General features: G+C 39.2%; 1 protein-coding gene across 1 annotated transcript; it reads left to right on the forward strand.

Annotated features, from left to right (window-relative positions):
- Positions 1 to 1,083: 1,083 nt before the first annotated feature.
- On the forward strand, positions 1,084 to 25,341 carry LOC139729141 (uncharacterized). The gene is made up of 15 exons (XM_071640414.1): positions 1,084 to 1,213; positions 9,573 to 11,000; positions 11,777 to 11,921; positions 12,454 to 12,569; positions 13,202 to 13,291; positions 14,153 to 14,298; positions 17,128 to 17,257; positions 18,070 to 18,497; positions 18,994 to 19,236; positions 19,943 to 20,252; positions 21,083 to 21,452; positions 21,857 to 22,184; positions 22,683 to 22,782; positions 23,865 to 23,940; positions 24,613 to 25,341. The coding sequence occupies exons 2-15, from the start codon at positions 9,579 to 9,581 to the stop codon at positions 24,891 to 24,893; spliced, it is 4,185 nt and encodes a 1,394-aa protein (XP_071496515.1). The 5' UTR covers positions 1,084 to 1,213; positions 9,573 to 9,578; the 3' UTR covers positions 24,894 to 25,341.
- Positions 25,342 to 72,089: the final 46,748 nt, after the last annotated feature.

Here is a 72,089-nt window from a genome sequence, read left to right on the forward strand (position 1 = left end):
AGCTGGAATTCCGTAAAGGGGGGGGGGGGGGTTGGGGGTGCACAATGCTTACATTATCAGAGCTACCAAGTCTCACGCATTCTGCGTGAGACTCAAGCATTTAGGGGTCGTCTCACGATCTCACGCATGGCACACATTTTTCTCACGCATCGGGCAAAGTCTATAACTTGGGCCTATAATAATGAGCAAAGCTCAAAAGATTAAAGTGATAGTTGCAATTGACGGTATATTTTCCTTTTGTCTTTCAAAATAAGTAAAAAATAGTCGCTTTTTGGTGCCACTTCCTGGTTTAATAAGCTGACAAAAAAAGAAGATGATAATAATAACAATAAAAATAAGAATTAATTGCAAATTTACAAATATTTTGGCGCCACTATAATGGTCATCGTGGGATTTCATGCATACTTTTATTTTTTTTTTAAATTAAAGAAATCAAATAAAGGAGGCTGCACCTAGTATGAGCACACTCTTTCTTTTTATTTCTTTTCTCAAAAAATAAAAATAAAGAGTCATGGGCCCAATGCGTCCCCCCAATCAGCCACTGTTACAAAATCATTCTTAGAAAATGGGCAACTACTAGTATACGACAGTAGGCTGTACATTAAGACGCTAAAGTGTGCAAATTTGTAAATTGGCAAGCGGCGTAATGACCTCTGCCTCTTCTAATTTAGAATCTAAGCCTCTGTTCTCAGACATTGCCGTTTTACACGTACATGCCATGCAATAAATCACGGCACAAATTTTTACCATGATTAGTTTATAAACTTTTCATCAAAATTAGCTTATTATATTTCATACCATTTTAAAGGACCCGTCTTCTCAAAACTTTGATTTACATGATTTGGGGCACTGAAATCATAGCATCGGAATTGAATAACCTATGCTCTGATCAGAGAATGAGTGCTCCGCGTGGATGTGCTACCGTTCGTATCCGATGGTGCGGTGATGTCAATGCATAGCTAGCGCATCTACGTTCTTTTTTCCTCGATACCACTCCAGTGTACCACTCACACTCCTGTGCTCACACTTCGGCTAGCGCCTGACCAGCGATTACCGATAGATGGCGCTATAGCTCTTATCCCGTACCGTCCGTGTGTGTGTCATGGCTGTAAGATCTGCGCTTCGTTCATGATTACTTGAAGTGTGACGCGTGATTCTTCGACAATAGATAATTTCCAACAATTTTCCTCGGCTACATCTCATCCTGTGAAGTGTGAGTTTATTTTTTGATAGCTTTAGGATATGTTCAATCGTGAAACTTCAATGAACATGTTAAGTCAACTACATTTCTTTGAGTAGCACGACCACCAACAGTCCAAACAACATGTCTTGACGGGTACGAAGTTGTATTAGGCCTGGGCCTTTATAGTAAGGCAAGTGTACTGTAAATCACTACTGTGCTGATTATACGTAGACACTATATTGTGTTCATTCCTTTAGTTAGGCTTTGATTTCGTCCTAAGGTGTAAAGGCACCACTGGCACCGGCCGTACACAGTATTAGAAAGATAAGATAGCACAGCTAACGTTAGTAGAAGCGTTGCAAAATGAATTCCAGCTTTAAAACTGACCGAAGCCTTATTTTTGTGTAGAGAACTAGAAAAGAAAGGTCCTATCTAACTGCAACCAGCCCCAACACGCAGTGTTGGGGCTGCGCATTGTAGCAGACATGATCATGACAGGCGAAGTATAGCGCCTAAAAATCAATATGAAATCGCAAAAATTCCGCAATATGAAGACTTACAGGTGAAGATGTAATGTTGAAGACTGACTGCGTTCAACTTTTGGTTCTGGTAATAGTCCCTTTCTGCTCGGTTTGATGGGTTAAATGCGACTCGGTCGAGAGGAACTCGGGAGAACTACATCTTATACAGTAAATGGATTTGAGATTTGTGCGCATGCGCTGGCCATCAAGTCGTGTAGCTTTGTGGCAAGGCCTTATCATACTGTTGGCAAACCCTCTCGCTGTATATTGCGTTGACCGAAAGATCGGTCTGTATCTGTCCGTCGGGGAATGTTCCGCGGAGACTGCGTCTGGCTTCACGGATCCCCTCCGTATACAGACCGAAGTCAATGATTGCGGCTCCTGTGTGGAGCAGTCGCGCACAGATCAAACGTTACAATAAACCAAATTTCAGACAGTTTCTTTACATTCATACAAGTTTGACATGACATGACACATTATGCAGCAATATTTGGGATAAATATCTCAATTGTGCGATCGAAATACTCACATAAACTCGGTATAACGCAGAAATTTTATCGATATCGCAACATCGCAGTTCGCAAGCTGTAAGTCGCCATTTTGAATCTGTAAGCCAATCACATGCGAGGTACGTGTTTTCTTGAAACAAACACGTAGAAACTACCTCGCATGTGATTGGCTAATAGATTCATAGTGTGTGTTTCTGCAGTTTGAACGTGACGACGCGACAGGCTGTGTTTTACGTTGAAAATTCTACTAAATTGTTGGATTATTCATTAATCTGGTGAGTGGAATGTATTCTTAAAAAGCTAATTTCACCATACAAGCTTAAATTTGCCGACCTAGGGCCGTGAATTAGACGCAATCGAGAAGGGTGAGGTACCTCACCCAATTTTCCATAGAGACAGTGGTTAAGAACATCCACACAGCAATGGGTACTGCAACCTTCCGTCTGTCTACGGAGGACAGCGTTAATGGCAAAATATAAAAAGAGTCCTCCGGACAGACGGATCTTTCTGTCTATATATTGCGTTGCTTTCTGGGTGGGTGCGCGCGCGCACGCCTTGTCAGAAGGCTAAACGCATTGCGACTCCGCCAGCACATGAATATTTACGTGCGCAGTGTACTGCATACTGATTTCGAAAATGGTGAATGGGATGGGGAGCTAGGTATACGGACCCGTATATGGCCGTGAAAAAAACGTTTTTTCAAGATCATTGGACCAATGTGAACAAGAACAAGGTGAACGAAGGGTATTAATTAGATAAGAATCTTATGTATACTATAAAAGTACGTTTTTTCCTCGTGATATTCGAAACCTACGGAGGTGCGAAAATCTGTGACAGACTGTGTATGTTTTTCAAGCTTACCGATATAGCACTCTATTGACTCAGGACGCTCCCACAGTGTGTAACTGTGTATACGGAGCGTCCCGGGGTTAGGTCCTATCCTTCTGCACTGGTGAGTGGTATCTTTTTGTGCATTGTGGGATTGTGCATTGTGTGACTGATACTGACAGTTATTACTGATAGCACTTTAACAGAATGATTGAGGATAAGTTGCACGAAGGCCCTAGCTAGTTGGACCTACCACTCATCCACCACTTTTTGAATGAATACCTCGTATCTTCAGAAATATCCCTCATTTTCAGAGCTACCAAGTCTCACACATTCTGCGTGACACTCAAGCATTTAGGGGCCGTCTCACGATCTCACGCATGGCACCCATTTTTCTCACGCATCGGGCGAAGTCTGCAACTTTGGCCCATAATAATGAGCATAGCTCAAAAGATTAAAGTGATAGTTGCAATTCAGTTCGGGAAACCCACTCACAAGGGGGGCCCCTCCTTATAAGTAACCCGTCCCCCTTATAAGTAACCCCGTCCCCCTTTAAGTAACCCCCGGGGCACCCCTTATAAGGAGTCTCCACGCTTTTTTGCAATGCAACGCGAAAATGAAAGGACTGCGGCAATTCGCTTGATTATGTCCATAAAGCTTCACAAGTTTCCTAGTTACTCACGAAATTTGAGCAAAATCGGTTCGAGGCATCATATCTAAAATCATGGATTTAAATGCGATGTCAAACGACCCATGCGAATGCTGAAATGCGAGCGATTACTGGCGTGAGTGTCGCCAGGCGCGGCGGCGCGGCAATGCTTGAGTGCAGACGTGGCGACCGAGTACGGAGTCTGATATTTTGTCTATCATCTGCCGAAATTTCGAAGCTAAATGGTCAAAGGAAAGGCAAGAAATCAGCGTTTTCCTTGGCTATGATTTTCCAACTTTCAACATTTTAACAGAAACGTATCCAAAGATTTGGATTTAGTGCCGTAGCTAGACTCCGCCCCTAGCAACGAGGGAATGATCTTATTGGTCAGTGCGTGGCATCCTGATTACTGATTGGTCGTGTGTAGACCGTTGGCGCTAAGCTTGAATGAACATCGCGGAGGTCGCTAGGAGCATACGTCTATTGTCGAGCGGTGAAAACCTCTAGCCTCCCTTTGATCATGATAGCGGAAGGATAACTTTGAAGGCGTTTTTCTTGAACCTCTGATTTCCTCGACCACTTGACATGCGCTAAAAAAGTCATCGATACCTCCGCCACCAAGTACTTTCATGAGTTGTGCTATCAATATGAAATTAAAGTAGAAGAGTAAGGAAATAATGTCATGCCATTTTCAGAAAATTGTCCTCCCCGACTTTCGGATCCTTTTGATGTAGCGGGTCACATTTTAACCGAATCGCAATGTAATGTCATTACATTTTCGAAAAAGCTTTGTACAACACGATGTTCAATACAACTCGTTTTGTGGCTTTGTCAATACAAAAAAAAAAAAACAGCCGATCTAAAAAAGGAGCGGCACTGCGGGGAGCCGAAAAGAGGGCACTCGAGTTCGACGGCGATATTTTTGCACTGAAACTTCGAATTGTAAAGGGCACAACAGCATTTGATAGTGCTGGATTTTCTCAATCTCGTAGGTCAAGTTTTTACGTGGCTTTCAGTCTTTTCTTATCAGGCTGATGAAAATTAGGCGGCTGATGAGTAGTAGGACCAACCATACACCGGCGCAAGCTCATCATTTTAATCGATCGCCTGTTTTCCCATTGAAAGCTCATAAATCCAGTGAATGGGCAAATATGTGTTAACAATAATTACGCGTATTACTAATGAGGATTTTCTTCAATTCTTTTTCCTCCTGTTTCCTCGGGTTATTTACCTTTATCCCTCTAATTTTTCTTGATTTGCATTCACGCTCGAATGTTCCACATGTTGCGCCCTGTCCCTCGCGTATTTTTTATTAGCTCACCTGAGCCAAAGGCTCAAGTGAGCTATTGCGATCGCCCTTCGTCCGGCGTCCGTCGTGCGTCGTGCGTCGTGCGTCGTGCGTCGTCCGTCGTCCGTCGTGCGTCGTGCGTAAACTTTTTACATTTTCATCTTCTTCTTGAAAACCCCAGGACCGATTTTCATCAAACGTGGCAGGTAGCATCCCTAGGGGGTTAGGAACTCAATTTGTTAAAATGGGCACCATGCCCCACCCAGGGGGCCCCCAGGGGGGCCCAAACCCCCCAAAATTAAGGAATCTGTAAAAATCTTCTTCTCTAGAACCAGAAGTGATAGAGCTAAGTTAATACTATGAGTTAGTACATTGATGACTGTAGTTTCAAGTTTGTTCATGGCAGAATCAGGGGTGCCCCCCTTTGGGACCCAGGGGAGGGGGGTGGGGAAGGGTTCTAATGGGGCCTAAATTGTACATTTTCATCTTCTTCTTGAGAACCCCATGACCCATTTTCACCAAACTTGGCAGGTAGCATCCCTAGGGGGTTAAGAACTCAATTTGTTAAAATGGGCACCATGCCCCACCCAGGGGGCCCCAGGGGGGCCCAAACCCCCCAAAATGAAGGAATCCGCAAAAATCTTCTTCTCTAGAACCAGAAGTGATAGAGCTAAGTTAATACTATGAGTTAGTACATTGATGACTGTAGTTTCAAGTTTGTTCATGGCAGAATCAGGGGTGCCCCCTTGGGACCCAGGGGAGGGGGTGAGGAGGGGTCCTAATGGGGCCTAAATTGTACATTTTTATCTTCTTCTTGAGAACCCCATGACCCATTTTCACCAAACTTGGCAGGTAGCATCCCTAGGGGGTTAGGATCTCAATTTGTTAAAATGGGCACCATGCCACACCCAGGGGGCCCCCAGGGGTCCCAAACCCCCCAAATGAAGGAATCTTTATAAATCTTCTCTAGAATCAAAAGTTATAGAGCTGAGATAATACTACAAGTTTGTTCATAGGAGATCCAGGGGTGCCCCTCTTGGGTAGGGGGGGGGGGGGGAGGGGGGGGGGGGGGTTGGTTGGAAGGGTCCAAATGGGGGCCTGAATTGTACATTTTCATCTTCTTCCTGAAAACCTCATGATGGATTTTTGTCAAACTTGGCAGGTAGCATCCCTAGGGGTCAATATCTCAATTTATCAAAATGGGCACCATGCCCCACCCAGAGGGCCCCAGGGGGCCCCAATCCCCCCAAATTAAGGAATCTTTAAAAAATGGGCCCTTGATATTGTACATTTTCATCTTCTACTTGAGAATGCCTGGTCAAATTTTGGTAGAGCTGTGAATGATTTAGATTAGTGACTGCGTGAAAGGTGAACTTGCGATACTCAGGTGAGCGCTAGACCCGCGGGTCTCTTGTTTTATATGCAAGAGAGCCATTGCGAGATGGTGGTCGATCTAAAAATAGGTGGTTCGATGAGTAGTAGACTTGCTATACCACCTATCGCCACCCTAAAATGATCTATACTGTAGCTAGTTTATTCCAAAAGAATAAAACAAATTTGCCTAAAATTTGCCTCAAGTATGCTATATGTATAAACACTGCAGTTTCAAGTCTTGTGACCATCTTGCTGATTCTGAATCTCTGTAGTCTGAACTAGTGAAATAATGCAATTTTAATGTGTGCGATGCATTTTCTGTGCGCGGCGTGAAATGGTTCTTCAAGATCGGCACTCCTTCCCTCTATACTATACAAGTACATTTGTAGGTAATACAATGCTCCATGTGAATTTCACAGTCTTGTGTTTGCAATTTACTACGTGTAGACTGTGTTATTGAACCATGTTTAGTTAAGTTGGTTAGTCTGTTTACTAGTTTGTTTTTCGTCTCTTGACTTTATTACTTATTTTCATAGCTTATCAGTTGCTTACAAGTATGGCGCTTAATCCCATGCATACATTTTCGTTCAAAACGCAAACAGCCATGAATGATACACAGGGTGACAATGTCAAAGTACCCTGCCGACACATGGTACCCTTACCATATACTGTAAAATGAGGAATGTTCGCATGCATTTTAATTTCACGAATTTCGCGAGCGCCAAGATTTGCGAAATTAAAATGCATGTGAAATTTCTTGTCTACACTATATGCATTGAACACCAGTGGCAATTCACGAAAATTTCGTGCCACGAAAAAGGCCGTTGGCTCCAATTCGCGAAAATTTCGTGCCGCGAATATATCATGTTTTACAGTAGTAGACAACCTAATATGTTCAGTAAATAATGGAGACACCATATTAAACCCTGCCCTTTCTGATTTATTTTTTATTTTTTTGTATGGTGTAACGTTATTTTGTTAGCATGTCATGTGCGATAAACCATTAATATCAGAACCTATTTTCTTTTTCTTTCTTTTTTTTTACTCGGTTATGAAGGCAGGAAACTGTCAGACTTGTTAAACGTTACAAGTATCGGCACACACCCCAAGGGTGACCGACCGTGCACAAAAATACATACGTGGAGGTTTCTAGTTTATGTAAAAGTGTAGCAGGCGGACAAATTTTTGACACCTTTGTGGTCAAATCAGTGGCGGCTTGCGCAACCTTGTTTTGGGTGCATCATATGCAGCATTGCATATTTTTGTATCGTTATAGTGACTACCAATTGTACTTCACATGATATTATAAGAAGATATAGTGGATCATCATTTAATATGATTGGATGAGATCGATTGATATACATTGTATACAGGGGTGAAGGTTCGAAAAGAGAATGGGAGTTGAAGCTGAAGATTCTTTAACTAAACTAATGTAAGAGTGTAGGCCTGCTGCAAGTAATGTACACATGTACATTGTAACAACGACAAAGTTGAGCCAAAATGAAGTAAGACTTAAGAACTCATTGCATATATCCCTGATGTTGATAGCAATTCTTCCTGTCACTGCTGGCAGTGCCCTACAATTGTACATGTATGTTGGCGTACAGCTTAGGGCAAGTAGGATGAGACAGGAGGGATGGCTAGTGTGCCAGGGATAATGAGTCCGTTGGTCTTACTTTACTTTGGCCAACCCAGCACTCAACTCTGTCGTGACATTTCAGTTTCAACTGAGATCCCGTTTACAGTGCGAGGCTCGGCCGTGGCTCGGCTGCGGCTCGGCCCAGTCCCGCTTCAGTGTAGACGCGCAAAAGGCCAAATGCGAGGCCAAAATTGGCCTTGCATTTGGCCATGCTCTGGAGGTGGTCTCGGCCGCGGCCGAGCCCGGCCTTTTCTCAGTGTAAATGTAAACTGGGCCAAATGCGTGGCCAATTTTAGTCTGGCTTCCAAACCCTCTGCCTGTACAATTTCGCCATTAAGGATATTAACCCCCTCAACGTCGAAAACTAGAATAGTTTAAGGTGGCTTTGTCCTGGCTGCAAAGGATTTTTTCCTTCGGCAAAGGCCTTTGCCAGAACGGCGACTTCGTCGCCATGGAATTCAGTTGGCAAAGGGTCTGAAAACCAGACAATACCAAATTGCATTTGTTTACAAGCAGACCGCCACTACGACAAAATATTGAAAGGTTTGAATCAAAAGCGCGGCCGAGCCCAGCAGTGTAAACGGACAAAATTGCGAAGCTTGGCCGCGCAATTGAGGCCGGGAGCCCGGCCCCGCACTGTAAACGTTGTCTTAGCTCCCTTCTCAAACTTTCGGTCCTCATTGTTGATTGATCTCATCAAATAATAATCGATGTGCAATGTACATGTACCATATCCCCTTACTAGCTCTCTGCAAAAAGACTGCTGCAATGTTGCCAAACTTTTGTAACCACAGTTGGCAGAAATAATCCATGTCAAGAACTGATGATAATGCCTCTGACTGAAATAACCTAAACTTCTGTAGTACAGTTTGAAATTAGAGGAACATGCAGAATTGTGGATTTGACCTGTACCTGATAGAAATTGTAATTAACCCATTGAGGATGGTTTGATTTTGCTGTAATAACATGCATTTCCCATAGACACCTGTCAGGGTATACTTGGGACTCATCCTCAATAGGTTAAGATGTTGCACTTTACATCTAAGTAATGCAAATGTAATTCTCAGCTAACCTGTCTGCTGCGTAGATTGGATGTAAATTCAGACAAAGACCAAGACAGTTTTGTAAATTGTATTTTTTACTGGCAATGAGGGCATGATCTGTCCAGCCCTGAGCACTACTTTTCAGCAGAAATAAAGAGCTTTATGCTGAATTCTCTTTTCACTACTTGACCTTCATGATATGTGACCTACAGTACAAGTGTAAGCTCCGTCTCCAGAGCGAATACCAGGTTTGGCAGGAGAGAATATTTTTCTCTGTCATCTGTCTGGTGGTTCAAGAGATTGAAGTGCATTTTTTTACATGTGCTACGTGTACATTGCACACCTTTTTGCTCAATTATAGACAGCGTTGAATTGTATTACCTGATGGACTGGCTTGATGTGAATGTGTCACTGCTTTCAAGAACATTGTGTATTCATTACAGTTGTCACTGTGATGCAAGTCCAAAATCTCAGAATATATGAATTCCAGATTTTAATTCCTTTTACCATTTCTCTCTCTCTGTTTGGAATTTACCAGGGGATCATGGATGATGGTGGGTTCACCAGGGATTTGGACTCTGACAGTGATAGGGAAGAGTTCCAGTCCAGCTTGGTGGACTCCCAAGACTCTCAGTCCCAAGATGAAGCAGACACATCCAGGGTGACCCTCCAGGAGATGGATGAGAGAATAGATTCAGAGGGGAGTGAGGATGGTAGAAGTGTGGAAGACATGGAGGATGAAGCGATGGAGGGGCCGTCCAGGGTAAGTGCATCCGGGATGAATGAGGAAGAAGAGATGGAATACATGTCAGGGAATGATGACTCGGAGTATGTTGCAAACGCATCTGTTGCTGCAGAAGAGAGTTTGTACTACTCTTGTCACGAGGAGTTTAATGGAGAGAGTGGACTCATGGAAAGTGACACGTCGAGGAGAGCGGGGCCTCGCAGTCCAGAGGGCCCTCCTCCGGAGAGTCCAGGAACAGCTGATAGTACTAGCGAGACTGCCGAGTTTGATTTCGAGTCGCAGACAGAAGAAGAAGTGGTGCAGAGGTTACCAAGCAAGATGGTGGAGGAGGAAGGAGAGGAGGATGCTGATGAGCATCTTGCAACGCCCGTTAGTCCGGAGTCTAGCGAGTACGATGAGGAAACAGGTGACACAGAGGAAAAAGGTGCCAGCAGCCTCCCTGAGAGTACAACCAGAGAATCGCCGAGTTACGCTGAGCAGACAGACCAAAGGGAGTCACTATTTGTCGGAGCCGCATCAGAACTCGTTGATGATGGCGAAAACCTTTCGAATTTACATGTGCCTGACTACAGGCAGGATGACTCCTTAGTAGGAGAAATCAGGACAGACCAGCCAACAAATTTAGGTCATGACCCTGCCAGTGAGGAGGTTGATGACACAGACCAAGGTGCTTACCTCGCAGAGCAGGAAAACGAGGACAGACTGTCTAGAGACTCTGCCGAAAATGTTGGGACAATAAGTGAAGACAATGAAGATGCTAGAAGTACTGATGCCCCTGTTGTTTGTACTGATGCTGACAGGACTATTGGTAGGCAAGATAAAAATGATGGCACAGAGGCAGTAGTAGTGCAGAGCGGCCTCAATAAAGACAATGAGGATGAAGACTTCTTAGATTTGAGTGTGCCTCCAGCCAAGCATCTTTCCGATAAGAAACCCGTGGCGGGGCGCGCTCGTGCGGAGGCAGCTGTCGTGGAAGTGCACCACATAGAGGATCACGGCGACGAGCTCGACTTTGAGGAGGACGTCGAGGACCATGGCCACGCAGAGCAGGAGGCTGCAGAGAGGCATTCGGAGGAAGCGCGGAAGGCATTGGAGACCGAGGAGAAGGAGAAGGAAGATGTGGTGAAGGAGGAAGCCGATGAAGCCGATGAGGAAGGAGATGGAGATGGGGAGGTCAAGGATGATGAAGATGATGAAGAAGGGGAAGATGGAGAACTTGACGTAAGTTGCCATTCTTAGCTCTCTTTTTTTTTGCATAGTTGCATGCACTTTGCTTCAAAAACTTACCAAGTGCTCATTTTCAAAATGGAGCATTTAATGGAATATCCACTGATTTGAATGTATTTCAGTGGTAGCAAAAATGGGAATTGGCATCGCTCTCAGTTTTTGAAAAGATGCATTTGATAAATTACAAGCTTTGGACACAGTGCACCTTCACTATTGTTTTAGGAATAATTTGATTATTTATTATGCCTCAGCCCCAAAGGGTATTGGAGACATTGTGTTAATGATTTTAAAAAAATCATAATGTTGTCACTGTATGTGTATGTGCAGTACGCCGACCTGAGGCTGAAATTTATAAAGGAAAGTCAACATTTTCATGAAATGCAGTCACTAATATAAAAAAAAAATACCACCAAATGTTACTCAGTATAGAGTGTTGTGTAGAATTTCCTTGTGTGTTTTTAAACTAAGGCAGTTGTGAGCTCTCTCTGTAATACAGCTTACTTCATGTGCACTCTGTCTGAATGTATACTTCCCCTACATTGTACCTTGACAAAACTGCAAAATCTTGTTTACGTACTGTTGAAGTTATACATTGAATTGGTTGTGGTAAATCTTCTAATGCTGGACAACCATCCAAACAGTCACAGTTCTGGCAATGAGTGCATCACTTTCATCGATTGACTTAGTTTGTTTAAAGTGATTTTCAGACATTGCTGCTGATGTGAATGTGATCTCAGTCTTACTTTGGACCCTAATGTCTCCTCACTCAGGATGATGACATGGAGGAAGGGGAAGTCAAGGACCCCAATGAGAAGAAGAGGCCAGAAACGAGACCAATCTGCCGCTTCTACACCAGAGGCCACTGCACCTGGGGAGGGTCCTGCCGCTTCATCCATCCTGGTGTCAACGACAAAGGTAGTGTCTGTACGGTGCTACTGTGAATGCACATCCCAGTGAGAAATTTTCTGAGTACTGTTCGTGGTTCCTACCTCTCTCCCATACAAATTTAAGATGAAGGGGAACCTATAGGCAGATATCATGGTTCTTGGATTGAACTGAGCTTCATTTGCTGCCCACTGCACTACATGCAAAAACCATGACTAGTGAAGTCCTGCTGGAATAGAATTCAGTGCATAAATATGTACACTGAAGCACACTAGGGTAAAAATCAAATATGTGAACAAAGAGGTTAGGCAAAAGAAGTCTGTAACCACTCAATAATCTTCTCCAAATTGGGCCGCCTAGGGGAGCCTGTAGTGTGAGTGTTTTTTAAAGTGCTCATTACTGGCATTGCTAAATATACAGTCAGTGTCCAACCTTTATATAGTCTCCCCATGATACATTCCCTTTGATAGTAAAAAGAATGAATATTGTCACTGTGCTAAAATGGCTGTTTCTTGCCCTCTTCCGTATTGAGTTATTTTGTGCTTATGTGGTCCTCCCACAGGGAACTACTCTCTGATTGACAGGAGAGAGCTGCACAATGCCCAGGCCAAGCTCCTTGGACAGCCTCTTGAACCCCCCTCACCACCACCCCAAGAGAGGCAGCTCCCTCTTCCGGAGGTAAGCTGGTGACAACATCAATCGATGGTTCCTCACTTTGCTTATAGGGTGCCATGTTTCCAACTTTTTCTTTAAACATAAACAAAGACCCATTTTCCTGTAACTACACCCCACAACCCCCCCCCCCCCCCCCCCCATAAGTTCATCTTTAAAACTGATTTTCTTTTTTTTTTTTCCAAGCTATCTCTTTCTGTTCCCTTCATCCTTTCTCTCACCCCCCACCCCCATACCTTAAGATACAACAAAATGTATGTTTGTGTATGGATACATAATCCAATTTCTTTTAAGTAGTTTTTATGTATTCTTTAAGTACTCTTACTTGTATTTTGATGAGAACCGTCTTGACTTCTTTTTTTTTTTAAGTGGAAAAATAATACAAAGTGTATGACATTTATCAGATTTAACTGTATCAGAGGTGCCAATGTTCTTAGCATTTTATGCTGCCTGTGTTTGGCTGCTTGTAACTTTTGAATCTGTCCCTACATGTAGCTTGCATCCTGGTTGATCAAGGACAAGTGGTGATCCTACTTTGTTTTGAGTACTTCCCACCATGGAAAAAGAAATGTGGCATATTCACAAGATTTTCTGTTAAGATGGTATTAATGCTCTGTGCTATTGCAAAATCCATACAGGAAGAAGAGTTGGAGTTTCTACCCCCGCCTCCTGAGGAAGCCCCAAGAGCAGAAAGTGCTTGGGAGAGAGGTCTGCGCCATGCACGGGAGGTGAGGAATAATCAATGGTTAAAAGTATTGTTTACCATTGGGAGCAGTGATTTAAAAATGTTTGAGTTATCACATTTGATGCATATGTGTAGGTCAGTTATATCACAAACATCCTAACATCTAAAAATTGTGCAATAAAGCCTAAAATATACGGAGATATCACTATTTTTCTGCACACAGTTTATTCAAGAACAATTATAACTGTTGTTGACATTTTGGGCGTTCTATCCCTAATTCAAATTTTATAACTATTTTGAAGCACTAAAGCTGCATTTTTTTCATCTGCAAATGGTAAATAATGCCTTTAACATTCAGTGGATGGATTCACAGGTCAGCATGGTGTTATTGTAAAGGAGAAATCTTCACCTTATGTTATACATTAAAAAAAAAGAAGAAGTCATTTCCACAAACCTGAAATATTGCGATAAAAACATTGTTTGATCATGCATCACATAAAAGTTTCAAAATGTGATTAACATTTTGAAAGAGCTATGAGGGAGTACATGTGGATTCATTTCGTCATAGTAGACCACACATATCACATGTGAATTCAAATTTCAAGCATTCTCTCGCTACACAGTTCATGAAGGGTACTCGTTGGAATTTGTCCAAGACATGACCATGTTAATGGTGATTCTTGATTAAGCAAACTCCCTGTCAGGGGAAGTGGAGATAGCAAGTGCACTGATACAGTGTATGCTCATTTAAACACATAAGGATCAGAAATATCCATGATTTTGATTCTGTGAAAACTGGTCTATTTGGTTGTTGATGGAACCGGCGGTCAAGATGGCTGGATTCGCAGTTATGCCATTTGAGTGATGTTGATTATTTATGTCGTGAAACATTTCTTGCCCTCAGCTGAGGAAGAAAGCCATGCAGCTAAAGGAGAAAGGAGTTCTTCCTGAAGAGCAGAAGACGATTGGGGACATGATTGATGAGGAGAACGACTTTGACAAGGAGAATGAATTTTTTCCACGCAAAGGCGAACCGGATGATATTTATTTGTAAGTTTCAAGCATGTACCGTAAAGTTCCGTGTATAAGACGCACCCGTGTATAAGACGCACCCCTAATTTCGGACCTAAAATTAAAAAAAAAAAAAAACACACGAAAATGTCCACGCAAATATTGCGTGTGTCATACATATTATTTCAGCTCAAAATTTCCCTAGAATGCAGCATGTATTTGCTCTATTTTTCGTTTCCTTTTATATTTTCTTTTAACGGTATTCATCGGACATCAACAAAATATGGAAGACGCAAAATGCGAGACTTGTCTCGGTACTCACTTGCTATTGTTTCGCCTTTCAATCGTGGTACATGTGTCATGCATATCGTGCTCATGAGTGTACAGTACGATCTTTGCTGTCATACATAGCAGAGGGTGTCTCGCATATTGACGCATGTCAGACTGGAAGGTTCATCACGAAAAATAAGAAAAACATCAACAAGTGTAGCAGAGGGATCATACGGCAAGATGTACGGTGCGTACGGTAATTACACTCATGCACTAGTAACATGTGTGTCTCTTGTACCATGCTTGTTTGCACAGTGCTAGCCTTTTGCAAAAGGCAGCTCGCTATAATTTCAGCACACGCACACAGAGAGCAATGGACTTGCACACACAGCGCGCAACGGGCAAGCGCGCTTCGATCCGATCGCTGTGTGCACGCGAGTCCATTGCAAAAGCCTCTCTGCAGCTGCTGCCTTTGCCAAAGGCTTGCTAGCTAGCTAGCTAGGTACAGTGTAGCTGTGCTATCCTAGCTAGCTGGCCTTGCACTCGTGAAATGAATGAAGAGCAAACGAACGACATGGATATGCATGCATGCTTCACACATCGTTCATATTTACGGTGACATAGTGTCGATCCTACTCCGTATTTTACAGCTTTTGTCTATGGCCATATTGATACTAGTACATTGATAAGTTTTACGGTATCGGTAATTTAGTAATGATACCTGTACATCGCGTATTCCAGCTACTAGGTTGGCTGTTGGTAGCTTGGTAGACTGACATCGGTGACATACAGCAGTGCTGTTACAGCTGTTGTCTATGGCCAGATTGATACATCGTTACTGCACAAGGCCGATGTAAGTTTTATCTCGTATTTGCAGCTTTTGTGTGAGTCCAGATTGAAAGATCGCTCTTTTATCTGTAAGTTTTAGTGTTTGCTTACCTTCCAAACGTCGATGGGCATACATGGCCCCAAGTTGGCCTTATAAAATTGGGTGTACATGACGGATTTTTTCCCGTGATTCGACTGTACCCGTGTATACGACGCACCCCCGATTTTCAACGTTTTCCGACGAAAAAATAGTGCGTCTTATACACGGAACTTTACGGTACACTGTAACACTCCACATATAACAGCACTTTATAGAAAACTTGAAGCATACCCCTTAATTGAGGCCAATTTTGTTAATATCCAGTAAGCATAAATTTTGTGTGTGTATGTTATGGCTTTTTTTGTTATGCCTCCGCCAACGAAGTGGCCGGAGGCATTATGTTTTCGGGTCGTCCGTCCGTCCGTCCGTACGTCCGTCCCGTTTTGTTTTTGTCAATATCTCAAGAACCGCGAGGTGGTTTTGCATCAAACTTGGTATGAGGGTATATCCTGGGGAGATGATACTTTGTGTGGATCTTAGGGTCACGGGGTCAAAGGTCAAAGGTCACAGGTTATTTTGTGAAAAAAGGTTGAAATTTCATGTTTTTCTCCATATCTCGCAAATGGTTCAAGGTATCTTCATGGAACTTAGTATATATGCATATACCGATGGGCAGTGATTATCTAGGGAAGTTGGGGGTCATGGGTCAAAGGTCATGGGTCAAAGGTCAAGGTCAACTCCTCAAAATATCACTACTTTCCTTATATTTATGCAATGCCTGAAGGATTTTTTTTTTACTTGATGTATGCATGTATAACCCAATATATATTCTGTTGGAAGTTTCTTGCCAAAAGGTCAAAGGTCAAAAGGTGAAAGGTCAAGTGAAAATGCTAAATTGCACTTCTTCCTCCATATCTCAAAAGTAACTCAAGGTATTATCATGAAACTTACATATTTATGCATGTTCTACCTAACAGTGATTCTCTTTGGAACTGTGAGGTCAAAGGTCAAAGGCCAGGTTTAGATAATACTATTTTACCATTTGATACTGAAATTATACTTTTTCTCAATACCTTGAAAATTACTCAATGCATAAACTTATAAAAGGGTCAAAAGTCAAGTAAAAATCATCAGTTCCCTCAAATACCTGCACTCTGACGTTTTAATCATTCATCCAATTGAACCTAGTTCTAGGAAAGTGAACATTCAGCACATTTGTGGCAAACCTGTCATTTTAATATTTTGCCAGTTGTGTGAAACTGTCATCACACATTGTCAAGACATTGTACTATAGACCTATTAGGAGAACCATGCATTATGGCGGAGGCATACACCAGTCGCCGTAGCGACATTTCTAGTTTGAGTTATATTTCCACATGCACACTTTGAGTCCTTTGCTTTCCCGAATACTAGGGTGAATGTGGTTACTTTTGTTTTGAGGCATTCAGGGAATTGCTAGTACATAGTGGCAGCCTTGAATGCAATATTCCACATATGTCATCACTTATTTTCTCTGGATATTGCCTACTTTTGTTTTTATCATGCTTCATTTATATCTGAGGGGTATAAAACAGATTTCAAATGATGATATTTTTTTCGAAGCAAGAAAAATCTGTCCATGCAGTGATATGCATTGTAGTCCTGGAAATGGTATGATATTCCATGTCAAAAGGAAATCTTTCATATATTAGCTCATATTGTGTATTCCTTCCCATGCCATCTTTATACAGGCAAGATGACATGTACCCACCGGAGCCTATGATGTACCCCTATCCAATGCCAGACCCTTATGACAGGCATTATGGGTTTAGGGAGCCGCAGCCCTCCCCTCCACGACAGGTGTACAGGGTTCGACAAGACGTAAGTGCTGAGTGACCCCCCCCCCCCCCCCCCCCCCCCCCCCCCACTTCCTGTGTTCTGTTCATTGTCCCTTGCCACCCTGAAGAAGCTGTAAGGAGAGGATTTACCCCAGTCTCTATGTATTGATTTATTATGGATGGATTATGGATAGGACATTTTCTTGCTTTTTCTGTCCACTACTACATAGAAAATCCTCTTTGAATCGTCAGGTTAACATGACAGTAGGGTCAGAATGGTTCATTTAGTCCCATGCCTACATTGGACATAGAATCTCCCTGGTTTAGCTCAGTTGAGACCAGTGTAATCATTTGATTGTGTTATTGCTGTCCCCCGTGTTAAAACGCAACATAACACTGCCTCTGAGACTGGTAGTGAAATGATGATTCTAGTGCGTGGGAATCAAAAACACTTGCAAGTGAATGTGCTCACAAGATCATGTACACAGCAGCTTATGAAAATCCAGTGTAGTGAACTGTATGTGTACTTGAATGTATAAAGATAATAATGAACCCCTGTGGGTTGCCATAGGTTGACTAGTTCTGGCCAGGGAATGACGCTAATCATGAACATTGTGGCATGCAAGAGTGCAACAGTGTGGCACTGACATTGTGACATTGTGATTGTGTTCTTCATTTGCTTCACTGATAGGGTCAAATTGACTAAGTTCTTGTCATGGCATTTCATAGTTCTGAAGTCAGATTCATGTATTTTATGTGTGTGGCAACTTTCTTAATTCCATGAAAGATGGAAAAGTATCCTGATGTGCTCATGAAAACTGGTAATTTAACACCTGCAAATTGTGCTCCCACTAGTTCAATGACCCAAGAAGACGAATGATGGACCAGAGACCGCGGGGCGGTGACCGCAGACCAAACGACTTCAGCCGCACCAGGCAACAGCAGCACCAGCAGCTACAACAGCAGCAGCAGTTTAGCCGCCAGCGCCAGCCCCCTCAGCAGCAACCCTTCCGTAGGGGCCGCAGCCCGGGAGGCTTCCCTGAGAAGCGCCGCGGCCGTGAGCCAGTGAGGAACCAGCCGCGGCGGGAAAAGCCTACGATGGCGGACAGTGGGCCACCTCAGCAGGCAGCTGTGAAGTCCTCCAAGAACAAGCCGGCAGATTCCTGGCAGGACCCATGGGCCAGGACCAAGTCGCCTGCCAGGAAGGGCAAGGCGGGCGCCGGAGCTGGTCGACGACCACGGTCAAGATCAAATTCGTCAGCCTCGTACAGTGACAGATCATAGTGAGTCAATTCTTATATTCATTCATTCACTCATAACTCATTCGTTCATTCAGTCGTGCATTATGTTTTTTTTTTTTTAAGGAAGAATCCATGATGCTATCACAATGAAGTAAATGAGTGAAATTTGCAACAGATATATGCATGTTCTGGGCTCGCGCGTGTACACATTTCTAATATGACTGAAGGATTTTTTTCTGAACTGTAGTAGCTTATTGGTCTTAATGTTGGGGAGATTGCATATTTAGCAAGAATTATTGGCATCTGCTGTTACAAGAGCTCTGTAAACTTGTCATGATAAATTCAGATTGATGTAGGTGGAAGGTACATGTGTAGTATTCACAGGGGTGGGACAAGGTGAGGGTAGAACAAAGAGCCTTTTGACTCTTCCGATTTACCAGAGTGAAAATGCATGTACTTTTGAGGAAAAGAGAGGAAAATTAAATTAAATACTCACACAGCGAACTAAAAAACTATTTGATTCTCTCCCGTCTTCCAGCTCATCTCGATCCAGGTCTGGATCTAGATCCCGCTCGCGGTCCCGGTCCTACTCCTCCCGCAGCAGGAGCTCTTCAAGGAGTTCCTACTCCCACTCTTCCAGGTCACGTTCGCGATCGAAGTCGGCTGGCTCCCGCTCCTACTCCAGCTCCTCGTCCCAGAGCAGGAGTCGATCGCCCCCGGCCACCAGACCCAAGGTTGGCCCCGCGAGACCTGGAACCAAACCTGCGCCCAAACCCATCCCGTATGTTCAGATTTTAGTTTTGTTACCTTGAAGCAATACATAACCAAGGGTTGGGAAGGGGGGGGGGGGGGTAGGGGTGGTTGGATGGAGAGAAGGGAAGGGAGTGGAAATGGCAAGGAATCTTGCCCCATCTCCTCCTAATACTGCAGGGCTGCACACTAACCCATTTTTTCTACTGGTCAAACCTGTCTATCAGACCAATAGGTGCCCAGTTTTTTCCATCTTTTACTCATCCATTCCTGAGAAAGTTACTGGTCCGAGAGTGATTTTTTACTGGGCGGGTACCGTCAGACCAGTGCCAGTGTGCAGCATTGAATACTGCCAGTAAACGTGCATGTATCATGCCCAAATTTCATATCTTCATTATTCTAATTTCTTAATTTTTTTTTCGGGTGGGGTGGTGGTGAGGGCACTTTGTCAACAGCTGTAAGCAAAACTTTGATGTTTTCTGCTACATGCGACTCTCTACATATCTGCACAAAGTTTCTAGTGCATGAATATGATGACTGTGCTGCTACAACACATTGATTTATTAATCTATCTGTGTATTTTTGCATGATGATTATGCATAGATATCAAATGAAGTTTTCTCTGTCAGCTGATGAAAGGTCCTGTGAGAAGCAATATGAACATACTACTCATCCTGTGCTAAGACAAAAAAAAAAATCCCTTCACTCTCATCCTGTTCTATTCTCTGTTATAGCAGGGGCTCATTCAAGCAGGGGCCTACACAACCTCCAAAGGGGCAGCCTCCACCCCAGGCCCGTGCACAGGTGCGAGGTCCACCCCGTCCCCAGCCCCGCCCACAGCCCCGCCCACAGCCCCGCCCTCAGCCCCGCCCTCAGCAGCACCCTCACCAACGACCACAGCAGCATCGTCCCTCAGAACGGTCCCCACCACCAAGGGGCCAAGCCCGGCAGGAGCCTCACCCGCAGGCCCGACCTCCGGTCCGGAAACAAGGACCCATGGCTGTCGGGCCAGCAAAGTCTGGCCTGCCCAAGCCAGTAGACAAACAGGTATGTGCTCTGGTGGGACTGTCTTATCCAGAGCAAAGATGAACCTTAGATATATATTTGTTCTTGTAGAATTAATCTCTGTGATATTTTTATTTTGGAAAAAAAAAATAGGACAAAGGATTTGATCACTAAGATCCTGTCTTTTTGTGCAGTGCAACGTGCATACAATGTGTAGTGTAATACCCACATTCCACAGAGATTTTCTCTCATAGGGCACTAATCAGAAGTAAACTTTGTTGCTTCTGACTACCCACCAGAGTGTATCAGATGGCAATCTGATGAATGCGACTTGTGTCACTTGACAATCGGATCAGTGTCAGACATGCCGGGCATGATAGATGAGGCAAGATCATCCGATGAGGATTACGCGCAACATGTCTGACACTGATCTGATAGTCGACCATCACAAGTCGGATTCATCAGACTGAGATCCGATACACTTTGATGGTTGGCCCGAAGCAACAAACTTTGCTTCCAAAGAGTGACCAATGAGAAGAAACCTCTGTGGAATGGGGTACTACTCACATCGAAATGATTTGGGACGCAACCAGAATATTCAGACTTAACTAACCCAACCAACATTAGACACACATGTATCCTGGAAATGATAGTTTTATTTTGTAATCTGCGGATTTTCAACTCACTGAGCCAAAGCTTTTGTGCATGTTCAGCTTCTTCTTAAAAACCCCATGACAGACTTCCACCAACTTGGCAGGTAAGCATCTCTTGGGTGATAGGATATAAATTTGTTCAGTTGTTCACAGTGCCCCCCCCCCCCCCCCCCCCCCCGAGTGATTTTTTAGATGGAATTTCTTTTTCTTCTTCAGCAGCCACCAGCAAAGGCCAAGCCAGGCTTTCCCAAGGTGCCACCTGGAAAGCGCAGGACCAGGTCCCGCACTCGCTCCGAGAGCTTGAGCAGCATCAGCAGCCGCTCCAGCTACAGCAGCTACAGCCGTTCCAGATCCCGGTCCCACTCCCGCTCCCGGTCGCGCTCCTCCTCCTACTCACGCTCCCGTTCCAGGTCGCGCTCGATTCACCGGTCATTCTCGCGGTCAAGGTCGAGGTCACGCAGCAGCTCTGCGAGCAGTCGGTCATCGGTGTCCAGTGCCGACTCAGAGAATATGTACGCTAACCTGGCCAGTCCAGTTTCATCAGCAAGCTCCACTGATCTCGCCCCAACATCAAGAAAAGGATTGAAAGGTCAGTTTAACTGAGGTTGCAGTGTCTCACGACTTTAAATTCATTAGACCAAAGTTGAAATATGTTATTGTAGATGCTTTGGTGGGTCACAGGTGGATGAAGTATTTCACTCTAGATCTTGTTGTCATTTATGGTAATCTTCCCAGTTGTTGAGTAGCCATGGAACAGCTATGCAGCTCCTCTCTGTTTCTTTCTCAATCTTATTCTTATCAGTGTCTAGTGCATGTCAGCAAACGTGAGATAAAATGCAGGATGTCAAATCTGTTACAGTGCTCCAGATCTCCCTAATCTACAGCAGAACACCAAGTGCTGTGTCCTTGCCCTCTCACATGGCAGGACTGAAGAAATCATTACCACTGAAGTAAAGTAAAATGTTCTCGAATAATGCCTTGTGTTCTTCTTAGGTCCTGGAAGATCTTCAAATACCGTGTCATCATCCAGCAGACCTGGAGGTCCAAGCAAAGCTGGCCACAGACCATCTTCTCATGTCGTCCATTCCTCCTCCAAGAAGATGGGCAAGCCTCCCTCCAGATCTCCCACGGCCCGAGTGCCACCAGAAAAGGGACCCGTGCGCGGACCACCCAAAGTGCCTTCGGGCGACCGCCCCACCAGCAGCAGTGGCGCCAAAGTGCAGCCACAGCACCGGCCCAGCAGCACCACTGCTCCTCAGCCCAAGGCCAAGCCATCCAGAGGCTCCGAGGCCAAACCAGGTCCAAGACCAACAGACCCAAAGTAAGAAACCATAGGCCTTATGATCTCTGTCTTATTGTTGGTGTTTCAAATCAAGCTTATGGATATTAGTAATAACTATAGATTATGTAGACATATTTTTCAAGCCATATCTCACTCCTTACATAGTGATGTAACCCTTTGTCATCATTTTCATTTTGTATACTATGAACGTGTAAGATGTATAATCCATATGTTATTTTCAATGACTTCAATGTTCCACCTCAAAGTTACATTCTCATATTTTAACTCGTATCCTTATCTTGTTGGAATCATTCTACTGATTTTGTGCCATCCACATAATCCTGTGTGATAAATTCTATTGTGTAGTTAGCTTTTGGATTGGCTTCCTGAAACTGTTTTCCTTTTTCTTCCTCCACTTATATTTCAACTCTTTTATGGTGCATTTACTGAAGCATGTATTTTGGGTGTCTACATACAAGTAGTCCGATCTTTCCATACCAGTTACTGGTCTAACAATGTTGTCTTACGTATGTGCAGGATGAAGGAGCGTTTGGGTCCCATGCCAAGCAGTAATGTAGCAAGGCACAGCACCAGTCACCCGGCACGCAAGGACATCAAGCTCAATCTCATCAGCAAGGTAACGTTCCCACCACTGCTGGGATTCGTTTGCAAGGCATCATCGTTTCCCACTTTATGCTTGTTACCATTGTTTTGTTTGCATCGCTCTCAAATTTGTAACATTCAGAACCACTCCAAGCTGTGACGTATCGGCAGATGAAAGGCTACGTCACTCTACAACCTCCCACCCCCCCCCCCCCCCAAAAAAAAAAAAAAGGCTAGGGCTCAAGTGAGCTTCGAGTGAGCTATGTTAATTGCTCACCAATCCATCTTTGTGCTTTACTATGTAGTCCTCTTTGCGTAAGAAATACACCAATATGATTTAACCAAAACTTAGTAGAGATAGTCCTTGTAGTAAAGGAAATCTAAGTTGAACATATAGGGATCTTGAAGTGATGAATTACACAGTTCCATGACATTTGCTTCTGCGACAATTGCTCCCATGAAATATCTGCACGCTTAGCCAAATGTAAATTCTACCCACAAACATAACCCTAATCCTAATCCTCACATCTAATTAAATGTAAAACTCAATCACAACCCTAACCCTAACCCTAGGTCCTTGGAGAAAGTAACACCGGAGCAATTGTCTCAGGAGCAAATGTTATGTCACCGTGTTACTCGGGGTGCACACAACTCCAGTGAAATGGATGGTTGTATGTCATTTGAGGAAGGAGCTGTGTGTGACCATGTGACATTCCTAGAAAATAGAGTACATCTTTGTGGAGTGAAAATAACACAGTTTCTGCAGGGACACACCCATGTGAGGCCCTGTGAAGTGTCATCATTGTGAGCTTCTCAAAATTGTATCTAATGGAGAATGTCCCAGTGAGAGAAGATTGAAGACTGAAATCAAATGAACATATCAGCAAATGTGTGGAACAGAGTCACAATGAAAGCATGCATGACAAAAAATTGTGCAACCATGACAACTTCAACTTGAAATGATTCAATCTTTCCCTTGTATTTATCTGGGGTTTTTTTCTGAAAACTTAGCAAATCTGTTTGTGTTGTTTCACAACAAATGAACATGTCTGTAGTGTCAAAGAAAATACTATATTAAGAGCCTTACATTTTGTTGTTATTTTTTTGAATACTCAGCCCTCTGACGAAAGCAAAAAGCGATCAACTGAGCCTCCAAGACAGGAAAAGAAATCTCGAGTGGCCCCAGTGAGAGGTGAGGATAAGAGTGATGACCAGCATGATGATGATGATGACGATAATGGTGATGTGATGCATACCTGCCAATTGTAACCATGTAATAAGAACATTAATTTCCATTTCTTAGGGAGGCAGAAGCTTTGTTCAACCTCGTATCCTTTCTTTTCTCAACACCTGCTAACAGTGATGTCTAGGAGAAGGGGGGAAGATACCTATTTTATGCATTATTTTCTCCCACTTGTTCCTATTTGCTGAATTTTAGGGTTGGTAGGTGAGTACAAAAGAGAAGTCAATCTCTTTAAGAGAGTTATATTTTGAAAGAATGAAGTGAACACATTGCACTCCAGTCCAGGGGAGTGTTTGTCTCTTCTTCTTAAGATCTTCAGGTTGTTAATTAGGCCAACATTACATCCTGATAACGAAATGCTGTCAGTACGGCTGTAGGTTATGAAATGAGCCATCAGCGTAGCAGGCTGCCATACAACAGGCAGGAATGTCTTCTAAAAGAAGCTCCGTAATTACACGGCTATGAATATGACAATATATTTCGATATCGTTTTGTGTGCAAGTACATGCAAATTCTACAAAGACGGGAGAAAATGTAAATGTCATCAATGCTTAGGTGCCCTTGAATGTATTTACTACTAGCAGTACTAAGAAATCCACAAATGCCTTTTACTGCAAACAGATCACAAGGTTGGGTCGTCAACCATCAAGCAGCAAGCCACTTCCTCTTCAGACATCAAGTATGGGTCATCAAAGGTCAGCAGTAGTGACCGCAAGCGACCAGCCTCCCCGACCCAGAGCAAGAGCCAGCCGTCGTCGAAGGTGGCCAAGTCCGCGGGGCCGCCGGCAGGGTCCAAGGTGGCGCCACCAAAGAAGGAGTCGCTGTCTCGCAGGGAAGAGATATTGAAGCAGCTGCAAGCAGTGGAGGATCTTATCAGGAAGAAGAAGGCCAAGATGAAATAAGCTGCTCGTGGCGGTGTCTGTTTGGTAGTGAGTCGTGGCGTTACAGAACATTCAAAAGTACTGGGCTGGCAGGAACTTGACAGGAAAATAGGGGAATAGATTCTTGAGAGCATGATGGAAGGAGTCAGGGAAATGCATTGCACAAAGGAAAAGGTTAACAAGATTTGTTTTGGATGAATTGAGGTCTTTGTTTAGAAATGCTGGCTACCACTGCTCCGTTGCAGCCAAAATGACTTTATGTTTGACAATACTGGATCGTATGAATATGCTTTCTCTCTCTTCACGACATTGCTGAATCTCTCACTTACTCGATGAACACCATACTGGGATATGAGAAAATACTTTGTTTGCTTTGATTGGCAATAGCAAGCCAAACTTACAGTTCCCTATAACTGGTTGGCTTAGTGTTCTGTATGCTGAACACCGCTGCACTGCACAGTATTTTATGAATTTGTGGGACAAGTGTAAATGACCTTGTATCTGGAAAATGTAGATAGTCTGGTAGGGTCAATTCCATTGACTTAGCATTTGAGTGACTGTTGCGTATGTGAAAATGTGTAGAGAGCAATCATTGTACAAATGACAGGATGAAAAAGGTTATCAAGATCTAAACGCACATGACGAATGTAGGGGTGTATTGCATTCAAGTACCGTTTGAATTGTTTTATTTATTAATTTGCTCATTCATCTTGTTATTTTTTTTTTTTTTCTTGACAGAGGGGGCTTTCTGAACAAATTTGTTTTGTGTACAGGCCACTGCCAGATGAATATTTCAACATTTATGGCTTGATACTGGTATTGTGCATACATAGACATGTCTCCTCTCACAATTAGGTTGACTCATGGCAATGAGATATACACACAATAAAAAATAAAAATAAAAAAATAAAAAATGAAAACAGCACTGTTTAATGTTGTAGCTTGGGTGAGAAAAATGAAGAACTTAATTGACAGTGTGTTACTGTTGTTCAAATGGATACAAAACAAAACAAAACAAAGCAAAAAAATAAAGCTCAATCATACAGAAGTTTTGTAAGTTATGCTGCCACTATGAAAGTATCTACAAACAACATCACCATACAAACAAGCTTTCTGCAGTGGTCTAGTCTTAAAGCGCTCAGTCAAGAAGAAAAAAAAAAGGTGAGTTTGGTAAACTCATTCATTCATTCACTTTTTTTTTCATTAAAAAAAAAAAGTGTTCGGTGATCATCTTTTGTTGGCAACTTGCCAGCGCTTCATTATTGCACAATACCAAAGACACACCAGTCTTGTTTTACAGGGCCATGTAGCTGAGATTCTTTAACTGGGAGACACTATTGCATGATGTGCCATGATACTTAATACCCTGGAAATCAAATTTGTTTACAGCTAGAATACACACAAAAAAAACCATAAATTTTCACCTGTGATAGCTCCTGAAAGTATACATAATTCAATAAATCAGATTCCATGTTGATTGGTTAGTGAGGTATTGATCGAAGTACTTGCGCACGTATATAGTACTATAGTTCAAGACGTATTTGGAAAAAAAAATGAGCGGTGCGATCGTTCGCTGGAAAGAATTAGGTGATCAAGTAGTCCCTTTCAAGTCTTTTTTTTTTCTTTTTGTTTACTCTTGAAAATTTACATTTAAACCCCAATGAATAAAAATTTGAGTGACGAAAAATTCTAATAGTTTGCAGAGGGCATGTCTCAAGTATATTCTACAAATATAGCAAACTTAATACTCAGGGTATTGGTACACTTTAAGAGTTTGCCTACTGTATATTGCAGGGCAGCCAAGTCTCCCTGTGTCTGTAGGAGGCTCTTCAGAAAACTGAGACACTGAAAAACCAGAAATTCACATTGGCAGCATGAAACTTTAGCAATTAGGAGCTATTGCTAATGGTTTTTTTTTTCTGCTTGAAACTTTCACAAATTGCCTACCATGAAAAAATTTTGAGTTTACTACTTGTACCAGTAATACAGAGATTTATTGAACACACACTTCTGGTTGATGTAAAACACACACAGACACACACAGACACACACAAAAAAACCCCACTAAATGCATACTTATAAACATGCGTAATTAAAAAGCAACAACAACAATACACACTTAATAGTATGTGCACTAGTATGAGTACTTGTATGGTGTACCGCATTGTCCTGGCATTTAATGCATTGTGTAGACATAAACTTCTGCAGACATAAACTTGTGCATGCACTTTACCTCGCGAATCTTGACTCCTTGCAAAATTTGCAAAATTTCACGCACTGGAAAATCTCTAGTTTTTACAATATCTTGTCATGTCGATACGTGACCGTTAAGAAGATTCAATCCTTAAACAACATTTATCTTGTACATTTATGTTTTGCAGTGGGTATTCCATGAGAAGCAAGTGTTTCACATTTCCATCATGCTCTAATGTTTAAAGTGTTTTCAAATGTTGATGACAGTTATGATGTGACTGCTATAGTTATTAATTTGCTTTGTTTTATTTTGTTTTTGCTTGTTTGTTTTTTGGGGTTTGGGTTTTTTTTTTTTAAGGGGGATACCTGAAGTTACATAGATTGTATTCCCTTCCTTAAAATGTCCATAATGCACCAGCAAAGGATAGGTGGATGTAAATCCTTGCTGCATTGTGTAGAATATTTGAAGAGTTTGATTGCAAAATTGGTTAAGCACTATTTTTAAACATTTCAAAGTAAGTCCATCATCAGACAGAGCAAAATAAAACTTTTCAAATGATATCTCACTTGTTGCACAACAAGGAATGTTCGTGAAATTATAATAAAAAATGTTCTAATTTTTTTTTTTTTTCTAGCAGCTTTAATCACAAATACCTCATATTGACAAGAGTGGAGTTACCTCGTTTTGCAATTAAACTCTGTATTTGTTCATGTATGGACGTTTACCTGTATAATATAAATGTTGAAATCTTCTTTTCAGACAGACATTGAACTTGATGATTTCACCTCCTCAGCAGTGTTCAAACCAAAATTACGCCACACTCGCAGTGGGCAAGATTTCTGCGAAAGCCGGCCACTACGAATGCAGGGTCAAATTGTATTTGTGTCTTGTTGATTGTTCCCCATTAACTCTGTCAGGGTCGCTGACAAACCCTTTGCATGCTACGTCAGTGGTGTTTGGAAGTGTTGAGCCTGAAAGGGTACATGACTGTTTGTTACTGAGAAGATGGATATGGACATTTTTTTTTTTCCCGTCGCTTAAGTGTTGAGATGCAGCAGAATGGTTAAGGTTAAGTGGTAGAATTGATGGTGATTTTTTTTTTTTTTTTTTAAATCCAGAACAAAACATTGAAGGTAGAATTTGTTACATATTTGTGTCAATTTTCTGCCAATTTGAAGAATGTGAATTCCAAGGCAGTACAATTTTTGATCATTCATGATTTGATATTGAGTGGGTACCCAGATGGTATTTGCGTTTTCTGTATTTGACAAAAATGGATATGTTGCGTGTGTATGAATTTTACAGAACATGCTTGGTATCAAGTATGGTGAAAAGAAAGGTGACTGATGTGATTCACCATATGATTGTTGAATCAAAATTTGATATTGATGTTTTTTCCAGCATATGCATCCTCTGTAATGGCTTTGCACAGTTGATATTGAATTATGAATTCTGCATTCACTACACAGTAAGTTCATGGCTGTATCATTGTATCTTGTTGACCACAACAGGCTTTTCAATAAACATTGTAATCACAAATGACTGAGATAACAGTAGTAGGTGCGATGAACAGTGTTGTGTCATTTTCAGTATCACGTCACATCAAGTAAATGAAAGGATACAGTTTTGTAAATATCATGTCCATCGCAAAACTTTTGATGTTAGGTATAGAAATGATATGGTAGCCAAAATGAACCTATGTTGTCCCGAGTGATCAGCAGGGACGGAAACATAGCCACTCTCTTGTGTGATTAAAAAATAAAAGAAGGAAAGAAACATGCGGATACGATTTGCTTCATTTTTTTTGTTCATTTGATTTTTACCTCACATGTATGTACATGTATGTGTCAAATTACTGCATAATAGCCAGTTCCCTTTGTCCAGTATGCTGTATGTCCCCGCCCCCTTTTTTTTTAAAGAAACATGATTCGGCTAAAGATAACATTAAAAATGATGTTGATGCATCAGTGACATCATAATTGGATTCTAGAAAGATTCTTGAATCTTGCTTTGTTTTGTCTCCATTGCTAGCTACTTAATACCTGTGCTAAACAAACGCACTTTGAGTACCGGTATACTTGTCAGCGACTCTTCTTGTGCTTGAGAGAAAAGAAGACTATCGGTGTGTGTATGAGTGTGGTTGTGATGCAAAACTGTTACTCCAGTGGTGTCGTATGTGTATAGCTTCCACTACCACGAATAGCAAAGGAGTGCACAGCAGGAAGAGACACTCTCATGTAATGTCAATACGACAGCATCAGTGTCAGTTTGCGAAAACAACATCTTGCAAAAATGTCCATGATCTGCTCATTTGCGAAAATATCTGTACATGAAAATAACAGCTTATAGAGTAATTCACCATCACTTGCTTGCCAAAGAAAGTGCAAGAAGCTTGCCATCTGAAGGTGGACCGATTGAATTTAAAGCTTGTCACATTATTCAAAATTACCTTGCCTACCCATAGTGATGCTCTGCTTTATGTACATTGAGGAATCAGATAAAATGGAAAATGGACCCGATCTATGAACAGTCTACTATGTACTTGATTAGGAGCCAATAGAATGGTTCTGTAATATATTCAGATTTTCAGATATTCAGATTTTATGGATGGTTTGTTCATACAGCTTGCTCGAGGCTAGTCCTACCTAGCAGCAACTAAGTGAATTCTAGCATGCGGAACTTAACCCTCTAGCAACTGAAGATTCTGTACGTAATGGCCTATTGTTCCCTGGAAGGTACGGCAATATTGCTCTCATTTGTACAACTTTCTAAATTCTGCAAAATAGATCACCTTGGCCCGAATTCACGAAGGTGGTACAAAATGAAACCATGGTTTAAAGCGCCGAGTGTTGCATGGAATATTTTGTTACGAAATCATTCATTTCGTCGATGAAATGATTATTTTGTAACAAAATGTTGTAAAATGGACATTTCGTCCACGAAATAATTTTGTTAATGAAACGGTCATTTTGTCGACAAAATTACCAATTACGTAACAAAATATTCCGTGCAACACTTGGCGATCCATAGTTTTTGTCCATGGTTTAAACCATGGTTTCATTTTTACCACCTTCGTGAATTCGGGCCCTTGTGTCTACCTTAAAGTCTACTCTATTAAGACTTTTCCAAGAAACTTGTGTGTCACAGAAATAATTCTGACATACCTTTGTTGACTTTTGACCTCTTCCAAATTACGTAATTATATATTCTATATGAAAACAATAGATAGTAAAGCATAAAACTATAAAAACAGCGGATGGGCAGTTTCAAGCAGGGAGTAATCTGATGGGCGGTTTTGAGTGGTTGAGTTACTAATGGGTTAATGAGAGGGAGCAGGTGAATGAAAAGCTTCATTTCTAGGCGGTAGGAAAGGAAAATTCATAAATTGTAATACACTACAATACACTACACGTGATGACACAAAAGCAGCTGTTGTGCAGACGGATGGTTAATAGATGGGTCATGAAAAAAGTGACTTTTCAAAAGAGCATGGAGTTTGTGTTCTTGGCCCAGCAAATGCAGGTTGCCCTACAGAGGGCGCCCCAACACATTGAGTGTTGACACTTCTGAGTAATAAAACTTCATATCATTTTATCATTATTTCTGTACATGTAAGGAGTAGAAATCTGCATTCATATCAGCCTATCCATTGGGATGGTCTGAGTGTTTTTTGATAAAGAATAAAGAAATTGAGAACAAAATGCAATCGGGGAGAATGGTACCTAAGCTGTGTTCCATTGCTATTTCAAACTGTGGGGTCATATTTTGAGTGATTGACAAATTGCCTTCAATGACGTAAAATATATCAGTTGCAATATAAACAACTATAGATGCAAGAATAATTGATCTGAATAAATGAACATATTTCAGTGCAAGTTATTCGATTCTTTGGGCATATTCTTCCTAGGGTCCTCCATACTTGCGAAGATCGAAGACTTCATTAGAATCTTACGTGAAATTGTGCTGAAAGGCAAGTGCTAGCATCAATTTTGTGACTGTTACTCGAGCGTGTGAATGTGAAAACTGGATGAATGACATACACACGTAACAATACTGACCATGTTTCTCTACTAAGTAGTTCATGTAGGAAACTTCTAAAGGACGATTAGATGAACAACCCTAAATGCCTGTGTATTCAGCAGGTTATGTTCAGGGGCTTGCTATTACATTGGCGGGTACGGAGTTGTTGCTGTTGTTGCTGCTGTTGTTGTTGCTGTCATTGATGTTGATGTTGTTTGTTCATTCTTTGGTTGGTTGTTCTTTTTCATTTACAAGTTTGATGTTTCAGCTGTGCATGTTTAATGTATGAAAATAAGATATGATTAAAACAATGAACTTCTTTACACTCATCCGAGTTATGATACTCGCATCCTAACTCGCACAATTTCCATTTAGCCCTCTAAAGAAGATAATGTTTGCATTTCACTAATTATGTTAATGAATACTTTATTAGTCAATCATGACATTACAGCATATGACCAGGGATGTGAGATGAGGCCCATTTCATATTGGATTTCCTCCACGACTGTTGCTCGTCACCAAGTACCTTGCTGAATCATTCAGTCATCCCTATTTCGGTGCAACCATCTTTTTCTTTTTCTTTTTTGAGCAATCTTTTGTCGTTGAAAGTTTTTCTAGACTATGCACAATTTGTTTACGAGCAAAATAATGTATGTAAATGTATTTCAGAAACACTCCACAAAATAGCAACTTTTTATCATAGAAAGACCACACACACACACACACACGCACGCATATATATAATATAGATAATATATAATATATATATATATATTATATGATATAGATAATATATGATATATATGATATATATATATATATATATATATATATATATGTGTGTGTGTGTGTGTGTATATATATATATATATATATATATATATATATATATATATATATATATATATAAAGATAAGTAACAAAGCTGCAACAAAGTTCATGCTGTATTCACCAACGGTTTATTTCTTCACACAAATTTTCGGGCGTCTCGCCGCCCTTTCTCAAGTGTTGATACTGAGAGAACAATAACAAAATTTTTGTTATTGTTCTCTCAGTATCAACACTTGAGAAAGGGCGGCGAGACGCCCGAAAATTTGTGTGAAGAAATAAACCGTTGGTGAATACAGCATGAACTTTGTTGCAGCTTTGTTACTTATCTTTTTATCTTGCCAACACGTGGACTACCTTATCAACATATATATATATATATATATATAGTATATATAGGCCTAGTTAATGTTAAGTAATTCGTGATCCACGTGTTGGTCAAGATAATTATCAATAATGGAATAGAACTCCAGAAATAGGCATGTATCACGCTGTCAATACCGGCAGTACTGTTTATTTAAAAAACGCACAAATTTTCGGGCATCCTGCCCTTTGTCAGGTGATTTGATTCTAAGATAACAAATTACAATATACTAGTATATTAGTGAGCTTTAGATTTTAGACGCGCGGACGTTCAGAGGGGAAAAACATGATCTGAGCGTGCGCAGAAGCGTGCGTCAACTTGACCCGCGCTACTGCGCACGCTCAGAACATGTTTTTTTCCCTTTGAACGTCCGCGCGTCTAAAATCTAAAGCTCCCTATTATATAGTAAGACGGGGAGATGCAGTGAGTGAGGAATAGATATACTGTTACGGTAGTTAATGGATATTGTTTGATTGATTGTTAATTGATGTGTCTCGTTTTGTTGGAATTTTAAACCGGTTGAAATATGAATTGCCAAAGTCTATATTATTCATCTTATATAATTCTCATGTTTTATCACATTTGACATATTGTAATTCTATCCCCCCCTCCCACACCCTCCCCTCCCCCTTCGCTCGCTCCGCTCGCTCGGGTTCAGTCGCGTTCATGATATTCAGTGAAAAGAATTAATACAAGAAGTGTATTTAACTTATACCATTTTAAAGGCAAATTGTTCAATAATAATCTACATCAAAATAAACTGCTACCTTAAACAAGTGGGACTGTTTCACGTCGATAAAACGCGCAAAAACATGCATCAAATTGCACCATTTGCAACATCAAAATGCAAAAAGTTCTCACCGTGGGAGGGGGGACACCCCCCTCCCACACCCTCCCCTCCCCCTTCACTCGCTCCGCTCGCTCGGGTTCAGTCGCGTTCATGTTATTCAGTGAAAAGAATTAATACAAAAAGTGTGTTTAACTTATACCATTTTACAGGCATATTGTTCAATAATAATCTACACTAAAATATACTGCTACCTTAAACAAGTGGGACTGTTTCACGTCGATAAAACGCGCAAAAACATGCATCTAACTGCACCATTTGCAACATCAAAATGCAAAAAGTTCTCACCGTGGGAGGGGGATACCCCCTCCCACACCCTCCCCTCCCCCCTCGCTCTCTCCGCTCGCTCGGGTTCAGTCGCGTTCATGATATTCAGTGAAAAGAAGTAATACAAGAAGTGTATTTAAATTGTACCATATTATAGGCAAATTGTTCAATGATAATCTACATTAAAATATACTGCAACCTTAAACAAGTGGGACTGTTTCAACTCGTTAAAACACGCAAAAACATGCATCAAATTGCACCATTTGCAACATCAAAATGCAAAAAGTTCTCACCGTGGGAGGGGGGACACCCCCCTCCCACACCCTCCCCTCCCCCTTCGCTCGCTCCGCTCGCTCGGGTTCAGTCGCGTTCATGATATTCAGTGAAAAGAATTAATACAAGAAGTGTATTTAACTTATACCATTTTAAAGGCAAATTGTTCAATAATAATCTACATCAAAATAAACTGCTACCTTAAAACAAGTGGGACTGTTTCACGTCGATAAAACGCGCAAAAACATGCATCAAATTGCACCATTTGCAACATCAAAATGCAAAAAGTTCTCACCGTGGGAGGGGGGACACCCCCTCCCACACCCTCCCCTCCCCCTTCGCTCGCTCCGCTCTCTCGGGTTCAGTCGCGTTCATGATATTCAGTGAAAAGAATTAATACAAGAAGCATATTTAAATTGTAGCATTTTATAGGCAAATTGTTCAATGATAATCTACATCAAAATATACTGCTACCTTACACAAGTGGGACTGTTTCACGTCGATAAAACGCGCAAAAACATGCATCAAATTGCACCATTTACAACATCAAAATGCAAAAAGTTCTCACCGTCGGAGGGGGGAAACCCCCCTCCCACACCCTCCCCCCCTCGCTCGCTCCGCTCGCTCGGGCTCGGTCGCTTCGCTCCCTCGCAGACTAACCGCCCCCCCCCCCCCCCCTAAGATGAAATCCTGGCTACGCCGTTGCTTATGTATGTCACTAAAATTAAACTTTTGTGCAAGAAAACTGAAGATAGTCAGAAAACATCAAGGAGATTAAAGATGCATAATTTCTTTTCCTTTAACATGTAACCTTACCACTGGAATTTGTATGGAATTAAAAGAAGCCGTGCATAAGACGGGAGGGTCACTCGATCCAAGTGTGCCTTTTGAAGTAGGGCCTTAATTTGATACATTGTTTTAATAGCACGAATACAAATAGGCGTATATACGGCACATTCGTGCAAACACATAGTAATTGATTATTATCCATACAGAGGATTTTTAGAGCCCAAATACAAGTGTTATTTTGTCGACGCACCTCATAACCTCCAACCCACTTCGAAAGTTTGTTGAACTCGACCAATGTTTTTTGCCGAGGCGACCAATATCTAAAATATTGGACAGCAAGAGGGGGATTCCCCAATGTTTTTACAAACTGCACCGTGATTGGTTGAGATATACGAGATGACCCGAAATATGAAGTAGAAACGTCTGTGACTGATCAATCACGAATTAACTAAGATATCGTTTTTTCTAAATTTCTGTGTTTATACAAACAAATTTCATATATTAATTTGTTAAAATCCTCTGTAGGATAATAATGATAATATTGGATGTCCTATTTTCCGTCAATACAAGGAAATATTGGACTCGCTAGGCAAAATATTGGACTTGTCTTCGACTCCTCCAATATTTGTGCATAGCTCGTCCAATATTTCCTTGTATTAACCTCAAGGCCATCCAATATCATATAATCATTTGTAACATTTTAGCTCAGAATATCAATAATCTTGCATTTATGTGTGTGTTTGCCTCTTTATACCTGTGTTGTGTGTGTTGTGCATGTGTGTTTTGTTTTCTCCACGAGGTTCAATAAACACTGACTAGGAAAGTCCGATATGCACTGCAGTATTAGATTAATATGAAAGTATGAATGTGAATGACAAATGTAAAGTCAATCTTATATGAATTGAACTTGCGGCCTATAATATCATGCTTCCACACGCTTTCACGGTGTAAGTAGACTGTGTGACCTGTAGAGGAGAGACAAAGGACATGGTTAAGAAACCGTACTAAAAGAAGTTATCATGATAAAATGTACAGCCTTATCTCATTAGGTTTGAATGTGTGTTCTGTTATCATGTAAAAATCACTTTTTTGTGGCATTTTGCTTCACTCGATTTCACTACTCTTTGAAACGTTGTGTGACTAACTCTTTGTACATTTTTATACCTAATAACTTCCTTCTATTCTGTCTGACGAATGTTATTGAGAGAAAAATCACATCCAACACCCTTCAAAAGGCACGATGCACTTTATTAGAATGCATCTAATCTATAAGTGCTTTTGGTTTTGAAATTCGAGAGTATCAAATGTAATTTTTACTGTTGCCTATTTGTCGAGAGCACGCCAGATTTTGTAGAGTTTTTAAGTTTTTATGTCCATATCTATGTACATTTTCCATTATTAATGTCCTTTAATTTGCCGAGCATGTTCCTGTGTTAATCATATCCAACATCCTTCACATGAGTAGATGCACTTGAAATGTTTTAATCTAAAAGTGCTTCGGATTTTTTTAATTCGAGAGTAGCAAAAATAAGTCCTGATTGCTATTTTTATGCGAACCCATTTAGTTCTAAGAAAGTCATGAAAGTGTGGTTCAGCAAAAATTCTTTGCAAGCTCGTAATACATGAATTACAGATTACTAAAGGGAAGAATTAAGAAATGATTCCTTGTGTTGTTAAAACTAAACCTTTTTTTTTCAGCAATATTTCATTTCATTTCATTTTTCCCGTAACAATAGATATACAAATTTACATACATCTACATGCATACGCACATATACATACCTGCTGCGAGCTCACACACAACTGCTACATGCACATGATACACATAATACAAATACTTTAATCTTTGTGAAATCAATGAGAATAAGTAGCAATAAAAAGTAATGAATATGGAGCGAACTTGCAGTAAAGTCAAAGCTTGTACATACATACGTACAAATAAAAAATATCTATAGAAACTTTAAAGGGAACGATGTTATGTCAGGATCTTGTCTCTTTCATGTGTACTTTTACATATTCTTCTGCGCAGCGAAAGCTCCAGTTTACAAACAAGATCTTATTGCTAATGCGCTACATACGGTTGTACATATAAACTAGCATGCAACACTGATCAAACTCATATACTGAGTGAAGTGACATGGTATCACATGATCATGAATATATTATTGAAGGGTATGAAGATGATTATGTCGATATTTCAATAAGACTCATTGATGATTTAAGGCAGTCACTTGGATTATGTCTGGGGTATGTATTTCATTGACAGTTTCAAGCAGTTTGTTTCTTGTTATGATTTTACACGATGCTTATGAAACAATAAATTGTACTGGAATTGCATAACCTGTGTTTGTATGTGAAATATGAAACGATTGCATGCAACAATACCAGGGTAACCAGGTAAAATACGAAATACGCCCATCCAAACGTTCCATTTGAAATGAGATCGGAGAGAGAGAGAGAGAGAGAGAGAGAGGGTGAGTGGGTGAGTGAAAAACAATATGATATCACTTAGTGGACGAATGATGGTGTGAACGAACACAATCCCTTTTAGGAGCTCTTCTTTAACCCATTTTCTCCCAATGTCGTGTCACAAAATGATTACACTTCCAAATACTAGATGGGTAATCACTGCATTTTGTAGTAAACAAAATAATGTCACAATTGCCACAAACATTATTCTTTCGACAAATCAAAACTTTTCCTGTAAATCAAAGTGACACCATGACGACTCCAAATTTGCACATTTCAGTGAAATGTCCTATAACTATCAGTGAAAGTACGTTACCAATATGATATCAAATATGATTTCTAATCCAAAGTAAAACTTGTTTTTTCCAGGAGATACGTAAACAAAGATTTAGTTTGTCTATCATACTTAACTTTATAATGAGACGAAATTATGCATACTATTGCACAAAAGGGGAATATCTGTATGCAAGTGTATAATTAACTCAAAATATTGCCGTTCTGTATAACATAAATAGGTTCATAATTGACAGTATGTGGGGCAACTGGAACATTAATCATCACAGAGATCAACTTTGTTTAACCCCCTTCCCAGAACCTCCTTGTTAATTAGGAGGGCATTGTGTCAATTACAGTCATTATGCACAGAGGACGTCGACTGCAAATATTTTTATTTCTTTTGCACTCCTTTCCTAGCAGCCAATCCTTTTTCGTGCTTAAAAGAATAGATCACTGTGACCCTCAAATTTAATTGTATGTTTCTATCGACAGGATTCAGAAAATTGTCATTGACTCAATTAACAAGGTTTGGCTCTATAGAGGGCGGCAAATTCAGAGCTCGTTACGGCCGCCGTTAGGCTCATACCTTTTTATACTCTCTGTAAGTTTGTGTACCGAGTTGAGTTGGCAGTTTGGTTTTGAAAGTACAATCGAGTTATTTTTGTTCAGTTCGAAGGTCGATACTCTTCCAGCTCACTAGCGCAACCCTTTCTCAGTGTAACTATTCTTCAAAAGCGATTTTTTTTTGTCAATTTGAAACAAGGAGCAAGAGATGTAAGTTTCAACTTTGAATAAACACTAACAATCTGCCTTTTGTTGAGCTTGTGTCCGTGTGACTATACTAGTATGTGTGTGTCTTTGTACGGGTGTGTGTGTATTATTTGCGTAACAACATGATTCATGGAGATCTTTCGATGTGAGTACTGGTCTTCTCAGCGATGTGTTGTGAGGGAATCCAGTTGATGTCTCTTTTCCACTTGAAGAAACTTGTGCTTCATTGAAGCGGATAAGATGGCATTTGTTTCCTTCATCCGTGTGTTCAACGTCGCCATCTTAGTTTTTACATTAGGGAGAATTGATCATGTGCACCTCCATCATGTACATCAACCAGGTGAGTCCCATGATTTCATTTGTCAATTTCTGTCTTCGTAATTCCTTTTTAGTATTTCTGTACTACCAACAAAAGGGTCATTACCACGCATTTACTATAACTGCTATGGTTACATACATTATTTCATTAACCTTCTCAATTTTTCTCCGAAAGAGGTATGTAGACTTGTCTGCTTTGCTAGCAAACCATTACATCGATGATAATTGCTATTTTGATTCAGTATAGCTGAGGCTTATAATGATTATGCATCAAGTAAAGGATGTCTGAATCCCTTATTGATTGAACTTAGATGTGATTGCTTTCATTTCTCGTACGTACATAATTATGAAATTTCATGCCCTTTCGCTATCGTTGTCTCTTTTTTATACACATAACTAACGCACACACATATACTACCCAACCCCCCCCCCCCCCCCCCCCCCCGCCTGTGATCAGCATTTCTCTCCAGCTCATATTCGCAATGTTTTGGCTCATATTCTCTTCTGCGTATTCCTTTTCGAATCATTGCCTTCAACTCTACGACTCTATTTTGGGTCCTATTTTTGCCTTGATGTAACTGTTTGTGTTTTCTTTTAAATGATTCCAGTTCGCATTTTCTTGTTCAACGGCACAAATAAATATATATCATACTCTGATGCGAGCGATGACTACAATACATCAAGCCAAACTTTGCAAACCGTGTGGATTATGGAAACGCATCCTCTCAGCAGGATCCGTGTTTCATTCCTCGTATTTCACCTTAGTCTTTATTACGAGCTCCTGGAAGTGGGCGACGGGCCCGAACCCACGGATCCAAAGACTGACTTTCTAGATAATGAAACATTCACCACATTGGCGACATATAGCGGAGTTGAGACACCTTGGCCCGTAACCTCGATAGGAAATAAGGCATGGATACGGTTTTCGTTTAGTGGTGTGTCTCGTAGAAGGCATTATACAGAGGTTATTATGGAGATTTCGTCCGCCAGTGGATCAGGTAATAATCTGTCCTGTTAGAAGTTTTACTACCGTCACTGATTTTGTTGTCCACAACATATTGCGCAGGGGTAAAAGGGAAACCGTTGCTGCTGTTGTATGAAAATAGTTAAACATAGGTTTCTGAAGACGCCCGTTTTCTGCACATTAGGGTCCGATCCTGATTAATTATTATGATGCAGATAAACGCGCACACACACACACACACACACACTGAGCTTTGTAAGATACGCTAGTAAGTACCGATTGTCTTCATTTACATAATGAGTAGTTAGCATAATACCCGTTGCCGCCGAGAACGAGACATTGATGTATGAAACGTTCGATTCCCGTTTAGTCAAAGAGAGAGAGAGAGAGAGAGAAACAAAAGTTAAAGGAGACCTCCGGATGATTTTAAAATTTTTACATTTGAACAACTATGATTTAGTAAACTGAGGGCATAGTTTCATAAGTTATGATAAATGAAATGAAGAATAAGAATATTTTTGAAATTTATAACAAATTGCAATGAACAAGGATGATGACCTGGCAGGGTCACCATAAGAATGCATGAGCTGGGGCTCAAGGAAGCAGCACAAAGAACAAGGCATGCATAGATGATAGTATGCAGATGAACTTGCAAGCATGTGGTATTGTAATGGAATTACAGTGCTACATTTCTGAGATATGTGAGCCTCCTATGTCATCATCCTTGTTCAGTGTAATCTGTTTAAGGTTTTTCAAAATATGGTTTTCCTGCTCAAGAGCCACAATAAATTCAACAAATCTATACATGGAGCTGTTGATTTATGTACCACATGATGTGAAATTATGAAAATCGTCTGGAATGCCCCTTTAAGAGACTAAAATCTATAACGTTAAGAATGACCTTCACACACTTTCTAAATCACCATGGCATTTTTATTTGCGTTTTGGAAGTGTACACCTTGACAACTCTAGCTCTAAATTATATACACAAATAAAAAGTTTCCAAAAACCATGACAACATCTTCAATAGATTGGTTTCGAGTAATAACATGATACTGCGATGATAACATGAAACAAGTTTCGGGATATTGCCACAAAATGTACTTTTATAGTGATTATAATACTCACCTGCCTTATGTGATAACTGTATTATACTCGTTCAACTAGAAAAGTGCTTTCCCACTTGCCCCCTCCCTGAAAACGTCTCTTATCTCCATAGAATTTTATTAAAGCAAATAATGGAATGAAAATCTATCAAGCCGACCTGAACAACCCATCTCTCCTCTCAGATGTGATCGATATCTCCGAGAACGAACCTCTCATCCTGCAGTCGCCAAACTTTCCTATGAACTACCCGAACAATTACTTCCAGTCCTGGTACATCCTAGTGCCCAACGGTAACTTCGTACAGGTCTGCGTAGAAGCATTCTATATGGAAAACGGTAAGGATCATCTCTACATCGGAGACGGAGTCGACAACTTTTCAAACCAACAAACAAGATGGAGACAGTGGACATGTCACGTGACTGGACAAGGCTTAGAGCAACTGGGCTTTGTTTCTACCAATTCGCCAATAGTTGTGATATTCACGACTGACTTCAGTATTTCTAAAGCTGGTTTTAACATTACGCTCACAGCCATACCAAAATTTGGCCAAACAGGTTTGCTCAAACACCTCTAGTACTACTTTTCTGTCTTTTTCTTTGCAATTTTAAAAATAGATATATATATTATAGCCAGGTTCTTATTTCGACGATACCAACACCTGTGTTTTAATGGCACTGTGTTAGTAACTATGTGCTCAAATCATGACAAAAACTACTGAAAATGAGTTACAGCGTGTATAGTCAAACCCGGTGCACAGCCGGCCAAAACAATGTAATAACCCCCCCCCCCCCCCCCATGGATGTTTAATTTTAATCTGGATTTTCTTTACAGACGTAAGGAACAAAAGAATGACTTGCCCTTAGTTTTAGTGAAAAATTGAACTCCCCAATGTCTTTGAGGATTTTAAAGAATGTGATACCGGAGAGGTAATTGAAATGTTAGATATTCAGATTCATACGAAGTACATACAAATTTTCTTCTTTCTCTTTTCCTCCTTCTTCCCCTCTGTTTCCTTTTCTTATGGTGCTATAACAACGATGTCGATTGTTAGTGAATGACAATGGATCTTCAAGCAATCATTTTTCTCTTCACATATCCCAGTTTGCAATGATAATGATAGTAATACTGTGACATTAATGAGTAGTTACTGGTATACACCGGTTTTTGCATTAATCTTCACTAAAATTACATCTCCTTATTGAACTGCATTGTAGATACAGTGCATGGTAATAAACAGACCGAGAAGGGAGGGGAAGGGGGAGAAAGACACAGATGTATGACAATAATTTGCATATGCAGTTCACATGATTTATATAACAGTAACCTAAGTCTACATAAATTATCTGGAGGTCAATTTAGCAGTTGGATTTGAATAGGGTTATCAGGAATACAAAACTTCGCACAGATAGACAAGATATAATAAAAATACGATGCATTCATTCAAATCATTCCGTTCATTCATTTATATATTTTTTACTTTTTTTCAGTTCGAGTACATTTTATTACATACTTCGTCTTTTGACTCATCACCTGGTAGTTTTCTCGAACTTCTCTGGTATTAAGCAAAGAAGAAAGGGAAGCAAGTAATAAGGGTTTTTATGGATCTTTGAGTGGTATAATGCACAATTTGGATGCTATCAAAACTTCATGAAACGTGCAAATATTACAATTCCTCCCATTGCCATGGTTTCGATATTTAATGTTTAGGCCTATCTATGTGTTTACCCATTTTCGGCTTCAGAGTCAACTCTAGGTCTTTTGGAGGGTACTGAGCAAAAGATTACAGAGCAAGAACTTTCGGAGAGTACAGGCAATGCGATTTCAACAGGTATTTCACTTCATTGATAATAGTGACAAACGTTATCTAATTATCTGTGCATTGAAATGAGAGTGAAAAGATGAGCATGATCAACACTATATACGACGCATCACTATAGTCTTGAATATAAAAGTCACGTTTCGCCAGACACGTTTTTTTGTTCTGGCTTTTGCTTTGATTCGTCTTGATTTGGATTTTCACAATCCAAAATGAATGATAAAAGTGAGCATAGTCTATTGATCATCGTCCAAAGCAATAAAAAACAAAAACACATGTTGTGAAAAGCATGTCCTTATGTAACCCTTAAAAAAATGCATTTTGTCCATTTTTATAATACAGTTGAAATAACAAATAAAAGGACGACCTCAGCATCTACTATGATCTGGGACAACAAGTCAGGTAATGACTGTGATATTGAATTGGGAGTGTTGATTTAAATGTATGCATATATATATATATATATGCGAAAGAAGTCACCGCTACAACAGCTTTTTGGCTTCTCCTGAATAATTTTGCATATGTAAGATATGAGAAAGGAAGGAGAAATCGGTGCGTAGCTTTGACATCATTATTCAATTCAATTCAATTCAATTCAATCATAGTTTATTTCCAATCAACGAAAATCAAAAACATAGTACAATGTATACATGTCATTAAATGATATTGTTCAAACGCTTGCAAAAGATTCATGTAATATACGAGACAAATTATAGAACAACATATATGTACAATAATAAAGAGGAAAACTGTACAAATACTACGTGGGCGAGCGGAAAATAAATTCGATCATGGAAAATAGTGATCCACTAAAAAGCAAAGCTTGTCGGACGTGGATCGCTAGATAAATAATGAGCGAATGATATACTATTCTATAACAATATACATGTAGTTATTTTGAGATACACAGGTCGGGAAAAAAATATAGAATACCAATGCTATAGTGCCCGGACACTGTTCATTGAACCACGTGTACCGGGAAAATATGACAAGGACAATACATTCGTACACACATTCAATTACCCACACGCATATACACTGTTGGACGCGAGACAGTACCGAGAGGAGAGAAGACGGTAACAATACAAGTCTACGAAGAACAATAGACAGGAAAGGAAAAGGAGAGAAGAAAGAAGAGAGGTCTGCACACAGAACACGCCAAGTGCTGCGACATCAGGACAGGTGAAAGCTCAAGCATCAATTATAACAATTTAGATTATCTAAGATTATAAGTAGAAAGTAAATGTTTTCTGAGTTAATATTTAAATGTGACAAATTTGGGGGAATCTTTTAAACTATTATCTAATTTATTCCAAAGTCTGGGTCCGGTATAAAGAAATGTATTTTGGGCATGTGCGGTTCTCATTAACGGAAGATGGAATTCGTCGGATCGTCGCGTGGGATAGTTATGAACATGACTGTTTCGATGAAATAAATCGTGGAATATTTTAGGTAAAAAGGTACTGTTGTAATTAAACATAAACTGACCAAGTTGAAACACATACAAATCATTTACTTTTAATATTTTATGGTCAGAAAACAAAGCATCTGTATGTTCTCGGGTATGTAAATTAAAAACAATTCTAAGCGCTTTCTTTTGCAATAAAAGAAGTTTATCAAGTAACATCTGATATGTATTACCCCAAGCAAGAATCCCGTGGTTTAAATAAGGGAGTATCAAACTAAAATAAAGAGTTAATAATGCAGATGAAGGAAGATAATATTTTAATCTATTCATTACGCCAATGTTACGTGAAATAATTTTACATATGTTATCAATATGATTCCTCCATGAAAGCTTGTTATCAACGCAAACACCAAGAAATTTAAAAGAAGAAACTTCTTCTAAGGGAGTAGTATCAAATGTTATATTGCCTGGGAGGCTATCTAAAGAATTACTAAAGAGCATAACTTTTGTTTTTTGAATATTTAATGACAATTTGTTTGCGTATATCCATTGTATGACCTTTATCAATTCTTCATTGACTGTTCTTATTAAGATATTTGGGTCAGGGTGGGAAAAAAAAAGATTAGAGTCATCCGCGAATAATATGAATGATAGTTTCTCCGACGATCTATGAAAATCATTAATATAAATAATGAATAACAATGGGACTAATAAACTCCCTTGTGGAACACCACATGCAATTGTTTTACTTTGAGAGTCAAAGCCGTTGACATGTACAAATTGGGATCTTTCTGATAGGTAACTCGTGAACCACTCCAAGGCCTTTCCACGTATTCCATAATGAGACAGTTTGGCGAGAAGTATTCCGTGGTTAATCGTGTCAAAGGCCTTGGAGAAGTCCAAGAAGATACCTATTGTGTGTGAAAGTGTGTCGAGTGCGTGTGTGACTTTGTCGATGAGGGCAAGTAGTGCGTGTGTTGTGCTGTGATTTTCCCTGAATCCAAATTGAAAGTTTGAAAATATGTCGCAGGTTTTAAGAAAACGTACTGTCCTGATGTAGACTATTCTTTCAAGAATCTTAGAAATAGAAGATAATAAAGATATGGGTCTATAGTTATTGACATCATCCTTCTCCCCTTTCTTATAAATAGGAATTACTTTCGCAATTTTCATGCTATTTTGGCACATGGCCATTTCCTCTTACTGTTCCTCCTTTTTGGAAAAGCGCAAGAGTTGAAAAATTGGTCTCCGCCGGGGATCGAACCCGGGTCTTTGGCATGGAACGCCAACACCTTAACCGCTCGGCCACGGAGACGTCATAGCGATTCAGGCAGACCCAAGCTCGAATACCCGGGTTCGATCCCCGGCGGAGACCAATTTTTCAACTCTTGCGCTTTTCCAAAAAGGAGGAACAGTAAGAGGAATAATGATGTCAAAGCTACGCACCGATTTCTCCTTTCTTTCTCATATCTTACATATGCAAAATTATTCAGGAGAAGCCAAAAAGCTGTTGTAGCGGTGACTTCTTTCGCAAAAACATTATCCCAATTCACCGCTACGTGAATCTCACTGCAGATCCAGCTGAGGCACGCGGCTGGTTGTTATTCATTTAACTCTCTGCCCCAAAAAGGAACGTGCGCATAAAGAGTTGAAGGGTTGGTCCGTCGATTGCACTATCATCTGTCATTTCTGTCAAAACACTGCTCTATGCGCCATCTGTGGGATTTTGGTGGGTTTTTTTTTAATAAGAATAATGTGTTTGTGTCTGATTACTTTCAGCGAATCATCTTTGCCCTGATAAAAATCCGTGTTTTTATTGCTTTTTGACAAACGGTGCTCAATTCAGAAATGAAGTTGCAATAGTTCCAGTCACGTGGCCTAGCTGCAGCAGAAGAGGAAGAAGGAATCATTTCGAAGTATTTCAGTCGATTCTACAGTAAGAACTATTAGATTGAAGCAACATAATGACATTTCTCTAAGTTCTCTTTGTGAAACGGTCCGCAGGTTTGATACATACATGTATCCCAGATATGTATTCATCCCAGAATACACAGAGCTTGGTACTAATAGGGATCTCCACCACGACCTCCTTCCTGCTACTAATGGTGTGTCTTCGATGGGCGTGTGTCACATATTCACGTTTCCGGTCAGCAAGGAAAGATAAAGTAAGACATCTTCGATGGTGATGCATTCGTGGGTATGAATTTGTCGAGATCATACACGTTGTTTCTTCTCTTTGCACACTTGCATGCAGTGCGTATATACCAACTACCGAAAACGCAATGGGTAGCGCAATCACATCTATAACTTGTGGACAAAGGCATTTTAGTATCGTTTTGAATGGACAGTCTAGCTGTACAAAAAAGGTACTTAATTCGGCATTTCCTTTGCTTTCTTAGAGGAAAAGCAAACAAATGTATTTCTACATTTCAATTTTCAAAAAAAAAAACATTTCTTTCATTTCAAAACAACAACACCTTGCTATGCCAATCGGATCTTTTATTACCTGTAGTTATTATGATAATATATATATATATATATATATATATATATATATATATATAAGAAAGAGTCTCAAGTACGCCATGGATCCAACGAGAAGTTTTTTTATTTCAAAATTTTCGGTCTGCCTCAGACCTTCGTTGGATCCATGGCACACTTGAGACTCTTTCTTCTAATAATTACAACATTCGAAGTCCAACACGTGGAAAGTTCCTATATATATATATATATATATATATATATATATATATATATATATGATTGATACACACACACCCCCATACATGATATGTTTCGTAATAATTATATAAAAATGTAATTATGTCAGTATCATGTATACACCTCATATACCTTCTATTAAGATTAGTATGGCATTTCACTATAGATCACTAGGATAACCTTTCTACGATATGAACAGAAATCTATAAGAGAATTGTGTGTTTCCATTGCATTGGAAGACAAAGGACATCAACGCACTCGGGCTCTCATGGTATTTGGTTTATATTGTAGAATGTTCGAAAAATTACAACAATATGATTTCCAGCTGCTTATGTCATCTTTTGTGAAAAGAGAAAGTTAAATTCTTTTTATTGCACTATGTGATGGTTATAACCTCTTCCACAGAGGTGGATTACTCTTCACAATGTACTAGCTGGTTCATTAAATGCAACAAATCAAATTTGTTCACTGCAATGTTTTCCACAACGTCTTTGAATGATTTCATTTTGTAAACGTAGATAACAACATTTGATCCAATTCAAGATACTACTTTGGAGCTTATGATATTTTTATCTATTTTTGTGTTGTTGTTGGGGTTGTTTCTGTACTCTTCTTACTGCCGACACTCGAGGACTCTGGTAATGTCAAAGCTCCTCCTCTCTACTCGTCACGTCTTTATGGAATTCGTCGCCGAAGCAGCGGGGAAAACCAAGTTTCTGTTGACTACGACAACGGTAACAGAGTGACATATGAAACTGTGTTAGATCTGCAAAGTGTGCATGATCCCACCATGGCTACAGAACCTTTAGATCCGACAGAAGTGGGACCCAAGTTTTCCTCTCCGAACTCTCGTCAGCCAAGTGCTCAAGGTTTGTCCGAGGCGTCGTATGAGAACGTGCTAGACCAGGCCCGTAGCCAGGGGGGGGGGGGGGGGGGGGGGGGTGCGTCGGGTGCGTACGCACCCCCCAAATTCTGAAAGGTCCACTTTTTCATAATAACGGTTTTTAGCAATTCTCAAGATAACAATCCAAATAAATATAAAGACACATTATATGCTACGTAAATGTGGAAGAGTACGTTTAACAATGTTAAAAATAATTGTACGAAACCCTTTTGTTGTATGAACCATCGGATCGTCCCCATGCACACAAACACAAATGTTATGTATCAATTTGTGCGAGCTATTATTATATTGGCACTGCATGCCATGGCCCTTGGCGCGTGTGACCGGTATTTTTTTTTTTTCCACTGGCCGCCCGAGTACGTGCGATTCGTGGATGACATTGAGGTTGACACTTGCATTTTTTCACAGGTACAGAGGTAAGTGGATGAAAATCTAATAGCCTCAAGTTTACATATAATGTGACCCTGCACCTCAAAACAAACAAAAAGTCGCCAGACATGAATTTTTAGTTAAGACCATATTCTGAAAGAGCACACTTTAAGCTTTAAAATGATGTATAACTCAAATCAAATGGACTCTCCTAACCTATCTAAATATTGGAAAGAAAGCACAAACTCAGGAAAAGTGTGAACTGAGAAAAGAGGCTCTTATTAAAGTACAGTGTCTATTCAAGCCCTTAATCTTTACCAAACCGTGCTGGCTGTGCGATGAATGAGACAAAAAAAAAAAACAGGAAGTAAACCACCAGAGTAACAACAATGAAGGGATTATCAGATTAAACTGAAATTAAGCATGCCTCATTAACACATTCTGTCCATAATCAATGCCAGCTTTCAAAGCGGTAACACTATCTTTTCAAAAGTTATCAGTTGAAAGTGAAGAGTGTGGACAAGGTTTTTCAGAAATGAAAAAGGGATTCTAAAGACACACCTAACCACACTATTCTACCAAAAAATGTTCGAGATAAACTGCTAAAAAACACAGTAATTCCTGCCCATTTTATGATACCAAATTTTAGCATAATGTAAAGGAAGACCCTCTCTTTCAGAAAATATGAAAAAGTCAAGTTCGGTTAGGTTGACCCACTTCACTTATTTTCAGTCCTCACGCAAAATCAGTGTGTGCGACTTTATGTTCGTTTTGAAGTGCACGGTCACATATGATAAAAATTAAAGAAATTCCTCGAAATTACTATAATCGAAAACCTGAGACATTTTATATCTACGTCTCACAAAGATATAGTACATGTACATATAAGTACATGTTGGCATGATAATGCCTGGGGATAGATTATTATGTCAACTATTTTCCATTATGAATGTATGCTCCAATCAAATTGTGAAAAGGTGGCCATGAATTAGCATTTCTTACGAACGATCAGGAGAGACGAAACAAAATGAAAGGCCTGTCTTACTCCAGTTCTCTATTAGTTATACATTTTCTCATGTTGTGACAGTTCGATTGGTTCTCATTTTGAAGTGAGCCAAAACCTAAGAACATTCTCACTTATAATTTCCAAAGAGTATTATGCAGGCACGCAAACTCAATTTAGTTGTATTTCATTTAAATGTAATGGGTAAGAGGGTATGAGAGAGAATGCTGAGCTATGAAGTAAAATGGTAAAGTAAAAAGTTTGTCAGATAGTATTACAAAAGCCTGAATATTGCAAGAGCTCCGGAGTAAAAATAGTCAGGGAAAAACCCTATGTATGATAACATTGTGAGAGCGTTAGACTGCATTGTGACGCGTCGTTATTTAATTTACATTCTTTATTCATCTTTTTCATAAAAAACACAGGTAATGAGCCGGATTGGGTTAAAATTCTTACTTACAGCTTTGTAGAAGTCTGAGTCAACAGTATCACACAGTACTTCAAGACGTATTAGTACAAACGATTTCTTGAGCCTGCACCGTTTCAGGCTCTGTTCTGGATACGGCGGTAGAAACTCATTCTTTTTTGTTGTTTATTTTATCATTATTTACTAATCTCTTTTCTAACTTACAGGTAGCGGATTTCTTTGCAGGCCAAATTCGGAAATGTACTGTTGATTATTACTTATACATTTTCTCATGTTGTGACAGTTCTATTGGTTCTCATTTTAAAGTGAGCCAAAACCTAAGAACATTCTCACTTATAATTTCCAAAGAGTATTATGCAGGCACGCAAACTCATTTTAGTTGTATTTCATTTAAATGTAATGGGTAAGAGGGTATGAGAGAGAATGGAAAGTGCTGAGCTATGAAGTAAAATGGTAAAGTAAAAAGTTTGTCAGATAGTATTACAAAAGAAACTCATTCTTTTTTGTTTGTTTATTTTATCATTATTTACTTATCTCTCTTCTAACTTAAAGGTAGTGGATCTCTTTGCAGCCCAAATTCGAAAATGCTTAGAGACAGCTAGTAACCAAATATGCTACTATAATTACTTTAATAAATAAGAAATAACCATTCCAGTATGTATCTTAGTGTGCACAGTAAGACAGATCAAATCAAATAGGATAACATCTGAGCACTAAGCCTGAGGTCTGAATTTGCACTCAACTTCTTCCAATGGCTAACGGATGTTTAATTTTTGAATTTCACTGACCTCCAAATTTCACAAAGAAAACCTTCTTAGCATGATGGTTAATATGACATTTGACTGATATTGGAGATGTTTGCGAATCGGATCTACTACCTTCAATATTATTAAATCTAAAATGATTATTTGAAAGTTCGGAAATGCTGGAAATATCCTACCACAAGGAGGCAAAATATAAATGGTTCACATTTACAATTCATTTTGTTTTAAAAATTTTCTTATTTATTTTCGTTTTTGACAAACTCGCATACCAACGGCTGATATACTGTATAGTAAAGTGAATGTTTCATCTTACAAACAGCATCCAATGGGATGGAAAACTCCAACTGAAAGGTGGACACCGTGACCATACTCGCTAAAGAAAACGCGTAATAGGGGTCGTTTTTTCTCACGGATTAGATGGAAAGTGTGATGTACGAGCGTATATAGTCAAAGGGTATCAAAAAGGCCGAAATTTGGGAAAATGGTATATTGTTCAATCATGATGAAGTACTTCTTTAGGGTGCAGGAAACATTTAAGGAATACTTGTTTTTAAGGCCCAAAAAAATCATATGATCATTACTCGTTTAGGGGCCATTTTGAAAGTCCATGTATGAGCATGGTGTCCACCTTTTAATTGTCGCTACCCCTCCCGGGACAGTATCAAAGGACCGTTTTGTTAATTAACGCAATCCCCCCTTCCTTTAAAAATCCTGGCTTCAGGCCTGCTAACGCGGGTATACAATAGAAAAAATAAAAGTTAAAACAACACCAGGAAAATCACTATTCTCAATTTTGCGGCGCGCTACGCGCGCAGAGTCTCGAACACAATTAAACTTTGCAACTTCCTGGCAAAATGAGTTTTTACTATTTCCTAGATGAAATACCGTAACGCAATTGCATGCAACAGACAAAAATACAAATTTCCTCGATACTTTAAAACGTCATTAAAACAGTCAAAATTCACAATTTGCGGCGCGCTTCGCGCGCAAATTCTTATACAACTTTTGTAGTTCGGTCGTCCAAAGAATATATATATATATATATATATATATATATATATATATAATTGTGTGTGTGTGTGTGTGTGTGTGTGTGTGTGTGTGTGTCATCATTGGTATTGGTACCGAAGGTCCATTTTTTTAGTGGCCGCACCCCCCCCCTTGAAAAATCCTGGCTACGGGCCTGTAGACCCTCTACCGAGTAGCTCCTTCCGGGAGGCGTCGGTAGCCCGTGAAGGCGCAGGTGCGACAACAGCCGACAGTGAGGTAGACGAATTCGGGTATTTGGTCTTACATCACGAAGCAGCCGAATAGCTGTACAAAAATTTGTTATTGTCTTCGGTGTTCCTGTGTTTTAGGCAATGAGATGCACCATAAGGCTGATTCTAAGCAGCGGTTGTGTACCTAATAGTCTTAGACATGTAACATCATAATTTGGCATTTCATTTCCCAGTTATTTTCGCATTTTAAGCATTGCAGTTTCTTGATTATCCAATTATATGCCTTCTTCTTTTCGTACAAAGGCATATCATATTAGAGTTTTGGCATTTTTTTTCCTTTCTGACCTTTCGTACATTCCCATTTTACTTTCGCGTTTACGTATCTGTACCATCTTAACATCGTCACGTATCATCCAACTTCATGAATGTAAAATACATGTATGTGAAATTTGATAAATTATGCACGTGTGTGTCTATCCGTTCTGTTTATATGTAAAATCCACTGTTTCCATGGTTGATAATGTAAGTAGAGAGAAGATTTTCAATCCATATCAAAGCATGCAGTTTTGAATGCATTGGTAAGAGTGCGAAATTTCAAGTCCTTTTGTTTGTAACTGAACAAGTGTGTGGGTGTGTGTATGTTTGTGAGGTGTGTCTGTGTGAAGGGGGGGGGGGGGGGGTAGAGCAACGTTCGACCCACTTAGGTGGGACTTGCACAAGTGGTTCGCCTATTGAAGTACTGATTAATTAGAGCTAAGATAAAAAATATGTACACCCCGCACATTATGCACATTTAAACAGGGGGTATATTTCTTTGCATGTATTACAATTTACGTTACACAATTCAAAAGTAATGAATTACTGATTTTTTCATAACTATAGTCTACGGAAGAAACCCAGGACTTGTTAGATTTTAGCTAGGACTATCAATTTTTATGTGTGGGTTCTTGCTTTTATGCAATGTATTTATGCAGGTGTGTGTGTGTATGTGTGTGTGTATGTGTTTCCAATGTATAGTGCAATAAATCAAGGTTACCAGAGTCTGATACATACCTGGTAATCCAGTGAATGTGAACATGGTGAGTCAATATGTGAATTCAAAATGTTAAGTCAACCTGAAATCACTTGAAGTTGTGGCTTACACGCTTTAATATCTCAGGATTTTTTTTTTTTTACCTTTCAAGAAGAGAATGATTTCGGATGGCTACTGAGACAAGTAATCGAGCGCAGCCTATTCTCACTAGCTTTGTGCTGTTGTGTCAAAATCAGATTTTTGTTGTATTTTCCTTCACCCAATTTTATGAACGTTATCAAGTTTATACTGCTATATGCCCGTGTCTATGTTTTTTTTTTTTTTGTGTGTGTACATACTTACTTCCTTCTATTCTCTTTGACCAATGTTTCATATTTGAATCTTATCCATGACCCTTTAGAAAAGTGCTTTTGGTTTTGAAATTTGAGAGTATCAAAAGTAATTCCTGCCCGTTGGTGATGTGTCAAGAGCAGATTCGATTTTACAACGTTAGAAGTTTGTGTGTCTATTTCTATGTATATTTGAAGAGTTTGTTTGCAAAAACCGATAAGTCCATATTTGCCAAATGGAGATATTTGCGATTAAAGGTCAAGAAAAATAAAGAGAATAATAAGAAAATTGTTGCTTCTTTTGACCATAACTTCAAAAATGTACCTTTATATGTGACCGTGCACCTCTAAACGAACATAAAGTCGCACACACTGATTTTGCGTGAGGACTGAAAATAAGTGAAATGGGTCAACCTAGCCGAACTTGACTTTTTCATATTTTCTGACAGAGCGGGTCTTCTTTTACATTATGCTAAAATTTGGTATCATGAAACGGGCAGGAAAGTGTGTGTTTTTAGCAGTTTATCTCGAACATTTTTGGTAGAATAGTGTGATTAGGTGTGTCTTTAGAATCCCTTTTTCATTTCTGAAAAACCTTCTCCACACTCTTCAATTTCAACTCTAATAACTTTTGAACGGATAGTGCTACTGCTTTGAAAGTTGGCATTAATTATGGACAGAATGTGTTAATGAGGTATGCTTAATTTCAGTTTAATCTGATAATCCCTTCATTGTTGTTACTCTGGTGGTTTACTTCCTGTTTTCTTGTCCCATTCATTGCACAGCCAGCACGGTTTGGTAAAGATTAAGCGCTTGAATATACACTGTACTTCAAAGCCTCTTTTCTCAGTTCACACTTTTCCGGAGTTTGTGCTTTCTTTCCGATGTTTAGATAGGTTAGGAGAGTCCATTTGATTTGATTTATACATCATTTTAAAGCTTAAAGTCTGCTCTTTCAGAATATGGTCTTAACTGAAAATTCATGTCTGGCGACTTTTTGTTTGTTTTGAGGTGCAGGGTCACATATGTAATGACCAATATATCATTTAAAAGGTATTATTTTGTACTTTATGACAGAGACCGGACTTCAAAATCTTGAAAAATGGACTTATCGGTTTTTGCGAACAAACCCTTCATTTTCTTTTATTCACATCCTTTCGTTTGATGGGCGTGTTGTAAAGTAAGTGCATGGGCATGTGCTTAACGTATAGAATATTTAGTTTTGAATCCGAGAGTATACCAAAAGTACTTTTTGACTATTGCTTGTCAGGATCAAACTCGTGACACACGGAGAAAGTGATTGGTTCCGCAATTCTCATCAAGCTCGAATATATACGAGCCACGGATTGTGAGAGGGAAGGGTCATCTTCCTGATTTCTTGAAGTTCTTTTTCTGTCTTTCAGTATTGTTTAATAAAATCGATAGAAAGATGTTTTGTTGCTATCTATCTTGATGCTCATTTGTGTATATTTTCCTGACTCCTCTGTTCAGCAAAAAATCCAGTTTACAAGTTTGATTTAGACTTCTTTATCTTGCTTGCCACACTCAAAAAAAAAATCAAATCATGAATGAACTGGCATGGTATCATCTGATAAGGACTCAAATTATATTCAGTGCGTTATCGATGGACGCGTCCGCCTGATATATGAAATGATTATGTAGATACTTCCGTGAGATTCAATAGTAAATTTTATTCAGATGATCATTTCTATCCTGAAAACATGAATATAACATGTACCAACGAGGGGTAAAATGTACTATACATTGTACATGGCATACCAAATACGCTGATTACAATTATTTAGAATTAGATCGGACACCGAGAGACAAACTATCTGAGATTGGACCTATTAACAGAGTGGACGAGAAAGCATGAAGAAAGCGCTTGGAAAATATAAAAAGATAAAACACAGTTAAATTTCCTGCTTTTACCTATTCTCCACCCAACGTTGTATCACATATGGTTACATTTATACTACAAACAAGGTGTAATCACTTTGTTTTGTGGTACAATTTTCTCCCTTACCACAAGTGTTATTGCCAATAAATGATAATTCTTTATCCAAAGTTACATTTCCACCAATGATTATTTTGCATATTTCATTCAAATTAGCCTTATCAGAGAATGCATTTTGCTGATAATGGAATAAAAGTATAATCTAAAACCAAGAGTAAAATGTTCTCCCTTTTTTTAGGAGAAAAGAAAATGAAAATTATTAAAGTGTGTCTGCAAAATTTGTTTTTTTTTTTTAGCAGAAATCATGCACATACACTGTTTAATAAAAAAGGGAAATTTCTGTATATAACTGGCAGAATTGTACCAATCTGCTTTAAATGAAATTAGTTCATTATTCAGTGTGGGACAACTGAGACAGTTATCATAAAAGAGATCAACTCTATTCGTAATTGATTGTGTGTATCTTTCTTATAAATGTGTATTATGTCAAGTAGAATCTTGGGACAGATAACCAAGCGAAGTATACATTTCCTCTGCACCTCTTCCCCAGGAACTGCATAATGTGAACCGCATAACTTTGGTGAAGCATGCTAGTAACCAATCCGTTTTCGTACTTTATGAGTCGATCCCGCTGACTTTGAAAGTATGGTTCTATCAAAAGAAATCATGCGAAGTGTCAAGGACGCATCATTTAAGGCTTGGCTCCAAAGAGGGCGGCAAATTCAGAGCTCAATACAGATGTTGGGGGAAAAAGAATGATGCCAAATCAGATCGTGTATGTGAATATAGGGTTACTTTAAAGATAGTGTCAAACGCATTGTTTGGGCAATCACATCATTACTTGTATTGCATACTGAAGCATGGTTTCCAACAGACCGATTGGAATTAACAAAAAAAAAATGAAGAAACGGATTTTTCCTCCAAAAGAAACGACGCCACGATCAAGACAGTCGGCTTTTAAACTGCATGAAACGGATCAAATATTGTGCATACTTGATCACCATTATATAGTAGTAGTAATAGTAGTAGTAGTAGTGGTAGTTGTTCTTGTTCTTGTTCTTGTTCTTGTTCTTGTTCTTGTTTTGTTGTTCTTGTTCTTGTTGTTTTGGGGGAGAATGATAATGATAAAATAGCAAGATATTACTAGTACCTGATGTCACGATAAAGTTCTGACAGAGCCTTAGATTGTTACTTTGCAAATTTCCATGTTTTTAATCTTCCAAACGATATACACTGTACTTTCTATTGGTTTATAATCTGTCCCACTAAGGCCTTATTTACTTAAAAAACAACAACAACAAACTGGAAGAAAACTGGCCACCACCAAAACGCAGAAAAGAAGACCCCCCCCCCCCCTTTTTTTTTTTTTTTTTTTGGAAGGTTGGATAGATACAGTAATTTTCTCAAAATGGCAACTTCAAAGATGTGGTATAATTTCATTAAGCAAGACGGGGAACATAATGACAAGTTTGTTTACATCATATACAATGATTTTGTTTGTTATGGTCTTCTCGACAAGTAGAGCTCAATTTGAAATTGAGCTTTTTTTTACGTATTTTTGATCGCTCTGGAGCGTCCTTATAAGTATTTCATTGAAAGTATAATTCAGTCGAGATGTGCAAAACAATCGCTAATTTTGTAATTCATAAACTGAAGTTCCATGATGACTTATCACGTTCACCTCGCACCCATCTTCACTCCCACACATTCATCAGCACACATAATCACACACACATTCACACAAACGCACACCCACAACCGCACACATACACTCACACACTTACCCATTCTTACACACACACACTTTACACACAACGTTCCTGGTCCTCATAATGTCTTTTTTAACCTTCATATCAATTATGGATTTAAGCCATGTATATTTTCACCAGAATTTAGCAGCTCAGAGCAGATATTATACAATTTTACAAATTGAACCGAAGTCTTCGTAATCATGCATATTACAGTCGGGGCAGCCCTATGCAATTTGGAAAAAAAAACTCGACAAACAACTTCAGTTTATTTCACTGGAATGCCAGAAGTTTAAACAAGAACTTTGAGTCTTTATGATTACTTCTTCCCTTTTCCGTAATAGGTATAACGGAAACATGGTTACGCCACACCTCCCCTAACCTATTTAATATTGATAATTATAAAGTGATTCGTTTTGAGCGTAATTATTGGTAGAGGTGGCGGAGGTAGCCCTTTATGTTCATAATGCATTACAGTTTAAGGTTAGAAGTGATATTCATATTGAAGGCAGTGAGGATTTGTTTGTTGAAATTATTAATGAAAAACACAGAAACAGAATTGTTGGTGTTATATACCGACCACCTCATGATGTAGCAAATATGTTTTTAAACCATCTTGAGGAAGTTTTGAATATGGTTACTTATGAAAATAAAGACATTTATTTTATGAGTCATTACAATATTGATATGATGAAATCTGATACGTTAGCTTTAAAGTTATTAAATATATCTAAATGATTTGCTTTTCATTCTCATATTAAAAATCCCACGAGAATTAATGCAGAATTCTGGAACACTTTTGGATAATAATTTTTCGAATTGTATTGATACAAACAAGTTCTTCAATGGTATACTTATGATGTATCTGATCACTTGCCCACTTTCACTATCTAACTACATTCAGAATTGAAGATGAATACAAAAAAAAAAAATAACACACAGGTGGTACAGGAAAGAATCGGAAGGCAATATTGAATTTTTAATATCTGATTTAACCCAGGAATATTGGAATGATTTTTTTTTAATCAGATGCATATAAGACATATGATCTTTCTTTTTTTATAGGTTTTTGTTTTATTATAATAAGAACATACCATTGATTAAAGTTAAATTCAATAGAAAGAATAAACACCCTTGGATTACCAATGGAATAATGCGTTCAATAAAATCCTTATTAAATTGTATCAAAAAGTAATTGTTAATCAATATGATAATAATTTTGATAAGTATAAAAAATATCAAAATGAATTAAACAGTTTGAGTCGGTGGTAAAGTAAGATGTATTATTCTGAGAAATTTGAAAATAACTCAAATAATGTGAACGGCTTATGGGAGACCGTAAATGAAATTACAGGGAAAAATGATAAAGAAAATGTTTCAGTATTTTATGACAATGATAAAGAGTTTACAGAACCCAAAGATATATCCCGTGCATTTAACACTTGTTTAACTAATATAGGTCCAACATTAGCATCAAATATTGTTAATAATTCTAATAAACGTTTTACAAAATATCTTCCCCATCATTTTCATTAGACATTTTTTCTTACTCCTACAGATGAGGAAGAAGTAGTTCAGATTTTTAGAAATCTTAAGTCTAGTAGGTCAACCGGCCACGACGGACTTAGTTTATAATGTCTACTGAAGAGAATTATTTTCAGTGTAGTTAAACCTCTGGCGTATATTTTTACTTATATATTTGTACCGGCAAATGTCCTAATTCTTTTAAAATAGCCAAAGTCTTTCCGATTTTTTAGAAAGATGATCCTTCACTTTTGACAAATTACCGACCGATTTCCATATCACCCTGTATGTCTTAAATTCTCGAGAAAGCATTCATAAACGGTTGTATATTTTCTTGAATAATCCAATTTTACATTCGGTGTCCCCCAAGGATCCAAATTGGGTCCTCTACTTTTTCTGATTTATATTAATGATTTCATAAATTCATCATCATCTCTTAGTTTTATACTTTTTGCTGATGATACAAATATTCTGTCATTCTCATAAAGTGTTTGAAAGTCTTATTACCACATTATATTTGGAGATAAGTAAAGTATCTCAATGGTTTTTATGTAATAAACTGTCACTTAATATTTCTAAGACAAATCTTGTTAGATTTAAGCTTCATATTTCTTTGAATATTAATTGTACTGATTAATGTGTTTGTATTGACGGAGAGCCAATTGTTGAAAAGACATCTAATAAATTCTTAGATATTACCATTGATTCAAATTTGTCTTGGAATGATCATGTTCATACTTCAGTTTCTAGAGGCATCGGAATTTTATATCACCTGCACCTGAGAAACTTGGTTTCTCAGAAATCGTTGCTTATATTGTATAATGCTTTGATATTACCTTATATTACGTATTGTAATATTGTGTGGGGAATTTGTGGTACAACGAAAACAAACTCAATATTACTTTTCCAAAAACGAACTAAGCGTTTGATTACAAACTCCCACTACTTATCTTCCTCTGACCCATTGTTTCCTCAATTATAAACATTGAAGACTGATGAGATTCATACTTTTCAATCGGCAATTTTTATGCAAAAATACACCTTCAACAAACTCCCCTCGGTGTTCAATGATATCCTAATACCTAATTTCAATATTTATTCTTACCCAACTCGCCCTCCATCTGATTATCATCTTGAAAACCCAAGAATTGTTTTTACCACAAAAGTCCTTAAAACATCATGGCCCTGATGTTTGAAATTTTTTCACCGATAACCTTAAACAATGTAGATCTATTCATTTATTTAAAAGACAGCTTAAAGATTGTGATGCTGACTCAATATGTATTTGAATATTAGAGCATGTTGCTATTTATCTGGGGTTCTTTTCACATCTATAGGTAAAGTAGGGGCTCCGAACTGAACGCATATACGCAACAAACATGAACATTTACATATATTCACAACACATTTCCATGAAAACACTTCACATCTTTCACAATGCACCACTGCACTTTTTTCCCCTCATTCTCCCCTCCCTTTCTCTTTGTCGCCACTCAGTGAGTGGTGACTTATATGGTATATTCTTACAATGTTGTATTGTTTAATCATTTCTGAGGCCATTGTCCTCGTCAAGCGCTTGCTTATGATGATGATCTCCTGAATTGCTGTACATCAAGAATTGCCTAATTTGTCTTTGAGCGAGAGATATGCTGTAACTTATATTTGCATAAATGTATGCACAAAATATTTTTTTTTTCATTTTGCATTGTGTGGAGGGGAAAAATTGAATACTTGAATAAATCATTTATTTGTTTTAACTGTCAGATTCAATTTATACTGTACTATATTTGTTCAATTGACTTTGCATTTCATTTATGTATGAAAAAGAAATTCAGAAATAAAATCAAAATCAGAATGAGAATATTCAAACAGGTCAAATTTCTTCAGTTCGGTAAAACACCTTATTTTTGCAGGTTATAAGGTAGATTATGCTGTAGCCTACTGATACATGTGACTTTGAGAGTGTTACATTCTTGTCCCTCTGGATCCCCCACCAAAAAACAAAACAAAAAAGAGCATATATTTATATATGTATATATATATATATATATATATATGTGTGTGTGTAAAATACAACACAATCACAATGATTTATCATTGTTTTCTTAATGCCATAACTCCGGTAGTATTTTACTGAAAAGATTTTTCCCTTTTAAGCCTTAATGTTATATATTTAAGTAAAGATTGTCTGATTGCTACAGATGATACCGCTTCGTCAAACTCTGTGAGGTTTTAGCATTCATAAACCTTCTTGCTATAATAATGACCTCATTGTTTTCTTTATTGGAAATACTTTCTGTTGCGACACGGATTGTCGCCCCTATTGTCGCCCCTATATTCTCCGTGACGGGCGCTGGCGGCACGGATTGTCGCCCCCGTCACGGATTGTCGCCTGGCGACAATCCGTGACGCTTGTGCAGTTCCCAGTTTTTGACCTCGAAGGCGACAATCCGTGTTGGCAAAAAATTTGTTGCGACACGGATTGTCGCGACGGGCTCGGGGTGGTTCCTCCGGTGTTAAGCTTTGGTGGGATGGGTATGACTAGTAAGTTATGCGTATGTGTGTGTGTGTGTGTGTGTGTGTGTGTGTGTGTGTGTGTATTGTGAGCTGCATGATATGTGATGTGTATGATTTGTTGTGTGTGTGTGTGTGTGTTTGTGTGTGTTTGGAGTATAATAATACAATATGTAGAAACTGTGCATGTGTGGTGGTTACATAGTGGTAGTGGTTTGTTTGTCTGTGTGTATACGTGTGCCTGTATGCTTACGTGTGTATGTGGAATATAGTGGCGCTACTGTGGCAATACAAGCGCCTTCAGAGTGTATGAGCACGTGTTCAGCGTTGATCTAAAAATAGTATGGGTGTGTCAACCAAATATCAGCGGTGAGGCGGGCTAGGCGAGAGAGAGAGAGACCGAGAGAAAATACATACGAGGGAGGTACCCTCCCCAAATGTTATTTGTCTTTGTTCATTTTTCCCTGCAGTCATTTTCTTCAATCAGTCTTATAAACTAGAACGTCTATACCACTATTCTTTGTCCCAGAATAGGTTTGGCATGCTTTATGCATGAGCGAATAATTTCCACACGCCGTAAAAAATTTGTCAATCGTTACTTGATTTTAGCACAAACGAACTGCCATTGCCCACCGCTAATACATACGTAATACAAACAAACACCAACAAACACTCAAACAAACCTCATAATGCAAACAAACCAACTCAACACTTTTTTTCCTTGATATTTATTGATTTCATTCAAATCATTCATAAATCGACCCATTCTGGGTGCAACATGAACAAAAAAAGTTACAAATGGCAATTCGAAACAAAAGCAAATCCATTTGTCAATTTATACCACAAATAATCTCACTTCAACATAGATAACTCGATTATAGACCAACCCTACTAATAATTTCTTCACGAGAAAGTTTTGACATGTATAGGGCCCTACCAAACCTATATTCCTTGAATATATTGGTTTGGATCATGTAACACCTTCTTACTTACAAGGGCATATACATAAAAACACACACACATATATTACACGAATCTAGAATGAAATCAGTCATAAAAAACCCCACGCCCCCTCCCCTCCCAAACCGAAACAAATCTAGGGCCTACATCTATCCTAAATATTAAATCCTACCAACATCCGTCATACCATTTATAACTATCCTTCTTCAAATCCAATCCCCAACCCACCAACCCCTGATTAAACAAAACCTAAATCATCCTACACCCACATTCACCGACCCAAATACATACATACACACACACACACACACACACACACACACACACGAAGATTCGTTATTCCGAAGTTTCGTTTTTTTCGAGGCTTCATTTATCCGAAACACACAATTCCCTATACCTAGTGGTTCGTTGATCCAAAAATGAAATTCGGAATAACGAACCTTCGGAATAATGACCCTTCGGACGAATGAGCCTTCGGACGAATGAGCCTTCAGAATAACAAATTTTTGCAATAACGAAATGTAACCCCCTTCCCACATACCGACGCACACCCGAACCGATACCACATCCTTCCTGATGAAACGATTTCCCAATGTTGATAAATAAGACATAATGGACCGTATGCAGAAAAGCAGCATCCGCCCGCACGCAAGCTCCAATCCGAATTCATATACAAATCTGCCAAACAAACTCATCAAATTCAAAGCTGCTGATAAAATCAATATCAATGTTTATGCCAGCAACAGCTTACTAGGTAATCCTCCCAACGCGCAGCTAAAAAACACATACGCAAAAAACTGACATAATAAACACATTCTTCCATCACACACACACACACACACACACACACACACACACGCACACGCACAAACGGACACTAAATTATCATGTGCACGCGCACATACACACTTCCTTGAAACCTCACCATGACTTTTTACATGACATGTTTGCATGGATGTAGCCATGTAAGTTATGTGTTAGTATTTCAATGATTATGTCCAGAACGATATTACCCAGCAAAATGTGCTTCGAGGGCGGGCGACAATCCGTGTAGGGGGCGACAATCCGTGCCGCCAACGCCCGTCACGGATTGTCGCCCCGAGCAGGAGGCGACAATCCGTGTAGGGGCGACAATCCGTGTCGCAACACTTTCCAGAACACAAACGTTGAATGAAGTAAAATTGAACAGTAACAACAGGGATATTTCATCAAAAGCAATCAAAGAAAAAAGGCAGTAATTTTTTTCAAAGATATCAGTTACAACACGGATGTAAATGAGATTAGGTGATGATTCCATCGATTCTTATATATTTAATTTGCGTAACTTGATTAATTTCATTTTCAAATTTCCTCTTTGAATAAAAAAAAAATCTAAATCCTAGTTACATCCTGAACAGCAAAGTACATGTACACTAAGTTATGATGAGATAAAGGATAATTTTTCAGTTGTTGTTTTTATAAGATCTTCTTTACGCTTCTTTACGCTATCATATTTTTTGTCTTTTTATATGGAAACCACTAAGCGAACTGCACCCAGCACCGTCCAACCATTCAATGGCTTATGTGCGTGTGTTCGATATCATAGTTTTATACACAAACAATTAAGTAAAACTCTGAAATACAAATGAAGAGTTTGTTTCCAAAAACCGTTAAGTCCATATTTGCCAAATGGAGATATTTGCGATTAAAGGTCAAGAAAAATAAAGAGAAAAATAAGAAAATGTTTGCTTCTTTTGACCATAACTTTAGAAATATACCTTACTATGTAGTGACCAATATACCATTTAAAAGGTATTGTTTTGTACTTTATGACAGAGATCGTACTTCAAAATCTTCAAAAATGGACTTATCGCTTTTCGCAAACAAACCCGTCAAATACAAAGGCTTCTTTATTTGATTTTAAGGACATTATTCAGCCTTCCTGTTCGCGTGACTTTGATGTCTCTTATCATCACGATCATAGTAAATATCAAGGATGAAGGAAGGCTTTTTTTCATTGAAATGAGTTGGCAGTTTTGGTTTTGATCATAACGAATAATATCTTAATAGTCACGCAGTTCAAAGGTCGATTTTTACTTTTCCCCTCGTGAACATAACCCTTTTCAAGTTTTGAAACAAGAAGTCGTGGATTTAGTTTCCACTTACGAGGCTAACAAATTGCTCGTTGTGTTATGCGCTCGTGGGCATGTGTTTGGTGTATGGATGAATTGGATGCTTGTATTTTGTATGCCAAGGTGACTGAATATGATGTTTCGACGTAAGTACGCCGGCGGGCTCACAATGTTTCCCAGATAATGTTTATGAGCGGTCTCGCTGATACATGAAGTTCTTTTCATCCTCCGAGAAACTTGGGTTTTATTCCAGCAGCTAAGATGATATACGTGACCTCCATCAGTGTGTTCAACGTCCTCATCTTATTTTTCGTGTTAAGGAGAAGCGATTGTGTGGACCAACAATATGTACAGACAGGTGATTTCCACAATTCCATTCTGTTCACTGTTGTGGTCGTACTAGAATGATTTTAAAGATGCTCTTTGTGTCAATGTTGAGAACGAATTTTGAACACTCTCTACATACTGGATACACTGCATTAGCATGTATTTACGTACTTATTCTATTTATTTCTCTGTATTTTTTTCTGAAAAGAAAATATTGTATATTGTATACGTGTTTTGACCAGCATCAGTACTCTGTTTGCAAACAAACTTCACCACAATGCAATGTCATTCTGATTCATAATAGCTAAGGTTTAACAGAAGTAACGGATGCCTACTTGTTGCTTGAAGTGAGTTCTGTTTGAAATTGCTTTCATGTCTCGTATGTAGATATGAATTTACCATGCCATCTGCTTGTCTCTTCCTCCCCCCCCTCTCTCTCTCTCTCTCTCTCTCTCTCTCTCCATCTCCATCTCTGGAGATTTGTAATCATCATCTTTTCACAGCTGCCATTTCTCTAGATCCAGTGTGACCAATTCTTTTCTTGATTCCCCCCCCCCCATCATTCTTTTCAACATTCCAATCCTTTTATGATAGGCTTTAGTCATTCCGTGATATTTGTCCAGGGGCTTCACCAGCTTTTTTCCAAGAGGGGTGCGTTTTGACACTAAATGTTTACGGGATTTTTTGGACAGACATTTGGAACATAGGAAGCTCTCAATCCCTAGATTTTTACTGTTTTTTGAGGGAAACCAATCGGGGAAAGGGCACCGGCGTAGCTAGGATTTAATCTTGGGGGGGGGGGGGTAGTATGCGAGGGAGCAAGCAAGGGCGGGGGGAGGGTGGAAGTGCCGGAGGGGGTTGTACCCCCTATAAATGGATTATGGAATGACGGTGTAAAACGACAAATTACTGGCAGCGATATCAGGAGAATGGCATAACGACTATACATGCGAGCGAGCGGAGCGAGCGAGCTTGAAAATTTTGACATTATGCCGTTTGTAGCCATATTTTTTGGCCTTGGAAATTAAGGGGGGCACACCGGGCGCAACTGCTGGCAATTACTGGCAGCAACATCAGTTGAATGGCATAATAATCAAATGCGAGCGAGCAAAGAGAGCGAACTTGGAAATTTTGACATTTTACAGTCCAAAAACTGCCATTTGGAGCCATATTTTTTCGCTTTGGAAATAAAGGAGGGGTGGGGGCGCAACGGTCGCAACTACCGGTAATTACTGGCAGTAACATCAGGAGAATTGCATATCAATGAAATGCGAGCGAGCGAGCGAGCGAGCTTGAAAATTTTGACATTTTACAGTAAAAAAAACTGCCATTTGTAGCCATATTTTTTTTTGCTTTGGAAATTAAGGGGGGGCGCACCGGGCGCAACTGCTGGCAATTACTGGCAGCAACATCAGGTGAATGGCATAACAAATAAATGCGAGCGAGCGTAGAGAGCGAGCTTGGAAATTTTGACATTTTACAGTCCAAAAACTGCCATTTGGAGCCATATTTTTTTTCGCTTTGGAAATAAAGGAGGGGTGAGGGCGCAACGGGCGCAACTGCCGGTAATTACTGGCAGCAACATCAGGAGAATTGCATAACAATTAAATGCGAGCGAGCGTTCGAGCTTGAAAATTTTGACATTTTACAGTCCAAAAACTGCCGTTTGTAGCCATATTTTTTTTTTTTTTTTTTTTTTGCTTTGGAAATTAAGGGGGGGGGGGGGCGCACCGGGCGCAACTGCTGGCAATTACTGGCAGCAACATCAGGTGAATGGCATAACAATTAAATGCGAGCGAGCGAAGAGAGCGAGCTTAAAGGACAAGTTCACCCTCATAGACATGTGGGTTTAGTGAATGCAGCAATATTAGTAGAACACATCAGTGAGAGTTTGAAGAAAATCCTACAATCCGTTCAAAAGTTATGAATTTTTAAAGTTTCTGCTCAGTCATGACTGGATGAGAAGACTACTGTAGCTTGTGATGTCACATGAGTACAAGGGTATAAAGAAAGTATAAAGAAAATTCACCTTATTTTCACTTTTCTCGCATAACAAAAGAACACTCGACTTCTCTCTTTCAGAAGGCAAGGGGAATAATATCATCCTTAACATACATCAGTAACAAGTCCAAGAAATGTGCACTTTATTCAAAAAGTGAAATCTTGTGAAATTCTCTTTTTATTTTCATTATATCGTTGGACGCATGTGACATCACACACTGTAGTAGTCTTCTCATCCAGCAGTAATTGCGCAGATACTTAAAAAATTCATAACTTTTGAACGGATTGTCGGATTTTGCTCAAACTTTCACTGATGAGTTCTACTAATATTGTTGCATTCACTAAATCCACATGTACATGAAGGTGAACTTGTCCTTTAATTGACATTCTACAGTCCCCAAACTGCCATTTGGAGCCATATTTTTTTGCTTTGGAAATAATGGGGGGGCGCACACCGGGCGCAACTGCCGGCAATTACGGGCAGCAACATCAGGAGAATTGCGTAACAATCAAATGCGAGTGAGCGAGCGCGCGAGCTTGAAAATTTTGACATTTTACAGTAAAAAAACAAACAAACTTCCGTTTGTAGCTATATTTCTTCGCTTTAGAATTTAAGGGGGCGCATCGGGCGCAACTGCTGGCAAATACTGGCAGCAATATCAGGAGAACATAATGATTACATTCGAGCGAGCGGAACGAGCGAGCTTGAAAATTTTACATTTTACAGTCCAAAAACTGCCGTTTGTAGCCATATTTTTTCGCTTTGGAAATTAAGGGGGGAGTGGCACCGGGCGGAACTGCTGGCAATTACTGGCAGCAACATCAGGTGAATTGCATAACGATTAAATGCGAGTGAGCGAAGAGAGCGAGCTTGAAAATTTTACATTTTACAGTCCAAAAACTGCCGTTCTTAGCCATATTTTTTCGCTTTGGAAATTAAGGGGGTCGCACCGGGCGCAACTGCAGGCAATTACTCAGCAACATCAGAAGAATGGCATAAAGATTAAATGCGAGCGAACAGAGTGAGTGAGCTTGAAAATTTTGACATTTTACAGTCCCCAAACTGCCTTTTGTAGCTATATTTTTTTCGCTTTGGAAATTAAGGGGGGCGCACCAGGCGCAACTGCCGGCAATTACTGGCAGCAACTTCAGGAGAATGGCACTACGACTAAATGCGAGCGAGAGGAGCGAGCGAGCTTGAAAATTTTGAGATTTTACTGTCCAAAAACTGCCGTTTGAAGCTATATATTTTTTTTTTTTCGCTTTGGAAATTTTTTTTTTCCATTTTTTTTAATGAGGGTAAGGCTTGCTCTAGGGCTGGCAATATGGATTGGTCAGAAGTAACGTACATAGACCCTACATACCTGTAAGTAGCTCACGTACATGCAAACGTGTATAAGTGCTCCGTATCGTACGGGTGTACAGTACGGTCGATAAATAGTAAACACTGTAGAATACAGTGCTGCAGAACCAGGGGTGCGAATTGTCTTTGCCGACGATTGTGTGTGTGTGTGTGTGTGTTTGTGTGTCCCTGGTGGAAAATATAAAAAAGGAATAGAAAAGAATAATTGTTTAGCGTCCAGCGTTGAGGTTTTTTTTAAGGATCTGAAGGGGGGTGCGTTCGCACCAAACGCACCCCCCCCCCCCCCCTGGTGACGCCCATGTTTGTCTCTGTGTATTCTTCTTTAATTCTTTCCAGATCGCATGTTCCAGTTGAATGACACGTGTAAAAACAAATCATATTCTGACAAGAGTGATGACCGGAATACATCAAGCCAAACCGTGTGGATTTTTGAAACGCATCCTCACAGCAGGATCCGTGTTTCCTTCTTCTCGTTTAACCTTAGTTTTGGATACGAGTTCCTCAAAGTGGGGGACGGGTCGGAAATTACGGATCCAAATGTTGGCTATACAGATAATGAAACGTTTACGACACTGACGACATTTAGCGAGACACCTTGGCCCGTAACCTCAATAGGAAATACGGCATGGATACGGTTTTCGGTGACTGGCGTATCTCACAGAAGCCATGATACAGAGTTTACTCTGGAGATTTCGTCTGTCAGTGGTTCAGGTAGTAATGATAATAATAATCTGTCCTGTTTTATTACCGTCACTGATTCTGTTGTCCAAAACATAATCTTACGTAGGAGTAAAAGGAAAACCATTGGTGCTGTTTTATGCTTTGAAATAGTTAAACATAAGACAACACTGCTACTTGGTTTCTGAAGACTCCCGTTTTCTCCACATTAGGATCCAATCCAAATTAATTATTATGATGCAGGTAAACACCCGCACAGACACACACACGCACACACACACACACACACACACACACACACACACACACACTGAGCTTTGTAAGATACGCTCGTATGTTCCGATTGTCTTCATTTACATATGAGTAGTTAACACGATACCCGTTGAGGCGGGGAACGAAGCGTTGATGTATGACACGTTCGGTTCCCGTACAGGCAAAAAACAAACAACCAAACAAACAAATAAAAACAAAAACAATAAACAGAGAGGGGAAAAAAGTTGAGAGAACAAAATCTACAACGTTAAGAATGACCTTCATACACTTTCTAAATCACAACGAAATTTTTTACGTTTTGGAAGTGTACACCATGACAACTCTTAATACTATAGCTGCAGTTTATATATGTGTGTACACAAACAGAAAGTTTCCCACAACAACTTAAATAGATCGGTTTCGCGCAATAACATGATAACATCAAACAAGTTTCTGGACTATGCCACAAAATGTACTGATAATAACAATAATACTCATCCGCATTATGTGATAACTGTATTATACTTGTACAACCAGAAACGGATTTCCCCACTTGCCCTCTCCTAAAGTCTCTCTCCTTGGATTGTTCCCCTGAGGAGTTTCCCCCGATATAGGAGTCCCCACTTTATTGAAGCAAATGATGAAATCCAAATCTACCAACCCGATTTGAACAACCTGTCTCCCCTCTCAGATGTGATCGATATCTCCGAGAACGAACCTCTTATCCTGCAGTCGCCAAATTTTCCAAACAACTACCCGAACAACTTCTACGAAACCTGGAACATCGTAGCTTCAGAAGATCACGTCGTAAAGGTCTGCGTCGAAGCATTCGATACCGAAAATGGTAAAGATCATTTCTACATCGGAGACGGAGTCGACAAGTTTTCAAACCAACAAACACGATGGAGACAGTGGACCGGACTGAAGGATGGGATAGTCAGAGAGCAACTGAGCTTTGTTTCTGCCAATTCGTCAGTAGTGGCGATATTTACGACTGATTTCAGTATATCTAAAGCTGGGTTTAACATCACGTTTACAGCCATACCAAAACTTGGCCCAGAAGGTTTGTGCAAACACCTGCATACCTATTCTATTTTTCCCTTTTTTCTTTGCAATTTCCAAGTATCTAGCCGGGCCCTCATACGTTCGGTTTTGCGGCATTATGTTGCTAATATTATGTGGTAAGAATCAATGTTATGTCAAAGGAATTATGCAATACATTATGCATGTTGACTTCAGTTGATTTATGAGATCCCCGACTTTATTTACGCATTGATAACCAGATACATACATATGTTATATATATTTTTTTCTATTCTTTCAGATTACTTGGATATGTCAAAACATAATGCTTCATAATATCTTTTTTGATTATTTCAGATTCCATGGACACATCAAAACAAAATAAAACAACAATTTCCAAACCAAGATTCTGCCTATGACCTCATTTGTCCTAAAGTAGGAATACTGATAAGAGTGATAAAAAATTGAAATGCATTTTCCCTATACTGAGCATAACCTACATGAAATACTATAGTATGATTAACAATAACCGGGGAAGTTTGCAAGGAAGTATGCGAGCACTATGCTTGTCCTAGGAAAAAGTGAATTTTAGTGTAACATGTACTTTACAAGTGATAGGCAGGTGACGTAATTGACAGACTACTTCGGGAAGGTTTTTGTGAGCGGATCCAAGTAATCTGAAGAAAAGCAGCAGAAAATTATCATTGAATATAATGGTATGAAATATTTATGGCCACATGAGTGGTGGTGAAAGTATTATAGACCATTAAAGTCAAAATATATTTTCATTGCAAAGTCCCTTTAAGCTATTAAAAATAGCTATGAGCGTTTTATTCAAACCCAGTGGTCAGTACAACTAAAAGACAACCTCCTCTTCTATAGGCGATTTGGACATCCTACAGGCTGAAGTAACACACAATATTATTGACTTACGCGGAGTTTTCAAGAAAGATTTAACTTTCTGTGTCTTGAGGAACTTTAGAAAAGGTTACGGTGTCACAGATGTCTCCCGGTAGACATGTAAAAGGATATGTCTCGAAAGTGAAGTATGAGACATTCAGAGGACTGGTGCCATTTACGAATAGAAAGTGCTATGCATTCTCCACTATAGGCCTAGTATGCCTTTTCTTTTTTTTTCTTTCTTTCTTTTTTCTTGTTCTTCTTCTCCTTTTGTATTCTTCTTCTCCTTTTTAGTTTCTATAGTTAAAAGCACGAATAGATTTTCATTTAAAGGTCCAATTTACCTTTGGGAGCAGTGATTTATAAAATGTTCAAGATATCACATTATTTTGATGCATATGAGTAAGTCTGTGGTACCACAAAACACCCTACCGTGTAAAATTTTCGCAGTTAAGTCTAAAACCTGATATATATGTATTTTCTCAATAAACCGTAACTGCAGACGATTTAGTCTGGAAATATTCTTATTATAACTATCGTTCACGTTTTGTATATCTAACAATAGTAAACATAAATTTTACTGATTCAAATTTCTACACTGGTTTCTATCCCTAACTCACATTTTAGAACTATCTTAAAGCATTAGCCAGTGTTGGGTTTTTATGTCATCAGCAAATGGTAAATCATGCCAGAGGATATTCAAGCCATTAATTGATCATATTCTATTTTTTCTATCACTGATGGGTGATGATTGATTCATACTAAGATAATTTCCTCTTAATGAACTGCATATTTAAAAAAAAGACTTGATTACGGATGGAAGTAAAAGAGTGAAAGGAATATGTAAGAACCTCGATCACTTCCGTATGAGAGAATTGATCAAGAGACAGAAAGTAAGAGAGGGGGCGGAACTGAGCGGATTCATTTCAAAGTTTCACACAGATCACATTCATAGCACAAACATAGGTCCACACATGAGGGGCGTCACTTAAGTAATTGGATTCATTGCCATATACCACAAATACAAAACTTCGCACAGCCAAATAAACTACGCAGGGATTAAGTGCGTATTCGTGTGTTTGTGTGGGTGTGTGTGTGTGTGTGTGTACGTGTGTATGTGTGTGTGAGTGTGTGTGTTTGTGTATGATGTATGTGTTTGCGAAACAAAGGATATCTCCTCGAATATTATGTTGAAATGAAGAGGAGGAAGAGTTTAAAGGCATAATTTACCATTTGCAGATGAAATAAAAACTCAGCATTGATGCTTCAAAATAGTTCTAAAATGTGAGTTAGGGACAAAAACAACAAATGTAAAATTCTGAATCACTATAATCGATGTCAAGTATTGTTAAGTATACAAAATGTGAACAATAGCTATAATAAAACTGATTCCAGACTAAACCGTCTACAGTTACGGTTTATTGAAAAAAAAACAGTGATATCTCCTTGTATTTTAGGCTTTACTGCAAAAATTGTATGTGGTAGGATGTTTTCTGATACACCTGACCTACACATATGCATCAATTGTGATATATTGAACATTTTTTTTAAATCACTGCCCCCTAAAGGTAAACAGGACCTTTAATATTGTATAGATCCCCCCACACACACATACACACGTTTCTCTCATGGTTGTTCATGTTGTTGATGGCACCAATACATAGAATACAATTTATCCATTCAAAACATTTCCTTCGAGCAAAGAGCATCAAGAAACTTTGAATTTCATTTATGATCGTTTCAATTCTGTACGATTCCATTCAATAGATTTCCTTATTCATCACCGAAAGTTTACCATCGCATCTCTGGCGTAATGTAAGGAGAGGACGAAGTACCCATTAAATAGTTTATGCATAGTCTGACAGTCAAGGAGTAAATGCACGTTTTGGATACAATTATAATTTCACTAACAATTAATAATTACAGTTCCTCCAATCGCTATTATATAATTATGTACCAAAGCGTACTAATACTTTGATATTAATTGATATTAATAAATATTTTTCGGTTATAGAGTCAACGCCAGGTCCTTCGGAGGGTACTCGGCAAATGATTACAGAGCCAGAACTTTCAAAGAGTACAGCCAATACTCTGATTACAGCCACGATTTCAACAGGTATTTCACCCCATTCATAATATATTTATGGGGGGGGGGGGGGAGTAATACAGAATCAACATTATTTTACACTCATCCAGCAAAAGGAAATTGACACAAGGAGTCTCATATTATACATCATGTGACATTTCAAGAGTCTCGAAATTTAAAGCCACCATTTGTTGTAAGCTCTCTCTGTTCTTTTTCTTTTCTATTTTTTTTTTGAGCGTTGGGTTTGTTGCTGTTCCCGGATGCTCTTTTTGTTGTTGTTTTTGTTGTAGCT

Source organism: Diadema antillarum, unplaced genomic scaffold (genome assembly GCF_040938485.1).
Source record: "Diadema antillarum isolate AM-2024a unplaced genomic scaffold, OU_Dant_1.0 scf00000000, whole genome shotgun sequence".
Lineage (NCBI taxonomy): Eukaryota > Metazoa > Echinodermata > Echinoidea > Diadematoida > Diadematidae > Diadema > Diadema antillarum.

What these genes read in the sequence shown, in the direction of transcription:
- LOC139729141 (XM_071640414.1), top strand. Translation starts at nt 9,579, where the DNA reads ATGGATGATGGTGGGTTCACCAGGGATTTGGACTCTGACAGTGATAGG. An exon ending in GTCTGCGCCATGCACGGGAG is followed by an intron (nt 13,292 to 14,152) that starts GTGAGGAATAAT and finishes TCTTGCCCTCAG; the next exon opens with CTGAGGAAGAAAGCCATGCA. An exon ending in ATCAAGAAAAGGATTGAAAG is followed by an intron (nt 21,453 to 21,856) that starts GTCAGTTTAACT and finishes TGTTCTTCTTAG; the next exon opens with GTCCTGGAAGATCTTCAAAT.